The sequence below is a fragment of the Salarias fasciatus genome, chromosome 1 (genome assembly GCF_902148845.1).
Source record: "Salarias fasciatus chromosome 1, fSalaFa1.1, whole genome shotgun sequence".
NCBI classification, from domain to species: domain Eukaryota; kingdom Metazoa; phylum Chordata; class Actinopteri; order Blenniiformes; family Blenniidae; genus Salarias; species Salarias fasciatus.
Genome location: NC_043745.1, coordinates 13,617,059 through 13,689,147, shown reverse-complemented (window position 1 = coordinate 13,689,147; position 72,089 = coordinate 13,617,059). Strand labels below are relative to the sequence as shown.

The 72,089-nt window shown below is 41.4% G+C and overlaps 4 protein-coding genes, 2 long non-coding RNA genes and 2 pseudogenes across 7 annotated transcripts; 4 read left to right on the top strand and 4 right to left on the bottom strand.

Annotated features, from left to right (window-relative positions):
- Positions 1-1,574: 1,574 nt before the first annotated feature.
- chrna5 (cholinergic receptor, nicotinic, alpha 5) lies at positions 1,575-10,441 on the bottom strand. The gene is made up of 8 exons (XM_030089211.1): positions 10,256-10,441; positions 9,736-9,876; positions 6,466-6,617; positions 6,343-6,387; positions 3,450-3,559; positions 3,187-3,364; positions 2,411-3,106; positions 1,575-2,248 (listed from the first exon to the last, which is right to left on the bottom strand). Exons 2-8 carry the CDS (start codon positions 9,824-9,826, stop codon positions 2,087-2,089), a joined length of 1,434 nt encoding a protein of 477 aa, XP_029945071.1. The 5' UTR covers positions 9,827-9,876; positions 10,256-10,441; the 3' UTR covers positions 1,575-2,086.
- Positions 10,442-19,950: 9,509 nt separating this feature from the next.
- Positions 19,951-37,597, top strand: LOC115393598 (UDP-glucuronosyltransferase 2C1-like). 2 transcript variants are annotated; one of them, XM_030098711.1, is made up of 4 exons: positions 19,951-20,300; positions 20,688-20,801; positions 23,782-25,390; positions 37,283-37,597. In XM_030098711.1, the coding sequence occupies exons 1-3, from the start codon at positions 20,298-20,300 to the stop codon at positions 25,363-25,365; spliced, it is 1,701 nt and encodes a 566-aa protein (XP_029954571.1). In that variant the 5' UTR covers positions 19,951-20,297; the 3' UTR covers positions 25,366-25,390; positions 37,283-37,597. The 2 variants fall into 2 exon arrangements, with proteins under 2 accessions (XP_029954571.1, XP_029954645.1); XM_030098785.1 differs by lacking the exon at positions 20,688-20,801.
- LOC115393943 (uncharacterized) lies at positions 24,342-47,012 on the bottom strand. The gene is made up of 3 exons (XR_003931983.1): positions 46,972-47,012; positions 41,343-41,347; positions 24,342-24,382 (listed from the first exon to the last, which is right to left on the bottom strand). It is a non-coding gene; the product is annotated as an uncharacterized LOC115393943 (long non-coding RNA).
- Positions 27,859-41,063, bottom strand: LOC115394008 (uncharacterized). The gene is made up of 3 exons (XR_003932002.1): positions 40,985-41,063; positions 40,533-40,535; positions 27,859-27,869 (listed from the first exon to the last, which is right to left on the bottom strand). It is a non-coding gene; the product is annotated as an uncharacterized LOC115394008 (long non-coding RNA).
- On the top strand, positions 30,030-37,289 carry LOC115393750 (UDP-glucuronosyltransferase 2C1-like). The gene is made up of 2 exons (XM_030098891.1): positions 30,030-30,392; positions 35,674-37,289. Exons 1-2 carry the CDS (start codon positions 30,390-30,392, stop codon positions 37,255-37,257), a joined length of 1,587 nt encoding a protein of 528 aa, XP_029954751.1. The 5' UTR covers positions 30,030-30,389; the 3' UTR covers positions 37,258-37,289.
- On the top strand, positions 43,180-49,421 carry LOC115393847 (UDP-glucuronosyltransferase 2C1-like). Its single transcript, XM_030099000.1, has 2 exons — positions 43,180-43,559; positions 46,366-49,421. Exons 1-2 carry the CDS (start codon positions 43,557-43,559, stop codon positions 47,947-47,949), a joined length of 1,587 nt encoding a protein of 528 aa, XP_029954860.1. The 5' UTR covers positions 43,180-43,556; the 3' UTR covers positions 47,950-49,421.
- Positions 49,422-56,128: 6,707 nt separating this feature from the next.
- LOC115390385 (alpha-(1,3)-fucosyltransferase 4-like) lies at positions 56,129-57,226 on the bottom strand (annotated as a pseudogene).
- A 4,544-nt stretch (positions 57,227-61,770) lies between these two features.
- On the top strand, positions 61,771-63,354 carry LOC115386853 (UDP-glucuronosyltransferase 2C1 pseudogene; annotated as a pseudogene).
- Positions 63,355-72,089: the final 8,735 nt, after the last annotated feature.

The following is a 72,089-nucleotide window of genomic DNA, read 5'->3' as shown; positions in this document are numbered from 1 at the left end:
TGTTCTGAATCATTCTTAGGAAAATAAGCTGCATTCATCTTATTACTGTATTGGGAGTCATGTTTTAATCATTCCAAACTGTTGTTGGTTTGACCTTTGGTAGCCGTTTGGTATCATTACGTTAAACTTCCACAGCAATGACAGCAAATACCTGAAATGTTTATGTCACCATGCTAGCACAGGAAGGAACTGTTTGGAGTTCCATCCAGAGCATTTTGTGGAGAGAAGTTCCCTTATCTGATGTTCCCTGCAGAGTGAGAGCTGTTAAAGTCCACTGTGTTCCAGTGTACAGTTAAACTGCACCTTCAAAGCTTAATTTTTAAACTAAACATGTTGTTCCATGTGCAGTCTCTCTCACTTAACATGGCCCAGCACCCTACGCAGTCCACAGTGCTTGAACTACAGGATGATCTTAATGCACCTCGTCATAAATGGATCAAGGACCACACGAGAAATGATGTGACATGAGGAATCTCTGCAGAAAAAATGTAGAAAAACACACAAAAATCACACACCTGCAGGCTGCAGCAGTGGGAGGTCCTGGACCGCAGGTATTAAACCACTGCTTTGAACCAATAAATGATCAAAACAACCAAATATATTGGATGTGTTCTACTGACTGTGTTGATGGTAAAGAGCAACTGAATTGTAAAACGTGTCAACATGCTGCAATGTTAAGAGGAGTCCATGCAGGGGCAGTGCACGCTCACCAAAAGGCTGAGACCACAATCGCTCTTGAACAGAAAAATTCTGTCCTGGAAGGTCACAGTCCTGCATGTTTTTCTGCTTACTGCCTTCATGAAGCTTTTTCTCTCATAGTCAGACGTGTTGATGCAGGGACATGTCATAAACAAGACAAGACAAGACCTTGAACCTGGATCGCCTTTATAGCTGCGCCCACAGATTGTCTTGCAATTCTGCCACAGAGAGCATGATTTGCTCCAAGCTGAATGGAGAGAAGGATCAAGTCCTGACAAGAAAGGCTTCTGTCGCTCCCAGTATAATTCCAAAGGATGTTCAAAAGGTACAGCCTGTAACGCTCCGGTCATCTAACTTGATATTCTCCTGCTCTCTGGGTGTGAAAACTTCTCAAAAACACATTGATCTTTCAGTAAAAGGAATGTTTAACAGTGTTTTTGACACTTTTGCAATAATGTGGTTACAATATTTAGACAAAGTATTATATTTTTTTCAGTAATCATGGCCACTAGATAACTAAATCTGGAATAAAGAAAATATTTTGAGAAACTGTACTTTTTTTCAAATCAGCTTAAAAAATTTAATTAAAAAATAGTGAGACAAGACTTCAAAGAGGAGGGAATGATCTCTTCTAATAATATATTTCACTGAACTGTACTAAATATAATAAATAATTTTTCACAAACTGAAATTTGAAATGATGAAGTGAAATGTTTCCACCAGTCTGTTTCTGTAAACATGCACACACATGCTGAGGTTAACCACAAAAATCTATGATAACGAAGCCTTTATTTCTTGCCATTTTGTTGTTTTGTCACACTACGGCCAATTATATATCTCAGCCTTTTCACACATAATGAAGACACAAGGCCAAATGGTTGTGTGATATGTTTATTATTAATTTGTTATTACAAAAAAAATCTGCTGAACTCTTTTAAATCAACATCAAACTTTAGTACATGAGCTGATTATGGGGAATCGTTGAAGAATAATCCTTCATATGTGCTTTATGATAATCTTATACTTTTACACTGTTACTGTCTCCCAAAAACATTCGTTGAGGCTCTTTCTGTGCCAACAGCAGTTCATCAGCTTGCTCTCTTAAATGGAAAAATATTTTGAATCCTAAACACACTCAGAAATTTCGCAGTATTTACTCCACATGCTGTCTTCTTTGAGTAAACATTCCTTTCATACACAGTCCAGTTGCACAATATGCTGAAAGCCTGTGTGGATTCGATTGCACGCAAGCCCTCGGAAGCTACAGCGTGATGTCCTGTCCGGCTGTAGGTCACAGAATCGTTGCCGATATCCAAATCCCATATCCAACAAGGTACTGATCAAATGTCATGATCGCTCTCTGCCCCTGCTTTCAATAGGTCGATTCCTAGAGCATACTTCCAGCAGCATGCTCAGGGACGATAATGCTTGCCCATTTGTAAATAACAGGGATGAAGAGAAGAGCAGAGCCGAGGACTGACACCAGTAGAAAGGCCCACAAAAACATTCGGTCCAGAACCTGGGCTACAAACTTCCAGTCTTGTACCACCTGCAGACAAACAATACATATAGGCTCGTATCTAAATCTGTTCAGGCCAGCTATGCAGAGACATTTCTGATCAAGATTTAGTCAATTTGATGTGTTTGACATTATTAGATTTCAGAAGTTTATGATCTTTACTTCTCGGAAACGAGCGTCTTAGAAACTCACCTCTCTGACCTCATTTTCTTTAACCACGTGCATCGTGATGTAGCGAATAGACTCCAGAGCTGCTTGCAGGTTGTGTCGAGTGTAGAGCAGAGGGGTGACCTCGGGTGACGAGCCCTTCATCCTGCCCACGCCAGCAGCCCCTCCCGCCCCGCTCACTCCGGCGGCGGCGTAGCGGTCCGCGTGGCTGCGCATGCACAGCAGTTTAGGAAGTCGATGTAGGAATATCTTCCTCACCCACGGCGCCATGTCGTGATGCGTCGACGAGGAGCGATGGTGGATGTTGATGGCAAAGACAGTGATGATGATGGAAAGCGTGACGAAGATCATGGTGAAGACCAGGTATTCCCCGATCAGGGGGATCGCCTTGGAAGAGGAGGGGATGATCTCTTCAATGACCAGGAGGAAGACGGTGAGCGACACCAGCACTGAGGTGCAGAGAGAGATCTTCTCGCCGCCGTTTGAGGGCAGGTAGAAGACGAGGATGGTGAGGAAGGACAGGCCGATGCAGGGGATGATAAGAAAGAGGGTGTAGAAAAGTGGCAACCTGCGGATAATGAAGAAGTAGGTGATGGTGGGATAGGAAGAGCTGCCGTCGGTCCTCAAGCCACGACTGCCTGTGGCCTTCACAATCTCCCATTCCCCATTGTCGAAATAGTCCTGTTTATCCACGTGGAAGTCCTCCAGGATTACATCTACCTGTTGAATATGGAGTTACTTCGTGTCAGTCTGATAAACACTGATGCATCGCGGACACGTATCGTGAAGCTCAGTCTCACCTGGGACCCGTCGTAGGTCCACGAGCCAAATTTCATAGAGCAGTTCTGGAGGTCGAAAGGGAAGAAGGTGACGTCGATGGTGCAGGCTGACTTGTAATTGGCAGGAGGCGTCCATATGATGGTCCCGTCATACTTAACCACAGCCTTGGTGACAGTTCCCTCAAAACGACCATCTGAGCTGTTGGACAAAACATGATTCAGTTGATCGTTCGCGGTCGTTAGGTCATTTCATTTTCTTAGATATACAATATAATCATGCATACTTATCATAAAGCACAACATCAGGAAGCCAGATCCTGTCAGAGGGGACTCGGATCGTTGTGATACCCAGGTAGTCATCAGGATTCCATCGGAGTTTCATGTCGACCCACTCCTAATCAAAGAAACAATGGGCAAATCGAATTAAAAACAAATATGATCTTAAAACTTTTCTTGCAGAGTTTTAAAGAAAGTATTTGAAGATTTTGCAAGTGTTTGTTGAGAACTGTATAAAGCTTGACAGTACTTCCATATCAGTCAGTAACAACAGACAGTTGGCTAACTTAACCTAAACAACAGACTGGAAACATTAAAAAAAAAGTTGAGTCTGCTGACACCTGCCAACAATCACCATTCAACACTTAATCAAAGTAAGAACTGTAATACTGAATGTCTTGGTACAACTGGTAACAGAGTTAATACCAGCTTGGTTATTCGGAAAAGCTATAGAAAACCCGCTGGCAAAGATTCAATGGTGTCAGAGAAAGGCAGCTTGCCATATATTGGTGCCAATATATGACTTGTCCTCCAAGTCTTTTGGATCGCAGTTATCAGTCTTTAATGACTTTATATTATGTATGAGGTTTGGATGCAGTGGCTGCTGAAGTGTCTATAAATGTCTGGACATCAAAAGTTCCGTTTATTTCATTCTTGATTTTATACAGATACAGACAATCAACATAAAGATCTTTAGACGAGTGCAAAGACATCAGGGAGAAAGTAAAAGCACAAATAAATAGACTGGTAAACACCTCCAGTTATGGAAATAAAAGATACAGTAGGCAAAAAGAGTAAATAAATAAAAATAATGACAATAGTCCGAACAAAGGTTACCTGAACTCTATTCTGACGGTAGAGGCATATGCAGTCTATTTTTGCCTGTTCTCAATAAACACCTCCTTAAAGTAATTATTTATATCACAAACATACTATGTCTAATATCAGTCCATTCTTGGGTACCTCCCTCTTGGTTGTGAACTTCTTACAGACCACCAGTAATATCATTAGCAAATATTTATCTCAGTTCCTCCATCCCACTTCCTCCAGATCAGCCAAAGAGGACAAATTCAAACTTAATATTATTTTTGTTGAAAGGACAGTCTCCAAGGTTTGATGTATGCTCAGCCGAAATGGGGTCACAGCAGGGACACTCCAGAATATATGGAAATGATCCTCTCATTGGCTTCCACCGCATCTCCAACTCTCTGTCTGATTTGAAGATGATTCATTTTGATATGGAGTGCAGAAATACTGGATAACATTGTTTTTCCATGTAAATTCTTCACAAAGTGGAGATTTTATTTTCATTGCTGTTTAAAAAATTCACTCCAGTTCTGCTGTGTGGTCAAGATGCTTCCTATATTTCCCATCTTGATTTTGCATTCGATATATTTTGTTTGTTAAGTAATTGAAGACTTGTGCATAATACTGAAATTATCTTCTTATAATGTTTGTCTTGGTAATCTCTCACCTTTAGAATGCTATTTTCATATTAATAATTTCTAATATATTTTCTCTTGTATTTGTATGCCTCTTTTAAATTTAACTGTTTCAATACATCATTCCAAAGCTGTAATGAATTAGTGATCCAGGGATCATCTTTATCTGTAAAGTCTTTTTGTAATAATGGATCTCCAGTCAACACAGGGACTGGTATATTCTTTTCTCATTTTTTCTTCTACATTTTTCCATCTGACCTTGTAAAAAAAGAGCACAAAAATTCTAAATTGGTCTGCATTGAGACAGTCTTTTAGAATAAGAAGAGCTGGTCCGCTTTGACCACTTGACAGCTGGAGTATTTTGTACCATATCTAGGGTGTTTTTCAAACCCGTATCTATCTTGATATTCATCTGTCCCATGCTTGGGATTGTTTTTCTGGTGCTTCGATGGATAATGACTGTAAAATGTATCAAGTCCTGGGCAGAATGGTCATCTTGATGCACTCCATACATGAACTGAGGCTTCGATATGGTATTAAGTTTCATCTGTCAAAATCTTCCTTAATTTTTTTTTTTTTTACTGAGAGGTATATACTCATTTCTGCTCCTCTTGACAGACCTTTATGGATATTAATTCCTAGATATTTATTGATATGTTAACTCAGTTTAGCTGATATTTTTGACAGAGGGCAGTCAGAGGACTGTAATTAAAACTAATAATTGTGTTTTCTGAACATTTAATTTATAACCTGAGAACGAACCACATTCATTTGAACATGTCATTAGTGCTGGCAAGCATTGGGTTGGATTACCTAAATATAGTAATACTTTACTTGCACCAATTTTTGGACATCTATTATTTTTTCCTCTTGCAAAAAAAAGTTCAGTTGAGAGAAAAATTAGCAGTCCAATCTGAAATGCTGTACAGGACAGGATAACCGTAATGGGAAGATCAGGATAAAGAAGTATTTTTTTGAAACCCAAATGAGACTGCTGAAGGTAAGGTAAAGGTGATAAGATACAATTACAATATCTGACGTCCCTTCCACTTTGCCAATAACATCTATGATGAATGGACAACACTGATGAGGCCGCTGACCTTCTATTTTCCTCTTTGCATGATATAATCCATCACTGAAACGGACTGCCGCTGCCCACAGCCTGGGCTGTGGAGATAATTCATAAGATGCATGACAGACACAACGCCCAAGACCATGAATAAGGCTGACAGGAGCAGGAATGGAGAGGAGGTGGTCCGGCGAGGCAGGTGCGTGGGCATCGGGCCGAAACGGCTCAAATAGACGAGAACTGCCGGTGAAATGCCGCCGGGCAGACTCACCATTTGGACATCAACGACCGTAAAGTGACACTAACACTGGCTCACCTGCAAACTTGCTGATGGAGAATTATAAAAGAGCATCAGTTTGTTATTTCCGATGGGTCGTGGTCGGTACTTGCCTGTTTCATCCAAACGTTGGTTGTCATGAGCTGGTTTTTTTCATCCTAGAATGAAAGAGAAAAATCTTCAGAATTCAATCTTTCACTCATACGCACACACACTAATCACAACATTTCTCTCACCACATCAACTAGCTGGGAGATGGCCAGTCCAAACTTCACACTGATGGTCTGGTTGAGGTATTCCACTGGACGCACCCATTTCTGATAGTGTCCGAAGAGATATTTGAACAGTTTGTCTTCTGCTTTCGCAAAGGCAGAGAGTTTTGGGACTCCTGGAAAGTGTGAAAAAATAAAATGTTAGAGAGGGAAGCACTTTAAGAATGAGAAAGGAAGAAACCAAAACAAGCATTCAGCCTGGATTGGGGGCAGGCAGCACACACTGAGTCACTGTGTGGACTTCATTGTTAATTACCCTGCTCTATTTCTGGAGCTGGTTTTTAAACAGCTCTGTTTTCACCTCATTGACCTACAGTTTTCATGGCTAGAGTTTCTGGATATGACCTCTGTACCAAAGCATAACATGGATGGAAAAAGAAAGCTAATATCCAAGTAAAAAGAGAATATTTGCTAAATTCGACACTAGCTTGCTAATTCCTAACAAGAGAGTAAATTCAAGTAAACGGTATTTATCTGGTGTGATTTCATCTATAGGGCTGCATGACCATCAGAGAAAGTCAAGATATTTCTCTGGCTTTATTTTCAGTCAATGTTGCCTTCATATAATGGTACATTGTGTAAAGACACAGTATTTCCAGTGTTGTGTTTACTGCATTTAACTATAACTTTCACCACATTGAGGCACTTTGTCTACTTTCTGCATTTTCTTCTCTGCTTCCTCTCTGCAGAATCTTATAGTCCTGTTTACCTGCCTTACATAGTGGTTAATGTGTGAAAATGACTGTCAATAAAGCTTGTCATAAAGCATGGCATAATAATTGGAAATATATCAAATGTAAATATAAGATCCTTAAAGCAGATGTTGGCATGACATGTAAAAAACATCAACATAATATTAAATGTTCATAATGAATCTAAAATAAGTATTGTCTGATGACTGGCAGTGGGAGAATTACACACAAGGATGTGACGGGCGCAACAGCCTCAGACGACCGGCAAGTCTTGAATCATTTAAAGTGCTTTCTCTGCTTTTCCCAAGCAGGGTGTCACCACAGTGTGGAAAATATTGATCATGCTTTTGAATTGCACCTGATTCCATTCTTCCTGCTCTTTAAATCATTCACCACCGCTGTAATGAATTCAATTTATGGCTGAACAATGTGGCTGAAAATGCACCGCAACATCGACCACTTTGTGTGTGTGTGTGTGTGTGTGTGTGTGTGTGTGTGTGTGTGTGTGTGTGTGTGGGGGGGGGGGGGGGGGGGGGGGGGGATCGATGGAGACAAGGCTTCAACACCCTCAATCAATGACTGTGTGATCAGCAAATTCATCATCTCTTCGCCTTCTCCCACACTGTTCTGCAAGCTGCAGAATCTGCTGGATTTTCACATTCATCTTTGTTGATTTTCAAAAGTGAAACGCAGCAACACAGCGTGAGGCATGTGCTCTGAGGCAAAGAGGGAGCGCTTTTAAAGCCAGGATCTCCAGGGATGACATTTACACCTAATCCCGAGTTAAATTAATATTTAATGTTAATTCATTCATTCAAGATGGCTGTTTGCCAGGTGCAGTGGGAAACACAGCTTAAACAAAGCAGTGATATAAACACATTACAATGTGAATGTGGCATGTTACCATCTGTAGCATGCACAACATGTCAGTAAAGAATGTGAGTGCAAACATACAAGTATGTAAATTATCACGACAGCATGAGAACAACAGCATAAATTACAAACACATAAAGATATGCATAACGCATTGCAATGTACAAACAAGCACCCAATTACCCGTACAGTGTGTCATGGAAATGTCAGATGCTCTCTTTCTCTCTCTCCTGGAAATAATTACTACTGATCTAATAATGTGTCTCCTGCTGTTCCCCGTGTGCCAACCCAAGAGGAGTCCAACTACTCTCCTGCTGTGTCTGCCTGGACCTGCTCAGCACATGAATATTCTGCCTTTTAATCACAAACAAAAATCCTATCCTCGCCATATCGGAATCATTGTAATCACATGGTTCCAACTTGTATTTATAGTCATGCATTGCTGAATGCGCACATTTCAACTCCCACATGAACAACTCTTCCATCCCACCACCATCCAGAAGAGATCACAACAGTTCCTAATGATGTGATGTGCTTATGTGGTATGAGTGACTTTATATACGCTATAGCTGTGGGATGTGGGTAGATAATACATTTACTGTGGTTAGAATTGTGATTATATGCATATATTATGTAAATGAGTGTTTTATTTAAATGCTATGGTATACAGTATTTCTGAAAGAGATTATGATTATGAATGATGTGGTCACATAGGAGGAATACATTGTGAAAATGATGGGTTCGAGTTCAGTACCCTGAGGAATGTCTCTGTGAAGGAATCATTACTGAATCAGGATAAGCAAACCACAAACTCTCTGGTATATAATTTAAACACGTATGCTGATAAGACTGTCATGATACTCTGTCTCCTCTGACCTGAATTATGCTGCTCTAGAGCCACAACCTTGGAACTCTTTTCAGTTTTCCTCATCAACACAACCTGACTCGAGCTTCAGCATTCGTCTGCTGTTTTTCATATTATATATGAAATCAGAAATGATGTACATATCCAATAAGATTCAATAAGATTCAGTGGTAATCAGAAAATGACATTCAGCTGATTGTCTCAAAGGAGACGAGGTTGACACATGTTGATTTGAGATTATAAAAAGAACACCGTTTAGAAACGGAATTGTTTTACTTGAAGTGCAGTTATGCACATTAGCTATCAGCGCCTTCGGACATCCAGCTGCAGACCTGTTAGTCCCTGGGCAACCCTAAAATTTAATGTGACCATAGAAGCACTTTCATTTTTGCTGTACAGTTGTGTAGTGGTGAGCATTCCTGCTACACAGCAAGAATACTCCAATTTGATTCCAGGCTTGGAGACTGTGGAGTTTGCATGTTCCCTTTGTGCCTTCATGGGTTGTGTCTGGATGGTTCCTCCTTTAAAGCATGCATTTTAGGTAATTTGCTGATGGACTGACAACGTCTTCAGGGTGTGCATAGTTTTTCACATAAAATTAGCTGGGATCGGCAGGAATCCGGGAGGAGTTCATGATTAAATGGATGTAAACTCGATTCACTCTTCATGACTCCCCTGGGACTTTTTACACCTCTGTTTGTCTCTACATGGTCTGAAGCTCAACAGCTACACCCTGTCATTTTTAACCTATTCTATTCCTCCGGTTCAATTTCACAAGAAATTTAAAGTCCGTCAAACACTCACGCAGCGAGTGGCACAGGTGGCACCAGCACAGCAATGGCAGCAGCAGTAGCAATGCAAGCGAGGTGGCTGCCCCTCCTGCTCTCAGCATCATATCAGAGACGACACCGAATCCAAACAGCTGCTCCCTCGGGAATCCCAGAGCTGGGAAATAAAGACAGAGGGCTTTTAAACACGCAGCCTCTCAGCACAGCATCCAACCGGTGAGCCGTCAGGGTAATGCATTCAGCCAGGAAATGGGTTAGAGGTTCGAATCCTGGGGTAATCCCTCCTGCTCCCCTTTGGTGAAGACGCAAAACACACAACAGAGTTATAGATTTCACTGGAGAGGCTGCGTTAACTAACACAGCATCACCTCAACTGAAAACAGACAACATAAATCACACACCTTTAATTGGCAGCACAACAGCAGCAACATCCTCCACACGCCAAGAACGCACTCTACTATCAGCTCGCCAACACAACCCTTTTTCACAGCAATGATTGCATCACATGCATGAGCATTGAAATGCCGTGCACATACCTGCTACGAGTCTCTCCCCTCAGCACACCATCCAGGGTGGCAGTGGTTCTGGAGATTGCGGGAGCCTTGACAACGCCGACAGAGGTGCTCTTGCATCCTCCTCCATTCCATGCAGCTCCTCTCTCTCGCCTCACACGGACGCCGCTTCCCTCTCTGCTGCCTCCGATTGTGCACAAGCGGCGCATCCTCATGTCCTCCTCCTCCTCCTCCTCCTCCTCCTCCTCCTCCTGCTGCTCGTTCACAGAGCGAGTCCGCCCCAGCCCCCATCACCAGCAACCACCCCCACAATGTGTCCCTCCCCTTCCCCAAGCACTTTTGTGGTCACTAATAACAGACAGAAATAGTAGCTCCCTCTGCGTGTTGGGCTCTCTGCCTCTCCACGACAGCAAATGGCAAACTCTGCCCACAAGACCGTTCCCTCCTGTTTTTGTCACGGTCTTGGAGTCAGCATTGATGGTTTGCAGAAAAATGTGATGTTGCTTTTTGGAGCTGGAACCTGGAACATGGGGATTTCTAAAAGGAATGTTTCTCGAAGGAATTAACATACTGTCGGAATCTAGAGGTTTATGAGGTAGAAATAAATCATGTGTTGATAAATCCATTGCCGTTTACTCCATTAACCCACTGTATTTTCATTACATCGCTCGCGGCAAATACAATACTTTGAAAATGGATTGCAAGATTTCAACCCAAGATGCTGTAATCCTCACATTTGAAGACATATATCCCAACAATTCTATGCAGAACCAAATAAAACATTTTTTTTTGTGAAAGTTTGTTTTCTGATCAAATGTAATGATATAGTTTTATATTAAGAAGAAATCCTCCCAGCAATCATTCAGATGACTGTAATAAAAGGATGAGAGAAGAAGTGGGTGACGGAGTTCACACTCTGAATGTGGAAAATAAAATCAATTAACCAAGATTTTATCTTTTCAATATTGAATCGAAAGAGTGTAGATAATTAAACCTGCTGGATGTTTCATGCCATGTGAGAGAAGGAAATATTTCATTTCCACGGCATGTGTGTTTTTAAGAAAACTTTCACGGCTGGAAGACAAACAGAAAACGTCTATTTACATACAACAACAATATGAACAAGTCTGATCCCTTGACAGAGGCTGACCAAGGGGCAGAGCTTCCCTGGTGGCGGCTGGTGTAACGATTGATCACTCCTTTCATCCTCACATTCTTAAGTTCTCATTACTATTGTATATTATAAAACCTCAACAGAAAGTGCAGGATCAGACTTACATCTGCAATCGACTGAGTTTTTTGTGCTTTTCACTTTAACCTACTTAAATCACTGTTACACTACGTAATAACCGACCTTGCTGAAGTAGAGGGTCTGTTTGATGTTTCTTGGTTTATGCAATGTCTTGACATATCCTGCTCATTCAGGGTTTGTGTTACATGCCACTTCTTTCACTTCTAACTTCTTACAATAATAGCTCAGATTTGTCAGCAATGGAATTGCTTACAAGAGAACATGAATAATGGGAAGAATCCGCAGGGACAGAAATAACAAATAACAAATTTACATTCAATTTGAATCATGTCTAGAATCATAATACTACGACTTAGTGCAGCTCAAATGTTCAATAGCGTTCAGTTATTTGGATCCTGATACTTTGCAGCTAATACATTTACACTGTTCTTATTCAAAGTGACAATTTTAAATCAGAAGCAATTATTAAGAGCGGTAAATTTTCATGATGAATTAAAACACCTGAACAGATGGACAGTCCTGACTGGGTACCACAACCTCATTTACTGAAGCTTTTATACAGCACACAAATCATTGTTATTGCTATAATCAACAACATGGCCAACAAATGCCATACAGCCCTTCTTGTACTTATTTACTTGTAGTTCACAGAGGAGATGATCATGATCTCTACAGTCAACTTACTGGCCACATCATTTGCTGTCTGTGTGAGGACTGAGGAGATGGGCTCTCAGACTGATATTGAAACTCTAATGCTCTGGTTAAGTATTATCGTTCTCTTCCCAGGTGCTGCTTATGCATGAAAAGACTTTTTTTTTATTTTTGCACAGAAACACTTTTTTTTTTTTTTTAACAAAAAGAAAATATCTTTAAACAATCAGTGCTTAGAAGTGAAAAGGTCTTCCAGTATTTCCAAGCAAGAGTCAAGACATTACCTGTGTTCTAAACTTTCCAACCCTCCTATACCACCGGATGCAACCACTGTTGATACAATCCTCTCTTTAAATACATTTCAGAACAGACTTGTGTCTGTGGCAGGATGCTGGCTGGTGGGAGTGCACCAATGAACAAACTTAAGACAGCTTAGGAGGAAGACTTGGACTTTCTTTATCCGAGGGTCTGTGTTTTAAAACTGGTTAACTCTTCCTCTCCATGGTCACAGTATTCCAATTCAAATACAGCCCACAAATCTAAAGCCAGACAAGCTACTTTTTTACCCTGAGGTTAGCCCACTGTGTACTAAATTTAAAATCTATAGGTAATGCCTGCCTTTTTCATATGTACAGGTCATGTCATGGGAAGTTCTGGCAACCTTTAATTAAACATGTTTCAAACCTTGTTTACATCTGACATTACTACATTCTACCAACTCATCAAGGTTATCTGTTCATGAAGACAGGCTGATACCGATGTATATGAGCTGACTGGAAGTGACTGGGGATTATTTTTCTATTTTTTTTTATTTCATTCTAGTGTTTAATTGTTGATTACAATACAACCCCCTTTTTTGTGCTAGATGTTGACTTATATCTTAAGTACTTTGTCTTGATGAACATCGCTTTATGTTTTGTATTGAATAAAAAGATTTTGATTTGAAAAGTGAAATGCCATAAAGACATGATGCACTTTTAACAATAAACTCCGTCTGATTTGTTTAACAATGTATTTGCAGTTTCTATTAATAGAATATGTCACTATTTCTAATAGAGGGTCACTGGAGAAAACGTTTGGATGATTTACAGGCAATTAAATATTTTTTCAAGTCCTTTTTAACTTCTTAAGTGAATTGAGCTTCAAAAATTAAGGATACAAAAAACTATATATGCTTTAAATACAGTGGACAAACGTCAATCTTTCCTTGCAACTGCAAAGATTGATCGACATAAAGAACCTACCCCAACTCCTCGCCCACCCACTCCTCCGTCCGGGTGTCGCTAATGTTTCACTGCTTTTCTTCTTTAAACTGGAGAGGAGGAGGAGGAGGAGGAAGAGGAGGAGCTCCTGAATGGCGGTTTGCCTCCTCCTTCCCGGTTTGTCAACATTCCCAGTCGGTGCTCTCTTTGAAAAGTGTGGGGAAAGTGTTGAAACCACAGTGAGTAGAAAGCCCTTGTTGTTAATGATGCATTTCAGTAACTCAGTGAAGTTTGTGGATTAACTTTGTCTCTAGATGTACTAAGAGCTCTCTTAAAAGAGGCATTTTTTTTAAACCAGCAGTCATCAACCCTCTTAAAAAAGGACTAATCTGGATGCACCAGCAATAAATGTTTACAAGCCCGTATGAAACCTGCTTTTCTTTGATAAGGTGGTTGAAAATGTGCTTTCTTTTTATGGTATACACACCTATTATTTCAATATTTTTCAGTCTGGATAAACATCAAACCACAGTGCTACAGTAGTAAAACTGCACTTATTAAAGTGATGGCGTACTTGGAGTATCAGTTTTAGAGTTACTGGTTGTTAGTACTGCTTTTGACAGATGACCGACATACTGCTTAAAAAATAATTGAGAAATTTCTGGCACTGCAATAAATTTACTTTAATCTTACATGTGAGACAGGGAATATTCCGTGTCAGTAGGTGATTATGTATCGGAGGGCATGAAAATCACTTGGTTCTGAATTGAGGTTCCATCCATGGGCCTGATTTTTTTAACATCTAAATGCTCCCTCTGGTTCAGATTGTGGAAAATTGCAACATCCCCTCTCATAATTATGCAGATGACACACAGCTGTATGTATCATTGTTTCCATGCACCTATTTTTATTCGAACTTTCAAAAATAACAAAAACAAACTTTAATGGAAACACTGTAAATAAAAAAAAGGCTGAAAATTGACAAAAAGGTCTTTATGCTTGGAGGTGGTGGATTTGTCTGCGAATCACCAAAGGAAAATTCCACTTTTTGCTCGGGAAACAGGTGTTGCAGATAAATGATGACTGAACTTTATACCACATCACACTTCTGAACCAGATATCACGTCACACGCAGTGGTGGCTGCTCAAGAGAGGACACTCGGGTAGAGGGACGAAGACACAGAATATTTTCTGGAGTTAATAAAAGAGGCATACATTCATGCACGAGTATGTTGTTTGTTTTGAGAGATACCCTCCCCTTGCAAGATTCTGCAAAAAAAATAAATGGGAACAGGCATAAAGTCACATTTTCTTTTTGCGCATTTTCACTAAATTCACTCAAAAATGTCCAAATATTCAGATGGACATCCAGCTAGTGTCAGGGACTGACCGCAGCGCCTCATATATTCCTGCAAATGCAGAAATGAACAACTGTGTAGATGTCTGAACCTTCCAAAAGTCAACTCAGAAAAATCCAGAGGTATTTGATTTTGGCTGCAAAGAAAAAACATCAGTGATTAACTTGACTCCATGTAAATCTGAATCAAATCAAGCCTTGATGCTGTTATGGTGTATTTGAATTGTCTCTTCAGTCAAATGATTGTACATTGTTTTCATTCCAGATGAGGTCGATGTGTTGCTTCAGTGCTCTGCTGCTCCTCATAATGGCTCCAGTAGTTTGTCAAGGTGGTAATATACTGGTCTTTCCTATGGAGGGCAGCCACTGGGTCAACATGGATGTTCTGCTTCAAGCTTTGCACTCCAGAGGCCACAGTTTAACTGTTGTGCGCTCCAACAAAAGCTGGTACATCAAAGAGAAATCATCCTACTACAATACCATTACTGTTTCAGTGGAGAAGGCTGTCGATCAGAAGTTCATTCAAAAAGTCATTTATGAAATCATGGAATATGAACGAGGGGCTTCTCGCTTGGTGTATCTTTTCCATTTAATTGTTGGTATGTTTGGTACTTTTCTTGAATCTCACGAACTTCTTGGTGGGTTTGTTTCAGCGTTGCTAGATGACGCAGAGTTAACAACATACATGAAAGACAGCAAATTTGATCTTCTGCTCACTGATCCCTGCTGGGGTGGTGGAGCCATTGTGGCCAAATATCTCAACCTTCCATTAGTTTATAATGCCCGGTGGTTAATAGCTGGAGATGCTCATCTTGCTATTGCCCCTTCACCTTTATCTTACATACCTGTAACAGGAACTCGCTATACTGATCGGATGACCTTTGTCCAGAGAGTTAACAACATGATCTTACATGTAATAACCCAAATACAACTCAGTTGGGTGATTAAAGATGTATATCAGAAGGTGTGTGAGAAATATCTTGGGCCTGACTGTGACTACTATCAGTTAATGATTGATGCGGACATTTGGCTGATGAGAACAGACTTTGTGTTTGATTATCCACGCCCCACCATGCCTAACGTCATCTACATGGGGGGGTTTCAGTGTAAACCTGCCAAACCTCTGCCTCAACATTTGGAGGACTTTGTGCAGAGTTCTGGAGATCATGGATTCATCATCATGTCTCTGGGAACTTTTGTGAGTGAACTTCCTGCTGATTTAGCAAATGAGATTGCTGCAACTTTTGCCAAACTGCCACAGAAAGTCATCTGGAGGTATAAAGGAGAGAAACCAGACACTCTGGGTAACAACACTTTACTGGTGGACTGGATGCCACAGAATGACCTTTTGGGACACCTGAAGATCAAACTGTTTGTGGCTCACGGAGGAACAAATGGAATCCAAGAAGCAATTTATCACGGAGTGCCGGTTGTGGGCATTCCTCTGTTTTTTGACCAGTATGACAACATTCTCCGTCTGGCAGACAGAGGAGGAGCTAAGATTTTGAGTTTATCTACAATGGACAAAGATGACAACTTCCTGAAGGCCATTCAGGAGGTCCTTACTGAGCCCTCCTACAGGAACAACATGCAGAGACTCTCCAGGCTGCACAGGGATAAGCCAGTGACACCGATGGATAACGCCCTCTTCTGGATGGAGTTTGTCATGAGACACAAAGGTGCAGCTCACCTGAAAGCTCAGGGCAACAGGATGCCCTGGTACTCCTACCACTCTGTAGATGTCGCTCTGTTCCTGGTTGGAGCTCTCATCCTCCTGCTGTTCACTGTTTTCTTCTTGTTGAGGTGTTTATGTGCTGCTGTGTGTAAGCGTAAAGCAAAACGTGATTGAGAATCATGAATATACATCATGTCGGGTCACTTAAATCACTTCAGTTCATCTTTTGGTGATGTTATATTTGACTATTTTCAATTAGTGTTAAAACTTTGTAAGCAAATCAAAGATATGCATTAAAATTCATTTAAATAAATGTTTTAGGTTAATTTAATGATACATATTGCCTTGTAAATTAGCATTACTGCAGTTTCCCAGCATTTAGATTATTTTTCAGGGAAAATGTTCATCGTTTTCTTGCCATATTTTACAGATTTATACTGTACATGTGTGTTATAATGATGCTAACTCTGATTCCCAACACCAAAGAAATTAAAGTCAGTTTGTTTGTCATGTTTTCTTTCGTCTGTTTACCAAGACACAGATTTTGGTGTTTATCATGAGTGAAACAGAGCAGCTGAAGTAGCCTCATGTTCACTTATGCTGTTGACCTTTCACTTTAAAGTCTGAGCAAATTAAGAATTATGACAGAGAACATTTTTAGGCCATGACTTTGTAAATGTTATTGTTCTGATCCTGAAATGCACACACTATAAAAGACAATCAGTTTTCGCGAGCATAATTTAGTGTGCTGTATTGACCAATATTGATCTACTGATTGCCTTTATTGCCTTTTACTGGAGTAAAGTGTGTATCCAGATATCAAAAAGTCTGGCAGATTTGTAGTGTGTATCTGTTCCTATCAGGACAGATAACAGAAACAGACAGACTTTAGGTCATGTTACATCTTTAAACTGGAGCATAAGGTTTTACATATGTCATAGTAAGTACATGTTGCCATAATTGGACTCATCTGCAGTCAGATGTTAATGTGTGGACGAAGCTTGCACAAATGAAACAAATGACATCAACGCAACATGGGAAATATACCATGAATACTACAAAGATGTTGAGGTTTAATGATGTCCCACGCATCATGACAATTATATATGTACAAAACATCAGTAAGACAAAACTGAGACAGCAAAAGTGGTAAAACATAGTACACACGTGAACACGGTATCAGGTGTCATGCTGCTGGTTTATATGAATAAACACACTTAAGAATTTCTTGCTGTTTTTATTTATTTTTTCTCCTCATCACATATCACCACTAAAATAATTCCCTGAGCTCATTATATGATCCAGTCGTCTGCTGCTCCAGTTGCTGTTGCAGTACAGCTCTCATCAGATTTTCTTCTCCAGCAGTTTTTCCTACAAACTCCTACAATGAAATGTCCTGGATTCTTCTTTCACATTCTGTCTCTCACAGTCTAAGTGTACCTGTCATGAAAATTACAGACCTCTGTCATCATTTTAAGTGGGGAGAACTTCACCAATCAATGGCTGACAATACATTTTTGCCCCGCTGTACACTGCAATGTACATGTTCACCTTTTTCAGCTCTTACACGAGAATTGTCCCCCAAGCTGCATATTAGGTTGGTAGTAAACTTAGCCAAAGGATTAGCCCAATGTACACTTCTGTCTTCACTTTTTCAAAGAAAATTCAATGAGACAACGGTTCATCACCTTTTTCAAAATAAAACAGCATCAATACTTGCCTGAAACTACATAATAATGTGTCTGGAAGCAAAGAGTTCCTCAGGATCATTTTGAATGGCCTGCTTCAAACACACCTCGATTGTTGATGACTGAGTCATGTCTGTTGTTGTGTATGTGATGATTGCAAATATCTTTTTTGAGATAGAACACTGTTTGAGTTTTTGTCATTGCAGAAAAATGACGAACCGAATAAACATAACAAGAGGTAAGATAAGAAATGTGGAAGCAAGCTTTAGTCACATGGCCATGAAGTCTGCAAACAGGCTTGACCCTGAACAAGACATCAAAAAAAGAGACAAAAAAACAATCTGGTAAACAAGGTGGAAATCTGAACTCAGGAAAGATGCTCCTTGCTGGTTATGAACTGGATCAGCTAAAAGCTACAGAATGATCAGAATCACACACAAAGTCAGAATGTGAGTGTGTTTCTCAATGGGGATTTTTGGCCTCTTAACTTCAACTTGAACTTTCACCTGGACACCGGTGCATGCGCCCAGAGCTCAAGGATGCTATAGAAACACAGACAATAAAATTGATACATCCTTTAAACTTCAGTTTTTGTTGACCTTTGAAACGATACTCGAGGTTTGAGCAGTATGGTAAAGTTCACAGCAGGCTAGACAATGACGCTTTCAGAGTGCACAAAAATCTGATGGAGGGGCTTTGCTTTTCAATTCAGTTGCTAGTTTCCTTGTTAAATTGTTTCCTCTCGTCAGCCTGAACATTTGTCATTCATTATCATAAGCAATGTAATCCGTTTTGTCACATGTTCACTTTGTACAAACAATGGTTGAATATTCTCTCTCTTAAAATAAAATGATACTCATTTTATCTGTTTTCAAGTTGTTTTTAACTGTGCAGGAGTAAATTAATGAAACAAATACATTTTATTATTATTATTATTATTATTATTATTATTATTATTATTATTATTGAACAGTTTTACTAAATCTTAAGGCAGTTTTTGTTGTAATTTCTATTACTTTTGATAGCATGATGGTATGCTCTGTCCATTTCAATTTACTTGGGGTTTTTTCAAACGCTGTCAGTGGTAACTCTCTGTGCTTTTTTTAAAGATTATTTGTAATATTTGACAACTTTTTTTTTAAATGAGATCCTCAGCGATCCCTGTTGAATTGTTGATTAATTTGTGTCTGAATGACTTTTTAGTTGAAATATCTGCAAACAGGAAGATTATTAGTTTTCCCGGAACTTAAAGAAAAATGAATATGAGTGCTTTCGACCAACGATGTTTAGCACTAGATTTTTATTTTGAAAATAATATTTACCTTTACGACTCTTCATGTTGACTTGTCACTGGTAATCTTGCAATAAACTTTTATGGCACGCAGATTGATCCGGTTGTCTGATCACCACTGGGTAAAAGAGCACAGAGGAATGTGACTCTGTTTCTTCCTGACTGGTTGGTGAACAGTTTCTGTATTTTACTTCATAATGTCTTTTGAGCTGAGAGATCTGACCTGACCTTAAAACACAAAGAATATTAGTTTTAAGCCTTGGAACTAAAAGGAGAATGAATATGAGCACATTAAAACAAATGATGGAGAGCAATAATTAGAGGTTGATTTATTTAGTATATTCTTGCAAGACTATCTGTTTAATATTGTCCAATAATTGTTCAGTGTTTTCATGGTTAAAGATGGGATGTTTTGTGGTGTGTGACTTAAAAAGGAATCGAATTAATAATTCAAAAAAGTGTGTTATTATTATGATTATTATTTACAATTTAATTTCGTTTTGGACTTGTTTTTTTTTTTCCTTGTTGCTTGTTTTTCTTGACAGATCTGGCAACCCTCATCCCGACCTGGCAACACAGATTCTGCATTCAGAAGCGGAGCTTCGCTGTTTGAGCAGGAAGTGTGCCTTGTTTAACCTATTTTGATTGTTAAATATGATCACAATGATTGGGATCAAACAGTAATTACAGCTACAACCCATGTCAGTGATGATGGGTGGAGCTCTCCTAGATTTTAAAACAACCTGAGAAAGTTGAATTTGACCAGGGTACTTTTACAATTGACCAGGGATAAATCTGTCAATCATAATCTTGCAATAAACTTTGCACACGGACTGATCCGGCTGTCTCCTCTTCACCGAGTGAAAGAGGACAGAGGAAAGTGACTCTTCCTGGACTTAAGAGTCAGTAACTTCAAGTCGCTGTCTTGGTGAGGACACAGAGAGCAGACGATGGTGAGTTGAAGTGCGGGCTGATGCTGGCGATTTTCTGTTCAGGTTAAAGGTACTGTAAAAACGTAAAAGAGATAACTGGCATTTTTTAAATAGGTTACTTTAAGGTATAGAACAGAAACTTTCAGTAGAAAAACCCAAAAGTAGACATACTGTTCACCTGAAGGACGAAGTGAACAATGAAGTACGAACTTCTGTGCAGTCAGGGTCGTATGAGGACACACTTTAGGAGCAGCAAAGACACTCTGCAGGAACAACACGTCGGGAAAGGGCTTAACGGACTTTTTTCAGCTGTTACAGCTATGTTTTTCCCCTTATTACCATGTAGTAAGGAGTTTTTCTGACCCGCCTTTAAACGCACCATGAGCGCACTCTGCTTAATGCCTGCAGGTGTGGATCACTGACGGGATGCATGTTGCTGAAACTGTACAGCAAACCAGCCAGAGCCAGCACAAGACAACAATAACAACAAGCGTTTCTATTTTTTTTCCCCAAACAAACCGTGTAAGTGGAGTAATGCTGTTGAGTGCAGAAAATGGTAGCAAAATATCTATAAAAAGGCAGCAGGTCGTGCCATTGTCCTTTCTTCTGAATAATTTTGCACATCTTTGCTGTCACATCTGACTAAAATGGTGTTGTGTTAAGTGTTGTGTCACTTTCTTGTGTTCATGCCATTAAATTAAAGGTGCAATAAGTAAGAAATTTACTACTGAAAATTATTAAATGATTCAATTCATTCACATTTTTCACCTGACATTTGAGAAAAATTCCCTTTAAAGGTGCATTATGCAGTTTGCTCGTTTTATGCGAAACACCGACCCCTGCAGGCCTTGGGCGTAACTGCAGTACTGTACGTGCACAGAAGAGGGGAACTCCTTCCTCGCTCTTTTAGTAGCGCTCGAGTAAAATTTAAGTTTCTTTTGCCTGGTGGGGTCTGTGCTGGAGTTGTGGCAGTGCCAGAAGCCAGTCTTTTCTTACTTTATGGAAGCTCCATCTTCAGTACTGCTCAATTTTTTGCTGCTAAGCATCTGGCGGAGTAATGGCGGACAAAACGAAACTTAAGAATATCAGGCCAGCGGGAGCGTGCATTACGTCAAGCTCAGAGCGATTCGTACCCAAATCACTCATATTGCTTTGCCTTCAGTGCCCTGCACAGGAAAATAGGAGCAACTGCGATCTTGCAGAAATTGCTCTTGCTGCCCATCAGGCAAAGCTGAAAACGTGTGTGGGTGTGAATAATTGATAATTTAATATTTAAAACTGTGCTGTGCTCCTTTAAACAATCTGTCATATCCATCAATAATGCCTGTCAAAGTTTTTTCTTTTAAATGGAGTTGCTCAAGATGGAACAACTTCAGACTGTCTGGACTGTCACACTTCCTGGTTCCAGAACCAAGAAAGTTCCTGTGGTTGCCAAACAAGATGCACAACATTCTGTATTCTCTAACTGTGCTGTCAGCCAGATGTGCCACAGGTCACGCACTTGTACGCCATCTGCTGCTAGGGTGACACTAGGGCTGGGTTTAAAAAATCGATTAATCGATTTTGAATCGATTCTCCTTTTAATAGCCCTATATCGATTCATAAAACCCTTGAATCGATCTATTTGATGTGTCTTTTTCCCCCACAGTGTCATGTGACTTTTCGCGTGACACGAGATCTCGCGCGACTTGTCCATAGTGGTACAAAACATCATGGCGGAAACGCTGAAAGCACCGGACCTGCCAACCTGTACGCATTTTGCGTAGCAGGTACTTAATTTGACATCAACATACGCTGGTACGCTCCGTCTCATTAAACTACGCAAAAAGCTGCAGACATCGGTGAGCGCCGTTAGAAATGTGGACGTGCAGTACTCATGTTGACAACACGATGCAGCAGTGCAGTGGTGCAGTTTCAACCAATCTGCATTGAGTTGCGGAGAATATCGGGTCTGCCGAACCCACAGCGTCGGCCCGCTCTCTCCTGTCCTCCGCCTCCTCCTCCTCTCTTCCTGTTCCCCGTGCCCCCACCCGCCAAGACTTGCAGCAGCTGGCGGCTAAAATGCTAAAATGGTGTGTGTGTGTGTCTGTGTGTGTATGCACGCGTGAGTGTACGTGTGTGTGTTTTGGCAAATATGTACTGTTAACAACGTTACTTTCACGTTGAAAATACGATGTCATAATGAGGAAATAAGCGCCGAAAGTTTTTTTTTCCTATCGACATGATTGCGAGCAGTGTGTGTGCGTGCGTGTGTGCACGCACGCTTGTTGTGTGTGCGTGCGCGTGCTAAGATGTCTGGATATACTTTGAATTTCATTTTGAACCCACAGGTAATGCGCGTACAAAATTAAAGGGGCGTGGCTTGGTAGGTCACGAAAGCAGAGGGAGGGCAGAACCTCAAGATGTTGGATTAAAAAAAACCTCTCTTTCTTTCAAAACTCCGGACACGAGCTTTAACTGAAAAAAAAAAAAAAGTCAAAGAATTGAATCGAATCGAAAATCATGAATCGAATCGAATCGTTTTCGGAAATTCAAATCGATACCCAGCCCGAGGTGACACTCCACTTGAAGTCTCCAAAACCAATCATGGGACTATACTATTTTGTGATTTTGTCAGTTCCATTGAATTTTTTGTGCTCAATAATTTTATTTCATTTTGCACTGAATGATCTGGATACTTAACCTGAGATTTCCTGCATCAGTGTTAGATTTTGTTAGTATATAATTTAAAGAAGTATTTTCAGTTTGCTGGTGCTGTACTGTGGCTCTTGGTGATGATTGATTCTGTTGTCACTCAGGAAATGTGATTGAATGCGAGATGGTCATAAATCCCTCAACAGACCTCTGAAAAATTTGTACCTCGTACTTCTGAGGTTAGGCTTATGCCCCTGAAGTTGGGTCCATTAGAGGGATTCACCACATATCATCTTTGCAGCAGTGTGTAACAGTCAAAATAGTGCACCACCCCTTTAAGATGCAGAAAATGATGTGGTGTCATACTTTTTTTTTCTTCACTTGTGCAGTACTTTTTGGAAATGAATGATGCAGAGCTTTTATTTTAGTTTTACTTTTTTACTATTTGCATTGATGTGGACACCTTAGACTAGTATACATGGGCGTCTCAGGAGCAACCAGTCTTTATTAAGTTGAGGATTTTTTGGTAAGCATGTAATGAACGATGCACTGTGGGTAATCCCTCGTCAACATCTGCATTGGACCCGAACCATCACAGGTGTCTCAGTAAAAGAAATTCCAACATATTATCTCTGAAAGGGAACAACGTCAAAATGAACACAATGAAACCTCATAATTGTTCAAACAAATCAATTGACTGGACACGGCAGAATTTGTGCAGATCTCAGTGGAATGATGTTTTCTCTCTCTCTCTCTCTCTCTCTCTCTCTCTCTCTCTCTCTCTCTCTCTCTCTCTCTCTCTGTCTCTCTCTCTCTCTCTCTCTCTCTCTCTCTCCAGTCCATTGATTATGACATGTTTTCATTTCAGATGAGGCTGGTCTGTTGCTGCAGTGCTCTGCTGCTGCTCATTCTCACTCCCAGAGTCTGTCAGGGTGGAAACATCCTGGTACTTCCTGCAGAAGGCAGTCACTGGGTCAACATGGATATTGTGCTTCAAGCTTTGCACTCCAGAGGTCACAGTGTGACCGTTATGCGCTCCAACAAAAGCTGGTACATCAAGGAAAAGGCCCCCCACTACAATACTATTACTGTTCAAGTGGAGAGAAGTATAGATGAGTCGTTCGTTGCACCAGTTGTGTCAGAGACACTTGCATTTGAACGCGGAGCTATTCCTTTGACTCATTTCCTCTACACGACTTTTGGCATGCTTGGTGTATTTCGTGAAGCTCATGAAATTGTGGGTGAGTTTGCATCAGCATTGCTGGACAACACAGAGTTAGTAACACGAATCAAAGACAGCAAATTTGATCTTCTTCTCACTGATCCCTGCTGGGGTGGTGGAGCCATTGTGGCCAAATATTTCAACCTTCCATTAGTTTATAATGTCCGCTGGTTAATAGCTGGAGAGGCTCATTTTGGTATTGCCCCTTCACCTATATCCTATATCCCTATAACAGGATCTGGTAACACTGACAAGATGAGCTTTCGGCAGAGAGTTAAAAACATGATGCTGCACATATTCAGTCAGATACAAAATAACATAGCGAGCAGAGACATATATCAGAAGGTGTGTGAGAAATATCTTGGGCCTGACTGTGACTACCATCAGTTAATGATTGATGCGGACATTTGGCTGATGAGAACGGACTTTGTGTTTGAATATCCCCGCCCCACCATGCCTAACGTCATCTACATGGGGGGGTTTCAGTGTAAACCTGCCAAACCTCTGCCTCAACATTTGGAGGACTTTGTGCAGAGTTCTGGAGATCATGGATTCATCATCATGTCTCTGGGAACTTTTGTGAGTGAACTTCCTGCTGATTTAGCAAATGAGATTGCTGCAACTTTTGCCAAACTGCCACAGAAAGTCATCTGGAGGTATAAAGGAGAGAAACCAGACACTCTGGGTAACAACACTTTACTGGTGGACTGGATGCCACAGAATGACCTTTTGGGACACCCGAAGATCAAACTGTTTGTTGCTCATGGAGGAACAAATGGAATCCAAGAAGCATTGTATCACGGAGTGCCGGTTGTGGGCATTCCTCTGTTTTTTGACCAATATGACAACATTCTCCGTCTGGCAGACAGAGGAGGAGCTAAGATTCTTTCAGTAGCTACAATGGACAAAGACGACAACTTCCTGAAGGCCATTCAGGAGGTCCTGACTGAGCCCTCCTACAGGAACCACATGCAAAGACTCTCCAGGCTGCACAGGGATAAGCCAGTGACACCGATGGATAACGCCCTCTTCTGGATGGAGTTTGTCATGAGACACAAAGGTGCAGCTCACCTGAAAGCTCAGGGCAACAGGATGCCCTGGTACTCCTACCACTCTGTAGATGTCGCTCTGTTCCTGGTTGGAGCTCTCATCCTCCTGCTGTTCACTGTTTTCTTCTTGTTGAGGTGTTTATGTGCTGCTGTGTGTAAGCGTAAAGCAAAACGTGATTGAGAATCATGAATATACATCATGTCGGGTCACTTAAATCACTTCAGTTCATCTTGAGATGATATATTTGACGATTTTCAATTGAACGCTGATTCAAATTAGTGTTAAAATTTTGCAAGAAAATCAACGATATGAATTAAAATTATTTCAAGTTTTTTTTTTTTTCATACAATGATAAAGATTTCCATGTAATGTAGTATGACTGCAGTTTCCAAGCATTTACAATGTTTTCCAGGGAAAATGTTCATCGTTTTCTTGCCATATTTTACAGATTTATACTGTACATGTGTGTTATAATGATGCTAACTCTGATTCCCAACACCAAAGAAATTAAAGTCAGTTTGTTTGTCATGTTTTCTTTCGTCTGTTTACCAAGACACAGATCATGGTGTTAATCATGAGTGAAACAGAGCAGCTGAAGTAGCCTCATGTTCACTTATGCTGTTGACCTTTCACTTTAAAGTCTGAGCAAGTTAAGAATTATGACAGAGAAAATTTTTAGGCCATGACTTGTAAATGTTAATGTTCTGATCCTGAAATGCACACACTATAAATGACAGTCAGTTTTCGTGAGCTTAATTTAGTGTGCTGTATTGACCAATATTGATCTACTTATTGCCTTTATTGCCTTTTACTGGAGTAAAGTGTGTATCCAGATACACAAAAGTCTGGTGGATTTGCAGTGTGTATCTGTTCCTATCATGACAGGTAACAGAAACAGACAGACTTTAGGTCATGTTACATCTTTAAACTGGAGCATAAGATTTTACATATGTCAAAGTAAGTACATGTTGCCATAATTGGACTCATCTGCAGTCAGATGTTAATGTGTTGACGAAGCTTGCACAAATGAAACAAATGACATCAACGCACCATGGGAAATATACCATGAATACTACACAGATGTTGAGGTTTAATGATGTCCCACGCATCATGACAATTATGTATGTACAAAACATCAGTAACACAAAACTGAGACAGCAAAAGTGGTAAAACATAGTACACACGTGAACACGGTATCAGGTGCCATGCTGCTGGTTTATATGAATAAACACACTTAAGAATTTCCTGCTGTTTTTTTTGTTTTCTCCTCACCACATGTCACCACTAAAATAATTCCCTGAGCTCATTATATGATCCAGTCGTCTGCTGCTCCAGTTGCTGTTACAGTACAGCTCTCATCAGATTTTCTTCTCCAGCAGTTTTTCCTACAAACTCCTACAATGAAATGTCCTGGATTCTTCTTTCACATTCTGTCTCTCACAGCCTAAGTGTACCTATGACGAAATGTACAGACCTCTGTCATCATTTTAAGTGGGGAGAACTTCAACAATCAGTGGCTGACTCAATACATTTTTGCCTGTGCACATTTTTCAGATCTTATATGAGAATTGTCCCCCAAGCTGCATATTAGGTTGGTAGTAAATTTAGCCAAAGGATTAGCCCAATGTACACTTCTGTCTTCACTTTTTAAAACAAAACGCAATTAGACAAAGATTCATCGCCTTTTCAAAATAAAACAGCATCAATTCTTGCTTAAAACGACATAATAATGTTGTGTCTGGAAGCAAAGAGTTCCTCAGGATCATTTTGAATGGCCTGCTTCAAACACACCTCGGTTGTTGATGACTGACTCATGTCTGTTGTTGTCTATATGAGGATTGCAAACATCTATTCAGATACAACACTGTTTGAGTTTTGTCATTGCAGAAAAACTACAAACTGGATAAACATAACAGGAGGTAAGATAAGAAATCAAGAAGCAAGCTGTAGTCACATTAGGTCATGAAGTCTGCGAACAGGCTTGATCCTGAAACAAGACAAAAAAAAAAAAAAAAAAAAAAGACAAGAAAACAGTCTGGTAAACAAGGTGGAAATCTGAACTCAGGAAAGTTGCTCCTTGCTGGTTATGAACTGGATCAGCTAAAAGCTACAGAATGATCAGAATCACACACAAAGTCAGAATGTGAGTGTGTTTCTCAATGGGGATTTTTGGCCTCTTAACTTCAACTTGAGCTTTCACCTGGACACCGGTGCATGCGCCCAGAGCTCAAGGATGCTATAAAAACACAGACAATAAAATTGATACATCCTTTAAACTTCAGTTTTTGTTGACCTTTGAAACGATACTCGAGGTTTGAGCAGTATGGTAAAGTTCACAGCAGGCTGGACAATGACGCTTTCAGAGTGCACAAAAATCTGATGGAGGGGCTTTGCTTTTCAATTCAGTTGCCAGTTTCCTTGTTAAATTGTTTCCTCTCGTCAGCCTGAACATTTGTCATTCATTATCATAAGCAATGTAATCCTTATTATCACATGTTCACTTTGTGCATTAAGGATTTTGCACGTTTTATGCAAACAGTGCCCCCTGCAGGCCTTGGGCGTAATGAAGCTTACTGAAAAACTCGTCCCTGTGGCTCACGTGCACGGAAGAGGGGAGCTCCTTCTTTGCTCGTTTAGTAGCGCTCAAGTAAGATTTAAGTTTCTTTTACCTGGTGGAGTCTGTGCTGGAGCTGTGGCAGTGCTAGAAGGCAGTCTTTTCTTACTTTCTGGAAGATCCTGCTCAGTTGTTGCTCACTAAGCATCTGGAGGAGTAATGGCGGACAAAATGAAACCTAACCAGCCGGAGCGAGCATTACGTCATTCCATTCAAATTCTCCCCAAAAAAATTCTGGTGCCAGACCGACACTGCAACTTTCAAGTGACAATTTAGCGCTGTTAGAGGTACTTGTAATGAATATGTCAGGGCACATTGTACACATCATTAAAAATGTGTAACATATTTATGGTAGAAAATAAGTATTTTTAAGGTTGTAAAACTCCTTAAAGCTAGGGTTGGCGATTTGAATGAGATACATTTTTTTAAATACTGGTTAAAATGATCTTTATGACCCGATGGGAAACAATTCATAGCGTGTTCCTAAAGTAGTGTGGAAAATATCCGCTTTCTACAGCAGGAGTAAAACGGGAAAAACAGCAACCAATCGTCTTGACGGGACACCTTTTTTTAAACCAATCAAATCCCTTCGCCGTTCGACCTGCCCCCTGCGCGTACATGTCAATGGCGTGCACTGACCCTGATTCAGTGCGCGCGTAGAAGAACGGAGAGTCGTTGCAGAATGGCGGAGAAGAATGTTTGGGGCTTTACTTACCGGTGAGTGCGCCAAACTTGGCATAGTGCAAATAAAGAAAAATGAAGAAACGAAGCGCTGAGGACAGGTTACGCCAGGAACGCACTGGACGCGGAAGTGCTGCGCGCACCGCGCGCACGGAACGTCTCTGCGTCTCCGCTCCCAACGGAGCTCCTCCAATGGGGTGGCAGCTGGGCGGAGCCTTGGGGAGATGCTTCATTCGCGCTACATGCTAGTTTTCCAAGATCGCCAACCCTCGCTTTAATGCACCTTTGAACTTCAGTTTTTGTTGACCTTTGAAACGATTCTCTAGGTTTGAGCAGTATGGTAAAGTTCACAGCAGGCTCGACGCTGACGCTTTCAGAGTGCACAAAAGTCAGATGGAGGGGCTTTGCTTTTCAATTCAGTTGCCAGTTTCCTTGTTAAATTGTTTCCTCTCGTCAGCCTGAACATTTGTCATTCATTATCATAAGCAATGTAATCCGTAATGTCACATATTTATTTACACAATCAATGGTTGAATATTATCTGTCCTAAAATAAATCAATACTCATGTTATCTGTTTTCAAGTTGTTTTTAACTGTGCAGGAGTAAATTAATTAAACATATTTACTAAATCTTAAGGTAGTTTAACAGATTTTTGTTGTAATTTCTATTACTTTTGATAGAATGAAGGTATGATGCTCTGTCCATTTCAGTCTACTTGGGGTTTTTCCAAACGCTGTCATTGGTAACTTTCTGTATTTTTTTTTAAGATTATTTATATTTGACAACTTTTTTTTAACATGAGATCCTCAACGATCCCTGTTGAATTGTTGATTATTTTTGTCTGAATGACTTTTTAGTTGAAATATCTGCAAACAGGAAGATTATTAGTTATCCCGGAACTTAAAGAAAAACGAATATGAGTTCTTTAAAACGACGATGTTTTGCACTAATTAGATTTTTATTTTGAAAATAATATTTACCTTTCCGACTCTTCATGTTGAATTGTCACTGGTAGTCTTGCAATAAACTTTGATTGCACACAGATTGATCCGGTTGTCTGATCACCACTGGGTGAAAGAGCACAGAGGAATGTGACTCTATTTCTTCCTGACTGGTTGCTGATCAGTTCCTGTATTTTACTTCATAATGTCTTTTGAGCTGAGATATCTGACCTGACATTAAAACGCAAAGAATGTCAGTTTTAAGCCTTGGAATTAAAAAGGAGAATGAATATGAGCACATTAAAACAAACGATGGAGAGCAATAATTAGAGGTTGATTTAGTATATTCTTGCAAGACTTGTATCTTTTAATACTGTCCAATAATTGTTCAGTGTTTTAATGATTAAAGGTGGGAGGTTTTGTGGTCTGTGACTTTAAAAGGAATTGAATTAATAATTCAAAAAAGTGTGTTATTGTTATGATTATTATTTACATTTTAATTTCGCTTTGGGCTTGCTTTTTCCCCTGTTGCTTGTTTTTCTTGACAGATCTGGCAACCCTCATCCCGCCCTGGCAACACAGATTCTGCATTCAGAAGTGGAGCTCTCGGTGCTTCGCTGTTTGAACAGGAAATATATCTTGTTTAACCTATTTTGATTGTTAAATATGATCACAATGATTGGGATCAAACAGTAAATTCAGCTGCAAACCATGTCAGTGATGATTGTCGGAGCTCTCCGAGATTTTAAAACAACCTGAGAAAGTTGAATTTGAGCAGGATACTTTTACAATTGATCAGGGATAAATCTGTCAATCATAATCTTGCAATAAACTTTGATTGCACAGAGACTGATCCGGCTGTCTCCTCTTCACCGAGTGAAAGAGGACAGAAGAAGGTGACTCTTACTGGACTTTACATGTCAGTAACTTCAAGTCGCTGTCTTGGTGAGGACACAGAGAGCAGACGATGGTGAGTTGAAGTGTGGACTGATGCTTCCGATTTTCTGTTCAGGTTAAAGGTACTGTAAAAGTGTCAAAGAGACGACTGGCTTTCTTTTATTAGGCCACTTTAATGTATGAAACACAAACTTTCAATAGAAAAGCTAAAAAGTAGACAAACTGTTCACCCAAAGGAAGAAGTGAACAAGGAACAAGGAAGTACGGACTACTGTGCAGTCAGGGTCGTTTGAGGACACACTTGGAGCAGCAAAGACACTCTGCAGGAACAACACGTCGGGAAAGGGCTTAACGGACGTTTTTCAGCTGTTACAGCCATATTATTACCCTTATTACCATGTAGTAAGGAGTTTTTCTGACCCGCCTTTAAACGCACCATGAGCGCACTCTGCTTAATGCCTGCAGGTGTGGATCACTGACGGGATGCATGTTGCTGAAACTGTACAGCAAACCAGCCAGAGCCAGCACTATGGCGTCATTTTAGTGCCAAAATTCCGCGCGCAAAAAAATCAATATCGCGCACAGTTAACCCACTCTCTGTGCGCTCGCGATGCCTCTCCGCGCGCGCGTGGACACTTTCTGCGCGCGCGCGGTCACTTTCTACGTGCGCGACATCACTTTCTGTGCGCGCGCGATCTCTTTCTGCGCGCGCGGTGACATGTCTGAGCTGTCTGCTCGCGCGGTGGTGTTGAGTTTTGGCACTCAGGGGGCAGGCTTTGAGTTGACGCCACTCAACCCCCCTCTCCTTTGTGATTGGTTGCTCTAAACGTCTACTGACTTCCGGTCAGAGCCAATCAGAGGTTAAGTAGGGCGGGTAGTCATCGTTTGGCGGCAGAATTGGAAAATTTAGGAGTAAAATTCACATAACATAATCTCCATACAGTGATTTGATTACTGTGGAGGAGACCTGGCTGTTTCCTGGGAGGAGAAATAATGAATAAAAACGTTTTCATGGAGCCATCAAGGCTATCTGTCTCAAATGTATATGTAAATTATATTTGATTTATATCTGTTAGTGTATATCTGTTATTCATCTAATTATAAATCTGTCTTAGATTTTTTTTAATTACATTTAATTTGTATCTGCTAGTGTATATCTGTTATTTATTTAAGTATATCTGTCTTAGATTTATATGTAAATTATCTAATTCATATCTGTTAGTTTATATTTGTTATTTGATTATATCTGTCTTAAAATAATATTTAAACTCTAATTATGTTATTTAGTTTATATCTGTTATTCAATTATACCTATCCTACATTTATAGTTAATTTTTTCTCCTTTTTTTCTGTCTTTTTCCCTCTCTCTCAGATTTCATTTGATTTTATGCCAGGATCAGTGAAGTACTTTTGCTTTTTTTTTTTCCTTTGTTTTGAGCAGGTGATATGTTGATAAGTTTCATAAGTCACAAAAGTAATAGACCCATTTGAAGACAGTAGACGTTTAGAGGAACCAATCACAAAGGAGAGGGGGGTTGAGTGGCGTCAACTCAAAGCCCGCCCCCCGAGTGCCAAAACTCAACACCACCGCGCGAGCAGACAGCTCAGACATGTCACCGCGCGCGCAGAAAGAGCTCGCACGCAAACAAAAAGTGATGTCGCGCGCGTAAAAAGTGACCGCGCGCGCGCAGAAAGAGACCACGCGCGCGCGGAGAGGCATCGCGAGCGCACAGAGAGTGGGTTAACTGTGCGCGATTATGATTTTTTTTGCGCGCGGAATTTTGGCACTAAAATGACGCCATACAGCACAAGGCAACAATAACAACGAACGTTTCTATTTTTTCCCAAACAAACCGTGTAAGTGGAGTAATGCTGTTGAGTGCAGAAAATGGTAGCAAAATATCTCTGCATGACTACTGCATTGTTGTGTTCTTAAAGGCAGCAGGTCATGCCATTGTCCTTTCTTCTGATTAATTTTGCACATCTTCGCTGTCACATCTGACTAAAATGGTGAAGTGTTAAGTGTTGTCACTTTCTGTGTTCGTGCCATTAAATTAAAGGTGCAGTAAGTCAGGAATTTGCTATTGAAAATTATTAAATGATTAAAATTATTCACATTTTTCACCTGTCATTTGAGAAAAATTCCCTTTAAACAATCAGTCATATCCATCAATAATGTCTGTCAAGTTTTTTTGTTTTTTTTTTCAAGTTGAGTTGCTCAAGATGGAACAACTTCAGACTGTCTAGACCAATGACGTATAGAATTACTCGACCGCTCACTGCTCGGCGGACAGCAGCGGCGCCATGGCAAATCGGCGCTGACTTCCGGTAGTGGCAAGAAGCTGTGGGGCGCTATGTAATCCAGTGTAAATACACTGACTTCAAGGCTTGCTTGTCATCACTGATGGGACAATTTGTGTTATATTGTGGCTTTTATTGTTAGCAGACAGTGAAATCTCTGTCCTTGGCACGCTGTCATGGCAATCACAGCGTTGTTTAGCCCTCACAGACAAGAAAAAACAAAGCATGTTTCTATGGCAATCACACTCATATGATAACAAACACAGAGCCTCAATTTAGAAATACAGCTGTATTTCGTATTTAGTATTTCATTTAAATACGACATTGAAACCAAGCGTAACGCAGCCACGGAGTTTCCACAGTCAGTAAATAAAATAAAAAAAAACATTCAAGAAACAAATGTAAGGATTAAATTAAAGCTGAGTTGATTTTTTTAACCCATTTAGCAATTATCATTTTCGCTCTGTTAATAACTTAGTGACATGCATAATATATAAAATATTGAAACAATTATGTAAATTTTTAAAATAAAGTAACAGTAACAAGTTGTGCATCTCAGTTTAAGTTACACATGGAATCAGATTTAGACTATTTACCGAATAATGAATTGAAAATATCTTGACATGATAAACACAGAGCCTCTTCACACGTTCTGCCTACATGAGGCTACAACAAACAGAGACCACCACACAATAATGACTGCTGAATGCTGATGCACTGATTGAGCCTATAACAAATGTTTCATTCTTTCTGTAGCATTAGTGTTTCACTGCATGGTCTCTAAAAAAATATTTGAACCAATGCCAAATAAGAAAGTCAGTGTGTTAAACAATTTTTCTCCAATTCAAAATTTTCAGTTGGACTTTCACAGCGGCTCAGACCCACATATCTTGGAATGGTTGCTTTTTTCCTCCCACAAAAATGGCCATAAAGTTTCTGGAGGAGCAATTCTTGCAGTCAGAACACACACATTATTTATGTAATACATTAACATACACAGAGGTTTTCCAGAGTAAAATGCAAAAAATAAAGTAAGTAGTGTAATAAAAAATGAAGTCAGTTTAATCAGAAGAGGTTCATCGAATACAGTTGGCACTCATTTCTAGAATAATTAAAACTGACTCAGTGGAAACAGCCAAAGGAAGACAAGAAATGGAAAAAATGAAAGCATGAAACACAGTAATTGCAACAAAAAATAGAAAAGTTTATTAACAGGACATGACAGAAGTGCACACTGACATATTGAATTGAATTGAAAGTCCTTTATTTGTCCCGCATGGGGAAATTGCAGGGTTGCAGCAGCAAAAAGAACGCGGAAAGAAAAATAGAAAAATACAAAGCCAACTATACAAGAAAAAGTTAAATGCAATTTGTATGTAAAATTAGGATAGATATAATTAAATAAGTAACAGGAATATACTGACCGACACAACTAAGTATTAAATATAAATTAAATATAATTTAAATACAAATTAAGACATATATAATTAAGTAATAGATATAAACTGACAGATATAAATTAAATATAATTTACATAAAGATCTAAGACAGATAAAATGAAATAAATAACAGATATAAGATAACAGATATGGTAAGTGCTACGCAGTAACGTATGTACTTTTCAGTGTCAGATATGATCATGCCGTGCTTTTCACCTTCTCAAACAGATTTCTCGTTCATTTACACTTTCTGATGACAAAAATAGCCTTGTCCCCCGTCACCAGGTCAGGTGTGCACGCCTGAGGAGAACCTGCTCAGCTGCAGAAAAACCCGGCCAGCACTGGTCTAGGGTCTCCTGGCCTGCTGTTCTCAACGTATTTCAAGCATTGTGACTTGATTCCAACACAGAAGTTTACTGTACCTTGGTAAATCACAAAACACAAAGTCACATACTGTGCTGGTGTCCCACTCAGAATCCGCTTTTGCCACTACCGGAAGTCAGCTGCGATTTGCCGTCTCTCAGTCGAGTAATTCTATACGTCATTGGTCTAGACTGTCACACTTCCTGGTTCCAGAACCAAGAGAGTTCCTGTGGTTGCCAAACAAGATGCACAACATTCTGTATTCTCTAACTGTGCTGTCAGTCGTGTGTGCCACAGGTGTGCCACAGGTCACGCACGTATACGCCATCTGCTGCTAGGATGACACTCCACTTGAAGTCTCCAAAACCAATCATGGGACTATACGATTTTGTGATTTTGTCAGTTCCATTGAATTATTTGTGCTCAATAATTTTATTTCATTTTGCACTGAATGATCTGGATACTTAACCTGAGATTTCCTGCGTCAGTGTTTGATTTTGTTAGTATATAATTGAAAGAACTGTTTTCAGTTTGCTGGTGCTGTACTGTGGCTCTTAGTGAGGATTGATTCTGTTGTCACTAAGGAAATGTGATTGAATGCGAGATGGTCATAAATCCCTCAACAGACCTCTGAAAAATTTGTACCTCGTACTTCTGAGGTTAGGCTTATGCCCCTGAAGTTGGGTCCATTAGAGGGATTCACCACATATCATCTTTGCAGCAGTGTGTAACAGTCAAAATAGTGCACCACCCCTTTAAGATGCAGATAATGATGTGGTGTCATACTTTTTTTTTTCGTCACTTGTGCAGTACTTTTAGGAAATGAATGATGCAGAGCTTTTATTTTAGTTTTACTTTTTTACTATTTGCATTGATGTGGACACCTTAGACTAGTATACATGGGCGTCTCAGGAGCAACCAGTCTTTATTAAGTTGAGGATTTTTTGGTAAGCATGTAATCAAAGATGCACTGTGGGTAATCCCTCGTCAACATCTGCATTGGACCCGAACCATCACAGGTGTCTCAGTAAAAGAACTTCCAACATATTATCTCTGAAAGGGAACAACGTCAAAATGAACACAATGAAACCTCATAATTGTTCAAACAAATCAATTGACTGGACACGGCAGAATTTGTGCAGATCTCAGTGGAATGATGTTTTCTCTCTCTCTCTCTCTCTCTCTCTCTCTCTCTCTCTCTCTCTCTCTCTCTCTCTCCAGTCCATTGATTATGACATGTTTTCATTTCAGATGAGGCTGGTCTGTTGCTGCAGTGCTCTGCTGCTGCTCGTTCTCACTCCCAGAGTCTGTCAGGGTGGAAACATCCTGGTACTTCCTGCAGAAGGCAGTCACTGGGTCAACATGGATATTGTGCTTCAAGCTTTGCACTCCAGAGGTCACAGTCTGACAGTTGTGCGCTCCAACAAAAGCTGGTACATCAAAGAAAAGGCCCCCCACTACAATACCATCACTGTTCAAGTGGAGAGAAGTATAGATGAGTCGTTCGTTGCACCACTTGTGTCAGAGGGACTTGCATTTGAACGCGGAGCTATTCCTTTGACTCATTTCCTCTACACGACTTTTGGCATGCTTGGTGTATTTCGTGAAGCTCATGAAATTGTGGGTGAGTTTGCATCAGCATTGCTGGACAACACAGAGTTAGTAACATGGATCAAAGACAGCAAATTTGATCTTCTGCTCACTGATCCCTGCTGGGGTGGTGGAGCCATTGTGGCCAAATATTTCAACCTTCCATTAGTTTATAATGTCCGCTGGTTAATAGCTGTAGAGGCTCATCTTGCTATTGCCCCTTCACCTTTATCCTATATCCCTATAACAGGATCTGGTAACACTGACAAGATGAGCTTTCGGCAGAGAGTTAAAAACATGATGCTACACATATTCAGTCAGGTACAAAATAACATAGCAAGCGGAGACATATATCAGAAGGTGTGTGAGAAATATCTTGGGCCTGACTGTGACTACTATCAGTTAATGATTGATGCGGACATTTGGCTGATGAGAACGGACTTCGTGTTTGAATATCCCCGCCCCACCATGCCTAACGTCATCTACATGGGGGGGTTTCAGTGTAAACCTGCCAAACCTCTGCCTCAACATTTGGAGGACTTTGTGCAGAGTTCTGGAGATCATGGATTCATCATCATGTCTCTGGGAACTTTTGTGAGTGAACTTCCTGCTGATTTAGCAAATGAGATTGCTGCAACTTTTGCTAAACTGCCACAGAAAGTCATCTGGAGGTATAAAGGAGAGAAACCAGACACTCTGGGTAACAACACTTTACTGGTGGACTGGATGCCACAGAATGACCTTTTGGGACACCCGAAGATCAAACTGTTTGTTGCTCATGGAGGAACAAATGGAATCCAAGAAGCATTGTATCACGGAGTGCCGGTTGTGGGCATTCCTCTGTTTTTTGACCAATATGACAACATTCTCCGTCTGGCAGACAGAGGAGGAGCTAAGATTCTTTCAGTAGCTACAATGGACAAAGATGACAACTTCCTGAAGGCCATTAGGGAGGTCCTGACTGAGCCCTCCTACAGGAACAACATGCAGAGACTCTCCAGGCTGCACAGGGATCAGCCACTGCCACCGATGGATAACGCCCTCTTCTGGGTGGAGTTTGTCATGAGACACAAAGGTGCAGCTCACCTTAAAGCTCAGGGCAACAGGATGCCCTGGTACTCCTACCACTCTGTAGATGTCGCTCTGTTCCTGGTTGGAGCTCTCATGCTCCTGCTGTTCACTGTTTTCTTGTTGTTGAGGTGTTTATGTGCTGCTGTGTGTAAGCGTAAAGCAAAACGTGATTGAGAATCATGAATATACATCATGTCGGGTCACTTAAAGGGGACATATTATGCTTTTTTCATTTTGTGAAGAGTTTTTTATTTTAGTGTTGCCGTTGCTTCATTATGATATTCAAATTTGAAAATTGTCTGTTTCCTCCCTGTCTTGCTACACCACATTTTGTCAAAATGCCTGCTGAAACGGTCGAGTTTGAGTTGGGTCCGCTTGTCCTGAAATAAACGGATGTAACTCCTCCCCCTGACTGTGCTCCCACCGTGTGTGTGTGTGTGTGTGTGTGTGTGTGTGTGTGTGTGTGTGTGTGTGTGTGTGTGTGTGTGTGTGTGTGTGTGTGTGTACGGGTTTTCGTATGGTCGTGGGGACAAAATGTCCCCACAACATAGGAAAACCAGGCACAATGTCATTTGTGGGGACATTTCTTGGGTCCCCATGAAGGGAAACACCGTTTTCTTGACCATGTTGTTGTTACTGAAAAAAGTAAAAGTGCAAAAACATTTCTTTAGGGCTATGCTCTGTTTTGGTGTGGGTTAGGGTCAGGGTAAGGGTCAGGGTTAGGGGCTAGAAATGAATGGGAGTCAATGGAATGTCCCCAAAAGAGTGGGAAACCCAACACTTGTGTGTGTGTGTGTGTGTGTGTGTGTGTGTGTGTGTGTGTGTGTGTGTGTGTGTGTGTGTGTGTGTGTGTGTGTTTGTGTGTTCTTGTATTTCTATCCTTGTTGGGGCCAAATGTCCCCACAAGGATAGCAAAACGTGGAACGACGTGCCTTGTGGGGACCTTTTTCTGGTCCTAAGTAGGAGAAACAGTGTTTTCTTGACCATGTTGTTGTTACTGAAAAAAGTAAAAGTGCAAAAACATTTCTTTAGGGTTAGGCTTTGTTGTGGTGTGGGTTAGGGTTAGGGTAAGGGTCAGGGTTAGGGGCTAGACATGAATGGGAGTCAATGGACGGTCCCCACAAGGATAGAAATACAAGACTGAGCGTGTGTGTGTGTGTGTGTGTGTGTGTGTGTGTGTGTGTGTGTGTGTGTGTGTGTGGGTGTGTGTGAGTGGGCGTGGACAGACGCGTTCATGTGCATACCCGGAAGCATGCTCAGAAACAGCCTGTTCTGAGGAGGGCTCGTCAGACCGACTTCTTAGACCGCTGAAACTCCAAATAAAGGATGAATTTGGGACAAACAAACTTAAATACTATGTTTTTGAGCTTCTGAGAGCTATGTGACGTGACTGAAAAATAGCATAATATGTCCCCTTTAAATCACTTCAGTTCATCTTGTGATGGCCATATATTTGACTGTTTTCAATTCGTGTTTTGATCTGTTTTCATATTGATATAATCATACATATTTCCATGTAATTTAGGATTATTGCAGTTTCCAAGCATTTACATTGTTTTCTAGGGCAAATGTTCCTCGTTTTCTTGCCGTGTGTTTAAATTATGCTAACTCTGATTCTCCAAAAAATGATAATTGATTTTCGTGAGCATAATTTAGTGTGTTGTATTGACAAATATTGATCCTCTGATTGCCTTTATTACTTTTCACTGGAGTAGAGTGTGTATCCAGATACAAAGAAGTCTGGTGGATTTGCAGTGTACCTGTTCCTATCAGGAAAGATAACAGAGACAGACTGAATTAGTGACTATTTAGGTCCTGTTTCACCTTTAAACGGGAGCACAAGATTTTACATCTATTTTGTTCAGTACATGTTGCCATAATTGGACTCATCTGCAGTCAGATGTTAAAGCGATACTTCAACATTTTGGCAAATTGGCCCATCTAGGGCAATTCGGTAGTCATTTAGAACAGCATACTTACTTTTTTTGTGAGGGCGAGCTGTTGTTTATTCAGCGGTGAGTCTGAGGAGAGCTTCACGGCGGACATAATGGAAGTGGACGGTACAGTAGCTTCCCTCGTCAAACTCATCAATCCAACACAATCCAACAACCCCAAAACACACTTTGGTGGACACGTTATAATCCCCACATTCACTACGCTGTGAAATATTAATGCAAAATTACGAGATTGAGTGTTTTTTTGCGAAGATTGCTAAGACGGAACTACTTACTAAACATGGCGTCTGGGCGTAGTGATCTCAAAAGAAAAAGTAGTTCCCAATATTTGCTTCAATGTCGTAATGCTAGAATATTATTTGTTGGTGTTTCACAGCGTAGTGAATGTGCGGATTATAACGTGTCCACCAAAGTGTGTTTTGGGGTTGTTGGATTGTGTATTTGATGAGTTTGACGAGGGAAGCAACTGTACCGTCCACTTCCATTATGTCCGCCGTGAAGCTCTCCTCAGACGCACCGCTGAATAAACAACAGATCGCCCTCACAAAAAAAGTAAGTATGCTGTTCTAAATGACTACCGAATTGCCCTAGATGGGCCAATTTGCCAAAATGTTGAAGTATCGCTTTAATGTGTTGACGAAGCTTGCACAAATGAAACGACTGACATCAACGCAACATGGGAAAGACACAGATGTTGAGGTTTAATGATGTGTCATGCATCAGTGCAATTATGCAAAACATCAGTAACATAAAACTGAAACAGCAATATGAAAGTGGTAAAACATAGTACACACATCTTGATGGTACCAGGTGTCATGCTGCTGGTTTATGTGAATAAACACACAAGAATGTCCTGCTGTTTTGTTTTTATCTGCTCACCACATGTCACCACTAAAATAATTAATTGAGCTCATTATATGGTCCAGTCATCTGCTGCTCCGGTTGCAGTTTTGTCATAAAGTACAGCTTTCACTGGATTTGCTTTTCCTGCAGTTTTGTCCAACTTTCAACTCCAGACATCCCTAGCAATATTTTCACTTTCTGATGCAAAGATCAGGCGACTTTTCTCCTGCAATTATTGCAGATATTTACTTTTCCACCTTCCATTTATTTACAGTGTAGCAAATAAAGGATTTCGTCAGCCACTGATCGTGCAAGTTGCCCCACTTAAAATGATGACAGAGGTCTGTAATTTTCATCACAGGTACACTTCAACTGTGAGAGACCGAATATGAAAAAAAGACAATGACATTGTCGGATTTTTAAAGAATTTATTTGTAAATTTTGGTGAAAAAATGTGGTCGGTAATGAAAGTTGAACTCAGTACTTTGTAATTTAACCTTTGTTGGCAATGACAGAGGTCAAACGTTTGCTGTAGGTCTTCACCAGGTTATCACACACTGTCGCTCATATTTTGGCCCATTCCTCCATGGAGATCTCCTCTGGAGCAGTGATGTTTTGGGACTGTTGTTACCAGCCACAAGGATTTTTGACTCCCTCCACAGATTTTATATGGGGTCAAGATCTGCAGATTGGCTCGCCACTCCAGGACTTTGAAATGTCTCCTTTGTTGCCCGGGCGGTGTGTTTGGGATCATTGTCATGCTGGAAGACCAAGCCATGCATAATCTTCAATGCTCCCACTGATGGAAGGAGATTTTGGCTAAAAATCTCACGATACATGGCCCCATTCATTCTTTCCTTCGCTCTTTTCAGTCGTCCTGTCCCCTTTGCAGAAAATAAGCCCCAAAGCATGATGTTTTCACCCCCATGCTTCACAGTAGGTATGGTTCCTGGGATGCAACTCAAAATGTTCTGTATCGATATCATCTGATCACATGACCTTTTCCCACTCCTCTTCTCGATCATATGCTCTCTGGCAAACTTCAGATGGACCTGGACGTGTACTTCAGCATGGGTGGAGTGTGACTGTCTGAGGCAGTGGACAGGTGTCTTTCATACAGATAACCAGTTCAAACAGGTGCCATTAATCCAGGTAACGAGTGGAGGGCAGAAGAGCTTCTTGAAGAAGTTACAGGTCTGTGAGAGCCAAAAATCTTGTTTGTAGGTGACCAAATACCTTACTCTCCATTCTTTAAAAATCCTACAATGTGATTTCCTGGATTCTTTTTTTCACATTCTGTCTCTCACAGCCTAAGTACCAATGATGAAAATTACAGACCTCTGTCATCATTTTAAGTGGGGGGAACTTCAACAATCAGTGGCTGACTCAATACATTTTTGCCCCACTGTACACTGCAATGTACATGTGCACATTTTTCAGCTCTTACATGAGAATTGTCACCCAAGCTGCATATTAGGTTGGTCGTAAATTTAGCCAAAGGATCGATGTACACTTCAATCTTCATTTTTTCAAACAAAATACAATGGCACAAAGATTCATTGCCTTTTTCAAAAAAAAAAAAAAAAAAAAAAAAAGCAGTATCAAAAGTTGCCTGGAACTACATAGAATAGAATAGATTTGAATAGAATAGACTTTATTAATCTCACAGCGGAGAAATTTACAGGTGCAAGAGGCTTGTAGAACACATGGGGGGTACAAAAACTAATGAACAGTGCAAATAAAGAACAAGTAATCATGCAAAACGTAGTCATAATAATCACAGAAAACTAAAAAAAGAAAGATCTAACTGAATGTACAACATAAATCTTAAAATATGACAGGAACTATGAACAAATATGTACAAGTATTTTTTTAGTGCAGCAGAGTGAATGATTTATAAAGTGTCATTGATTTCTTATGGGGGTTAAAAAGTAACCATGGGTGCGGGATATTATAATGTCCAGGGTTATTGCACATATTCTACACAGTAGAATTGTATAGTCTGACAGCAGTGGGGATGAAGGACCTGCGGTAGCGGTCTTTCCTGCGCTGAGGGTGTCTCAGTCGGCCACTGAAGGTAGCTCCTCTACCGTCTGGTGCAGTGGCTGAGAGCTGTTGTCCACACTGGATGTGGGCTTGGCCAACATCCTCCTCTCACTCACATCCTCCACAGAGTCCTGTGGGCAGCCCAGGGCAGAACTGGCCGACCAACTTGTTGAGTCTCTTCCTGTCCCGTTCTGTGCTTCCCGGGGCCCAGCAGATTTCAGCGGGTGAACTGGGGTTGGCTGCAGAGGGAGGGGGGCGGAGGCAGGCTGGTGCTGGAGACAGTCCCTGTGGGTGTGGATCAGGAGCGGTCAGGTGAAACTGGCTGTGGCCCAGGGAGGGGGGAGGTGTGTCCTGGGCTGGAGAAGTGTGAAGAGGGGCGAGCAGGGTGGGGGGGAGAATCAAATCTGTTGAAGTAACAGTTCAATTTAATGCTTTAAACCAACACTGTTTTGCACCAATTACATTTTTATTTGAAAATAATACAGACCTACAAGACTTCATGTTCAGTCTTTTTTGAAGTTGTTAATGAATGTTCACTGTTTCCGTTATTAAAAACCCTGAGGAGGTTTTCATCTATTTTGATGACAAAATGTGATCACAGTGATTGGAATCAAACAAGTAGTTACAACACATGCTCGTGATGATGGCAGAGGTTAGATTTCAAAATAACCTGAGAAAATTGGGATTTCATGAGCGTGACATTTTCTCAGTGGCAATGGACTTGTCACCGATAATCTTGCAATAAACTTTGATTGATCCGGTTGTCTGATCACCGATGGGTGAAAGAGCACAGAGCAACGTGACTGTTTCTTCCTGACAGGTTGGCGAACAGTTTCTGGATGTTACTTCATATATGTCTTTTAGCTGAGAGATCTGATCTGACCCTAAAACACAAACAATATTAGTTTTAAGTCCTGGAACTAAACGAAAATTGAGTTTGAGCACATTAAAAAATGATGGAGTGCAACAATTTGAGGTTTATTCAGTATTCAATATATTCTTGCAAGACTTGTCATTTTGCATCTGTTTTAATATTGTCCAATAAATGTTCAATGTTTTCACGATTAAAAATGGGGATGTATAGTAGTCTTTGATTTAAAAATAAATGCAATTAATAATTAAAAAAAGTTTATTATTATTATCATTATTATTCACAATTTAATTTCGCTTTGGACTTGTTTTTTCGCTTGTTGCTTGTGTTTGTCGACAGATCTGGCAACCCTCATCTCAACCTGGCAACACGATTCTGCATTCAGAAGCGGAGCTCTCGGTGCTTCGCTTTTTGAAGAGGGAATATACCTTGTTTTCATCTATTTTGATTGTAAAATATGATCACAAAGAATGGGATCAACCAGTAAATACAGCTACAACCCATGTCAGTGATGATGGCTGGAGCTCTCCTAGATTTTAAAACAACCTGAGAAAGTTGAATTTGAGCAGGATACTTTTACAATTGATCAGGGATAAATCCCTCAATCATAATCTTGCAATAAGCTTCGATTGCACGTAGACTGATCCGGCTGTCTCCTCTTCACCGAGTGAAAGAGGACAGAAGAAGGTGACTCTTACTGGACTTTACATGTCAGTAACTTCAAGTCGCTGTCTTGGTGAGGACACAGAGAGCAGACGATGGTGAGTTGAAGTGTGGACTGATGCTGGCGATTTTCTGTTCAGGTTAAAGGTACTGTAAAAACGTAAAAGAGATAACTGGCATTTTTTAAATAGGTTACTTTGTTGTATAGAACACAAACTTTCAATTTAAAAGCCAAAAAGTAGTCATACTGTTCACCTAAAGGACGACGTGAACAAGGAAGTACGAACTTCTGTGCAGTCAGGGTCGTTTGAGGACACAGTTTAGGAGCAGCAAAGACACTCTGCAGGAACAACACGTCGGGAAAGGGCTTAACGGACGCGGGAGACATGGCCCCCCTACTTGTCGCATCTCTGCCCTATGTCCCCGGAACTTTTTTCAGCTGTTACAGCGATATAATCCCTGATTACCATGTAGTAAGGAGTTTTTCCGAGCCGCCTTAAACGCCCCATGACCGCACTGTTGCCTGATGTGGATCTCTGACGGGATGCATGTTGCTGAAAGTGTACAGCAAACCAGACAGAGCCAACAAAAGACAACAACAACAACAAAAAAAGCTTTTCTATTTTTTCCCCCAAACAAATCGTGTAAGTGGAGTAATGCTGTTGAATTCAGACCATGGTAGTAAAATGATGACTAGTTAAGTATACCTCTGCATGACTGCTAACACTATTTGTGTTCTTTAAAGGGCAACTTCGGTTTTTTGACATCTGGACCTTATTTCGAGGTGTGTGCATGCTCATATACTCACTCAGACAAACATCGTGCAGCTTGGAGTCCTTCAGAAGTTATTTAGATCCAACCGATGTAGCCGCACTTAGCGGGGGCCACGGCAATGGAGCTTTACCGCGGGACATTATCTCTGCAAAGTCGCTAATTTCGGCTGTATTTCTTCATCCAACGCCAGTGTTATCATAAAGTCAGCACGTCTACCGTCTTCAGGTGAGTCAGCTGACAGTTTTCGCTAACTTATCCACAATTAGCTCGGATGGGAACGTTGCGGAGCTCCTCTACCCAGCAGAGAGGCACTTTGAGTCAGCCTGGCTGTCACGGTGCCTCAGCGTCTGACTTCCAGGGGCCGAGTTGGAAAATGGCCCTCAGCTGCTCCACGGAGGCTCCGGACACCAACGAAGACGCACGGCTCGCGCGCGGCCGCTGGGCCGCTGGATGTCTCTCCTCGCCGTGAGGAAGCGTATCTCCGCTCCCTGGTGGATGTGCGTCCCGCGGCCGGCCCAGAGCGCGCATCCGCCGGGGAGCGGAGATCTGGATTCTCCCGCTGAGGAGAGAGCTCCGGCCGCGGCGCGACGGCCCGCCGCGCTGCGGCCGGAACTCTCTCCTCGCTGGGAGGAAGCGTATCTCTGCTCCCCGGCGGATGTGCGCTCCACGCCGGCCGCGGGACGCGCGACGGCCCGCCACGCCGCAGCCGGAGCTCTCTCCTCAGCGGGAGAATCCAGATCTCCGCCGCCCGGCGGATGCGTGCTCCTAGCCAGGCCGCAGGACACCGCCGGAGGCCCCCCTTCCGACCGAAAGGCAACCCAGCGCCGATGGAGGAAAAAATACAGCCGAAATGAGCGACTTTGCAGAGATTATGTCTCGCGCTGAAGCTCCATTACCGTGGCCCCCGCTAAGTGCGGCTACATCGGTTGGATCTAAATAACTTCTGAAGGACTCCGAGCTGCACAGTGTTTGTCTGCGTGAGTATATGAGCATGCACACACCGAGAAATAAGGTCCAGATGTCAAAAAACCGAAGTTGCCCTTTAAGGCAGCAGGTAGTCATGCCATTGTTCTTTCTCCTGATTAATTCTGCACATCTATTCTGTCACATTTTACTAAAATGGTGATGTGTTTAGTGTTCTGTCACTTTCTATGTTCATGCCATAAAATTAAAAGTGCAAGAGTGAGAAAGCATAAGGTAGTAAGAAATCTACGATTAAAAATTATTACAATCATTACCATTTTTCACTTGTCATTGAAGAAACATTCCCTTTAAACAATCTGTTGTCTCTAATAGTGTCTTTGTCAAGGTTTTTCTTTCAAATAGACTGTGCACAAGCCCGTGATGTACGTTCAGTTTTCACCAGTTACCTGCAAAATAGTTTCCGGTCCACTTCCTGCTCCATTCTGGAGTTCTCCATGAAACAGAGGAAGCTCCTTCCGCTGTTGAAACAGCTTGAAAAGGTTTAAAGTTGAACACGACAGTGCTCGGCAGAACCATCCACCGATTTCTGAAACTTAAAAGCATCCTTGACATATTTGGTTGTGACAGCGTTCATGTGTTGATGTTAATTCATATCACCACCCATAATGAGTGGAGCAGGAAGTGGACCGGAAACTATTTTGCAGATAACTGGCGAAAACCAGAAGCGCTTCCCGGGCCTGCGCACAGAATCTCTTGAGTTGTTCCAGGATGGAACAGCTTTGGTGGGCAGGGCTAGACGTCACGCTTCTGGGTTCCAGAGCCAATCATGTGGGAGTTCCTATGGTTGCCAAACAAGTAGCAAAACATTCCGTATTCTAAAACTGCGCTGTCATAACGTGCGTCATCGGTCATGCTCATGTACGCGATCTGTCAGTCCATTCAATTTTTTGTGCTCAATAATAAATTGCTGACAAGTATGGTCTTTTACTGAACATTATATGTTCATTTCTGTCATTTTACACTGAATGATCTGGATACTTAAATAAATTACCTGGAAGGCAAAGTTTATGCAGATTTCAATGTAATGTTTCTCTCTCTCTCTCTCTCTCTCTCTCTCTCTCTCTCTCTCTCTCTCTCTCTCTCTCTCTCTCTCTCTCTCTCTCTCTCTCTCTCCAGTCCATTGATTATGGCATGTTTTCATTTCAGATGAGGCTGGTCTGTTGCTGCAGTGCTCTGCTGCTGCTCGTTCTCACTCCCAGAGTCTGTCAGGGTGGAAACATCCTGGTACTTCCTGCAGAAGGCAGTCACTGGGTCAACATGGATATTGTGCTTCAAGCTTTGCACTCCAGAGGTCACAGTCTGACTGTTGTGCGCTCCAATAAAAGCTGGTACATCAAGGAAAAGGCCCCCCACTACACTACTATTACTGTTCAAGTGGAGAGAAGTATAGATGAGTCTTTCATTGCAAAAGTTGTGTCAGAGGGACTTGCATTTGAACGTGGGTCTCTTCCTTTGACTCATTTCCTCTACTCGGCTTTTGGCATGCTTGGTGTATTTCGTGAAGCTCATGAAATTGTGGGTGACTTTGCATCAGCATTGCTCGATGATGCAGAGTTAGTAACACGAATCAAAGACAAAAAATTTGATCTTCTACTCACTGATCCCTGCTGGGGTGGTGGAGCCATTGTGGCCAAATATTTCCACCTTCCATTAGTTTATAATGTCCGCTGGTTAATCGCGATGGAGGCTCATCTTGCCATTGCCCCTTCACCTTTATCCTATATCCCTATAAATTTATCTGGTAACACTGACAAGATGACCTTTTTTCAGAGAGTTAAAAACATGATTTTACACATAATGAGTCACTTACAAAATAACATAGCGAGCAGAGACATATATCAGAAGGTGTGTGAGAAATATCTTGGGCCTGACTGTGACTACTATCAGTTAATGATTGATGCGGACATCTGGCTGTTGAGAACGGACTTTGTGTTTGATTATCCACGCCCCACCATGCCTAACGTCATCTACATGGGGGGGTTTCAGTGTAAACCTGCCAAACCTCTGCCTCAACATTTGGAGGACTTTGTGCAGAGTTCTGGAGATCATGGATTCATCATCATGTCTCTGGGAACTTTTGTGAGTGAACTTCCTGCTGATTTAGCAAATGAGATTGCTGCAACTTTTGCCAAACTGCCACAGAAAGTCATCTGGAGGTATAAAGGAGAGAAACCAGACACTCTGGGTAACAACACTTTACTGGTGGACTGGATGCCACAGAATGACCTTTTGGGACACCCGAAGATCAAACTGTTTGTGGCTCACGGAGGAACAAATGGAATCCAAGAAGCATTGTATCACGGAGTGCCGGTTGTGGGCATTCCTCTGTTTTTTGACCAATATGACAACATTCTCCGTCTGGCAGACAGAGGAGGAGCTAAGATTCTTTCAGTAGCTACAATGGACAAAGATGACAACTTCCTGAAGGCCATTCAGGAGGTCCTGACTGAGCCCTCCTACAGGAACAACATGCAGAGACTCTCCAGGCTGCACAGGGATAAGCCAGTGACACCGATGGATAACGCCCTCTTCTGGATGGAGTTTGTCATGAGACACAAAGGTGCAGCTCACCTGAAAGCTCAGGGCAACAGGATGCCCTGGTACTCCTACCACTCTGTAGATGTCGCTCTGTTCCTGGTTGGAGCTCTCATCCTCCTGCTGTTCACTGTTTTCTTCTTGTTGAGGTGTTTATGTGCTGCTGTGTGTAAGCGCAAAGCAAAACGTGATTGAGAATCATGAATATACATCATGTCGGGTCACTTAAATCACTTCAGTTCATCTTGAGATGATATATTTGACCATTTTCAATTGAACGCTGATTCAAATTAGTGTTAAAATTTTGCAAGAAAATCAACGATATGAATTAAAATTATTTCAAGTTTTTTTTTCATATAATGATAAAGATTTCCATGTAATGTAGTATGACTGAAGTTTCCAAGGGAAATTGTTCATAGTTTTCTTGCCATATTTTACACATTTATACTGTACATGTGTGTTATAAAGATGCTAACTCTGATTCCCAACACCAAAGAAATTAAAGTCAGTTTGTTTGTCATGTTTTCTTTCGTCTGTTTACCAAGACACAGATTATGGTGTTTATCATGAGTGAAACAGAGCAGCTGAAGTAGCCTCATGTTCACTTATGCTGTTGACCTTTCACTTTAAAGTCTGAGCTAATTAAGAATTATAATCGAGAGACATTAATCGCCATGACTTGTAAATGTTAATGTTCAGATCCTGAAATGCACACACGATAAATGACAGTCAGTTTTCGTGAGCTTAATTTAGTGTGCTTTATTGGCCAATATTGATCCACTGATTGCCTTTATTGCCTTTTACTGGAGTAGAGTGTGTATCCAGACACAGAAAAGTCTGGCGGATTTGTAGTGTGTATCTGTTCCTGTCAGGACAGATAACAGAAACAGACTGAATTTAGGTCGTGTTACATCTTTAAACTGGAGCATAAGGTTTTACATATGTCAAAGTAAGTACATGTTGCCATAATTGGACTCATCTGCAGTCAGATGTTAATGTGTTGACGAAGCTTGCACAAATGAAACAAATGACATCAACACAACATGGGAAATATACCATGAATACTACACAGATGTTGAGGTTTAATGATGTCCCACGCATCATGACAATTATGTATGTACAAAACACCAGTAACACAAAACTGAGACAGCAGAAGTGGTAAAACATAGTACACACGTGAACATGGTATCAGGTGCCATGCTGCTGGTTTACATGAATAAACACACTTAAGAATTTCCTGCTGTTTTTATTTATTTTTTCTCCTCATCACATGTCACCACTAAAATAATTCCCTGAGCTCATTATATGATCCAGTCGTCTGCTGCTCCAGTTGCTGTTACAGTACAGCTCTCATCAGATTTTTCTTCTCCAGCAGTTTTTCCTACAAAATCCTACAATGAAATGTCCTGGATTCTTCTTTCATGTTCTGTCTCTCACAGCCTAAGTGTACCAATGATGAAATGTACAGACCTCTGTCATCATTTTAAGTGGGGAGAACTTCAACAATCAGTGGCTGGCAATACATTTTCGCCCCGCTGTACAATGCAATGTACATGTGCACAATGGGCCATTTTCACTGCTCCACCACTTCCTGAAAATAGCTGTGCACATTCATTTCCTGTCTTGCATTATTGGCCAAAATGATTAATCCAGGTGTGTCTTGTTGCAGCAGTCTAAACAAGACACACCTGGATTAATCAGTTTGGCCAATAATGCAAGACAGGAAATGAATGTGCACAGCTATTTTCAGGAAGTAGTGAAGCTGTGAAAATACCCCATTTTCAGCTCTTACACGAGAATTGTCCCCCAAGCTGCATATTAGGTTGGTAGTAAACTTAGCCAAAGGATTAGCCCAATGTACACTTCTGTCTTCACTTTTTAAAACAAAATGCAATTAGACAAAGATTCATCGCCTTTTTCAAAAGAAAGCAGCATCAATACTTGCCTGAAACTACATAATAATGTTGTGTCTGGAAGCAAAGAGTTCCTCGGGATCATTTTGAATGCCCTGCTTCAAACACACCTCGATTGTTGATGACTGACTCATGTCTGTTGTTGTGTATGTGATGACTGCAAATATCTGTTCAGATAAATGACTGTTTGAGTTTTGTCATTGCAGAAAAATGACAAACTGGATAAACATAACAGGAGGTAAGATAAGAAATCATGAAGCAAGCTTTAGTCATATGGCCATAAAGTCTGCGAACAGGCTTGATCCTGAAACAAGACATCAAAAAAAGAGACAAAAAACAATCTGGGAAAAAAGGTGGAAATCTGAACTCAGGAAACATGCTCCTTGCTGGTTATGAACCGGATCAGCTAAAAGCTACAGAATGATCAGAATCACACACAAAGTCAGAATGTCAGTGTGTTTCTCAATGGGGATTTTTGGCCTCTTAACTTCAACTTGAACTTTCACCTGGACACCGGTGCATGCGCCCAGAGTTCAAGGATGCTATAAAAATACAGACAATAAAATTGATACATCCTTTAAACTTCAGTTTTTGTTGACCTTTGAAACGATACTCGAGGTTTGAGCAGTATGGTAAAGTTCACAGCAGGCTAGACAATGACGCTTTCAGAGTGCACAAAAATCTGATGGAGGGGCTTTGCTTTTCAATTCAGTTGCCAGTTTCCTTGTTTCATTGTTTCCTCTCGTCAGCCTGAACATTTGTCATTCATTATCATAAGCAATGTAATCCGTTTTGTCACATGTTCACTTTGTACAAACAATGGTTAAATATTCTCTCTCTTAAAATAAAATAATAGTTATTTTTTCTGTTTTCAAGTTGTTTTTAACTGTGCGGGAATTGTACAAAATGGAACATTTATTAAATCTTAAGACAATTTAACAGATTTTTGTTGTAATTTCTATACTTTTATATAGCATGAAGGTATGATGCTCTGTCCATTTCAGTTTACTTGGGGTTTTTCCAAATGCTGTAACTTTCTGTGCTGTTTTCTAAGATTATTTGTAATAACTGACAACTTTTATTTTGAAATTAGATCCTTAATGATCCCTGTTGAATTGTTGATTATTTGTGTCTGAAATGCTTAATGTAATGTCTTTTTAGTTGAAATATCTGGACTGACTTAAACAGGAAGAATATTAGTTTTCCCACGACATGAGTTGGACCGAGACCTTTGAAGAGGAAGGTTCTCCAGAAGTTCTCACCCGACCTCCGAGGAGGCAGGAAAGGACCTTCCCTGGTCCCACAGCCGGCCAGCCAGAACTGCTAATGGCTAACAAAGGAAGGGTTAGGCCCTCGGATCCAGGGCCAAACCAGAAAGGGGATACCGGCATCCAGGATCCAGGCCCCCACCAAGGACCAGAAGAACAGGCCAGAGGAGCACCCCCTCTACTCTCACAAACTGTTCTTTGAGACTTCCACAGGTGAAGCGACCAGTTCCTTCAGCCTGAAGCAGGATCTCCAGCCCCCAGCCATAAGCGTCTGACTGCCACCCGGGCCCAGGATCCACTCCTCCAGCCCATGACAAGGACAACGTGGAAGAACCATGGCAGGAACAGTTCTTCAACCCTTCAACACCTCCACCTTCTACCACTGCAACGCAACAGACAACGTTAGCAGGGACCTGCTAACTGGAGACAAAGAGCTGTCACCTGGCTAGCACCGAGCAGCTGGCTAATACCAAGCGACTCTTCGTCCAAAGACAATGGAATGTGGTAACTATCTGGGCTTTAGCATAGACAGGTTTTGCCAAGCGTAGAACTGTTTGCTTTCATGATGTGTGGATTTAATTGAGATTGTTTTCCAGTTTTGATGAACTGAGGATAAGTTAACAGTCTGTAAGCTTATGATTACTTTGCTTCACCCAACGCCGGGTTTGCAAGTTAATCTTGGTACTGAACTGTAATGCTTCAGCCTCCAGCATCACACCAAATCATCACATGGTTAATCCAACATCGTCCACCCGGCCTGAGGTGATGGACAACACAGATCATGTAGACCCCTTTGGAATTGGCTTTTACAAAGTTGCACTTGAGAGAGGAAACAGGCCTCACCCCCTATCAAGCCCTCCTTTGTTACCGAGCAAATGTGCCAAGGACATCCCTCTGATCCACCATTTTAACTGTAGTCTTCGGCTGGCCGCTATTTTGATCTGTTCCATCCCCCAGTCCTCCATCCCATCTCACAAACCATCTCTCTCCCTCTCTCTCTCTCTCTCTCTCTCTCTCTCTCTCTCTCTCACATACACACACACACACGCACACACGCACATTCACACAAACACGACTTGTATAGACATATAGATAGAATTGTGTGTTTGGTTTTGCTTTATTGTTAATAAATATAATTTTTGGAATCATTTGTGTCGTTCGTGTTTCACAATTATGAATGAAATGTCGATCTCTTCTGTCCAAGAACTCCAGAATCCTTCAGGTTTGACTGTTAAAATTTGTTAATTACCTCCGCCAGGGGGTTATGTAATCACGTCCGTTTGTTGGTTTGTTGGTTTGTTGGTTTGTTAGCAACATTACGGAAAAAGTAATGGATGGATTGCAATGAAATTTTTGATGCTAAGGAAAAGTCATTTTGTGTTAAATAAAATATTTTCAGGGGCAAATTCTGAAACCCGGAAGAGAAAACACTCTGTTTCACTGAAAATCCCGCCTCTCCCCCTGTGGACATTGACAGCATACACTGTAAATTCTAACAAGTTAAGTTCACTCAAACAAATTTAGGAAACCGATTACTTTGGGAAATCTAAGTAAAAGAACTTAACTGTGTCAAATAGAGTGAAATTATCATATCTGAGTGAGCTTCTTCTTTTAAAGTTGTGAGCACTGAAAGCATCTGAGTAATGTTAACTTCCAACCAAGTTTTTTGAACTAAAATTCCTTGAGTCAAATTAACATATTCCACCAAACAAATTATCACACGGTCCGGGGATCAAACCCATGGACTTCTGGCTGTAAGGCAAGAACACTAACTTCTCAGCCACCTGTGCTGATGATAAGTCATATGGACTTCAAACACTGTGTGAGCAGTACTTAATACTAAATAAAATGCACTTCATATACCTTAGCTCAGCTTACTTAAAGGTGCATTAAGTAGTTTGTATGTTTTATGTGAAACAGCGACCCCTGCAGGCCTTGGGCGTAATGCAGCTTAGCGAAAAACTCGTGCACGGAAGAGAGGAACTCCTTCCTCGCTCTTTTAGTAGCGCTCAAGTAAGATTTAAGTTTCTTTTACCTGGTGGAGTCTGTGCTGGAGTTGTGGCAGTGCTAGAAGCCGGTCTTTTCTTACTTTCTGGAAGATCCTGCTCAGTTGTTGCTCACTAAGCATCTGTCGAAGTAATGGCAGACAAAACGAAACTTAACTCCATCAGGCCAGCCAGAGCGTGCATTACGTCATTCCTTTCAAATTCTCCCCAAAAAAATTCTGGTGCCAGACCGACACTGCAACTTTCAAGTGACAATTTAGCGTTGTTAGCAGTACTTGTAATGAATATGTCAGGGCACATTGTACACATCATTAAAAATGTGTAACATATTTATGGTGGAAAATAAGTATTTTTAAAGTTGAAAAACTCCTTAATGCACCTTTAAAAATAATAAATCTCAAAAATAGCTTTATGAAAACCATTACTTATTATTTATTGTTTTTTTTTGTGTCCGTATTTGCAAACAGCAACAACAGTCATCGGAGGTCAACTTTGGCTGAAATGTTACCCATGATCCATGGTGGCTTTACAAGAAGCTCCCCTGTAAAGGTAATTTGTTTGTTTATGTGGAATGCGGAAATCATTCTCGGCAACGGTCGTTGTCATGGAAACGAGACAAACAGACGGACTGACAGTTGATTTGCCAAACGTAGATCTGCTGCTCCACGGAAAATAACTGAGACAAAAAATGGTTTTAAGGTGTTCTCAAAGCTGCTGACGGTCACTTCAAGCACCTGGTTGATAAGGGGAACAAGGTCTGTATTGGAAACTGTGATTTATATGTGTTTTGATATAGTTATGATGAAGTGTAAGAGTTGTCAATTGTGTTCCTATTTGTTTGCATTGCAGCTCTTACGGTGGATATGGTCAAGGCATTAAAACTTTTCAACCACCAGTTAAAGAGACCAACCTTTATTTGTCATCCGGGGACGCTACATCCCCAATACCATGTCTTCATCGGGAGTCCATACTTTCAAATTACAAACAAAAGCCGGAATCAACGCCTGCCTGTCGTATTGGGGCTGTCTGCACCGCTTCAACAGCTTGCATGTTAATGCCTCGTTCTTCTTTGTTGGTAAACGCACGCCAAGCGGAAATGGTCACAAACTGTGCCACACACTCAGAAGAGTCAAGTAAATATCACTGAATGGAACAAGTAAGCATGGAAAAAGTACAGAAAACTTGGTGAAACAAAGTAAACTTAAAGGGCAACTTCGGTTTTTTGACACCTGGACCCTATTTCTAGGTGTGTGCATGCTCATATACTCACTCAGACAAACATCGTACAGCTCGGAGTCCTTCAGAAGTTATTTAGATCCAACCGATTTAGCGGGGGTCACGGCAGGGGAGCTTTACCGCGGGACATAATCTCTGCAAAATCGCTCATTTCGGCTATATTTTTTCATCCATCGCCAGTGTTGTCATAAAGTCAGCTCGTTTACCGTCTTCAGGTGGGCTGACCCACCTGAAGACGGTCAGACGGCCTGGGGCGGCCGGCGCGTGTGTCCGGTCACCTGCCTGCAGAGCCGGGCCTGGAGGCTAGGCCCCTGGGTCTGGGGAACCGTCCAAAACAGCAATCAATGTGGGACCGCTTTTGCATGATGACATATCATGTCGATTCGCCACCTCGATGCGCGTTCTTGTTTCGAGCCGCACATGCGCAGAGCATTGTTTAGGAAGTGACATGCAGTGGGAGCGACCATCGCAGAAGGGGCCTGTTCCTCCCGCGAACACCTCCGAACAGGGGCGGGGTGGCCATCGGGAGGTTCGGGAGGTTCGAGAGGTTTCCCGAACGGCCGGTGTGTTCCGGGCCGGTGGGGTCTATTCCACGCTGGCGGCAATAAGCGCCCCACCCTGCCCGTGTGCGTGTCCGCTCTCCCGGTATATTATATATTTGCTCCCGGTCTGCGAGTTGAAGCACGAGCACACACACACACACACACACACACACACACACACACACACACACACACACACACACACACACACACACACACACACACCCCCCTTTCATATGATCAGATAAAACGGGTCTCCAAACAAAGCTCCAGGGCTGAATTTCAACCCCACCCTGACCCTGCCTCCGAAGATGGCCAGCCACAAAAAAAGAACGTTGTTTGAGATGGAAGAGGATAGAAGAGAGGCCATAAAAAAGAAGGGCAAAATGCATGTTTTACTGGGAGATTCCTTTACGAGGTGGCGGACATTCAAAGCACAAACGGGATTTAGGGCTGATCACGACATGGGGAAGTTTCTGCTGGACAGGTAACATGCTTATTATCCCATTCAAATGTGTTTCTGTTGCAGAAACACGTAAGAAACTACTTTACGGATCGTATTCTTATGGATGATTGGAAGAAGAGTCCGACATGATTAAAATGTGTTTTAAAGTCCTATGCGGAAAGACGATGCTCCAGCTGCGCGGATGTAAACAAACTGACATGCGGCTGACGTGCGCGCTCCCACAGTCCTCATGCGGAGGGAGCCGCGCATGCGCAGTGCTCCAAAAATGGCAAATTGGCCATGTTGTACGAAATCGGCGGAGAATCCTCCAGTATACCTTTAAGTTGAAATCATAACATTACTGGTGCGGCCCATGTGAGCCAGAAGAACATGCTGTGAATTCCAACAGTATCATGACTGAGAGACACAATACTGTTATGCTCACTGATAATGAGAAGCACACAGTTGACAACCAACAAAGGCTCATAAAAATTCTCAAGGCAGGATTGTATGAGCTTGCAAATCAAGTTTGAAAAGGGGAGACATCTTTTGTCCTGTGTTTTATGAGTTTTATACCACACATAGTTGAGGGTTGTGCTAAACGAGAACCCATATGTCAAAAAGGTTACCTTCAATACAACCACTAATTTATACACCCACACACACACACAAGCAAAGCTGTGCATGATCAAAGTATCAAGAGGATAAATTACAATGAATGAATGGAAATTTCAGAGAAAATGATCATCAATTATTTATGATCATGCAAAATTACAAAATACTACACATAGCTGTGGAATCTAAAGTAGAGCAGTATTTTTACAAATTTACCATGAAAAAGGGAGGGAAAATATTTATCTTTGTTTATTAGTTTAGTAATTTAACCTGTCAAACAACAAAATCTTATTAAAAGCACATCGTGTTACATGGCAATCCTAAATACTCTATAGTTTTTCATGAGATATCATGAAAAAAACCATGCTGTAAGGTTTTTGACCACATCAATCTTGTCTTTCCTCATCCTCACCGCCTTGCAGGCTGTGCAGTACGATTCATCCCCAAGGGCCGTCATATGAAAGCTGTAGTCTGTCCTCCAGCTGAGGTGCATCTGGATCAGAGATGGACTGTCCTTCACCTTCAGCAGGTACTGGGCCAGCTCCTGCACTGTGTGGAAGTCGTCAACGTGGATGAAGGCCTCGGGGGGCAGGAAGCGCTCGTAGTTCTTCCTGGACGGACCAAGGACCACCGGGATGGCGCCGCCGTTGACCGCGTTCCACAGCTTCTCTGTGATGTAGTCGGTGTGCTGAGAATTCTCAAAGGCCAGGTAGAACCGGTACTGTCTCAACATTTGAACCACACTGTTATGGCCTGGTGGTAACACGGTGGTCCCTGCACGCCCAAAGAGGTCGGTTTTGATGTAATCCTTAAGAAGTTTGTAGAAGTGCACACGCTCCAAACTAATATGCCAGTGGCTGACCACCCAGGCCACAAAGCCAGGACGAGGATCCGAGGAGGATTGAAGCGGTTTTGCAAAACGGGCCTGAGGAACTTTATCTAATAACACATTTGGTATTAAATACCCATAAGGCAGAAAGATATCAGAGTCTTCTCGGTAGCTCAGTGTGAGGTTGTAAATACCTTCAAATTCCCACAGTCCCCGAACATTTGTGGGAGACTCAAAGTTGAGCCATATCCACTTTTGCGCAGCTGGTCGTGGCTCTGGAGGAAACGGAGCTTCTTTGTCAAGGTTTCCATACAGGTGCCGCATGACCACAGCATCAGCCTTGTTGTGCATGCTCCTGTCTGTAGTGATTGTACAGCCACTGATCTGAAACCTCTCCTAGCAATCACGAGGTTTTCTTTCTTTGTTATTCCAGACCAGGAGTAGTATTTCTGCGTTGTTGTCCTCTGAAACAGGGACAGACGGTTCAGCGTTGGATACATCCGACAGGTCGAGGAGGCAGATTCCTGGAAGCAACAGAAAATTCACTGCTGCCAATCCCAGCAAAGAGTACATCCTTTTAAAAGCAGAGTTCTTGATGAAGGACAAATCTGAATGCATGTTTGTCCTGTCGCCTGCAATCACAGAGCAGTCAGCCGGTACCAAGCAAACTCTAGTCTTGAATGTTGGTTTTCTCACAACCTCACGTCAGCTGCAATTTATTTTCAGAGTAGTGAACAATTAAATGACTATGCGGTGAAACCAGTCTCACTGGCGGTGTGCCTAAAATAGTTCCAGTGCTGAGGGGCGGAGCAGGGGTCCCAGCCCAGGGGAGGGCGAAACAATTCTCCATGGGCCCTTGTGGCCTAAACATCCCCATTGAAACATAATCGCTGAAAAAAAATGCCCCAGATAATGTGATGTACAATGTACAATGTACATAATGTACTACACTGTCAGACACACAACTGGTTCAGACACACCTCTTTGTTTTAGATTTTGACATTTTCAATAACTTTTATTAATATTTTAACAAGGGGATGGGATCTGGAGTTATAATCCAAATGAGTAGTTTATCGAAAACACGAGCAGAAGTCCAAACGAGAATCCAGAAACTCAAGGAAGAACTTGATCAATATTTTTAATGAAGTGTCACAAAAGACTTCGAAGGCGTTATTGCGTGTGCAAAAATCAAGTTTGACAATCAATCAAACACACCTGTTAGTCTGTCTTTTTTTGGATCCATAAATCATGTGGTTAAGAGTTGTGTGAAATGAGGATCCACAACATTCGATCTACCTACATGAAAAAACACACAAAATGAAAAATTGCTGCAGCCAATAACAACTAAGGAACTACACTTGGCAGTTTCTAAATAAAAGTCAGTTTGTTTGTCATGTTTTCTTTCGTCTGTTTACCAAGACACAGATTATGGTCCTAATCATGAGTGAAACGGTGCAGCTGAGTTAGCCTCGTGTTCACTTATGCTGTTGACCTTTCATTTGAAAGTCTGAGCTAATTATTAATAATGACAGAGAAAATTTTGTGGCCATGACTTGTAAATGTTAATGTTCAGATCTCGAAATGCACACACTATAAACAACAATCAATTTTCGTGAGCATAATTTAGTAGCCTTTATTGTCCAATATTGATCCACTGATTGCCTTTATTGCCTTTCACTGGAGTAGAGTGTGTATCCAGATACAAAAAAGTCTGGCGGATTTGCAGTGTGTACCTGCTCCTATCAGGACAAATAACGTTGACAGAGTGAGTTTAGGTCCTGTTACACCTTTCAACGGAAGAACAAGATTTTGCATCTGTCATGATAAGTACATGTTGCCATAATTGGACTCGTCTGTCATTGAACTCATCAATGACTGACATCGAAGCAAGATGGGAAATATACAATAAATACTTCACAGATGTTGCGGTTTAATGATGTTTCACACATCTTAGCAATTGTGCAAACATCAGTAACACAAAACTGAGACAGCAATATAATAGTGGTAAAACACTACACACATGCAGTACAAATACATAGATCTCTAGACAATATCAGCTGTAATGCTGCCAATTTATACTAATAAAAACACGTAAGAATTTCCTGCTGCTTTGTTTTCATTTGCTCACCACATGTCACCACTAAAATAATTCCCTGAGCTCATTGTATGATCCAGTCATCTGCTGCTCCAGTTGCTGTTTCGTTGTAAAGCACAGCTCTCACTGGATTTGCTTCTCCAGCAGTTTTTATCTAACTTTCAACTATTCCAGATATCCCTAGTAATATTTTCACTTTCTGATGCAAAGAGCAGGCGACTTCTCTCCTGCAGTTGTTGTAGATATTTACACCTTCCATTTTATTTATGCTGCAATTTATAATGAGGAATGCACACTTTTTAACTGTTACATGAGAACTGGAGCCCAAGCTACATATTCAGTTGGTAGTAAATTTAGCCAAAAGATTAGCCCAATGTACACTTCTGTCTTCACTTTTTTGAACAAATTTCAATGAGACAAAGCCCCACTGACTTTCTCAAAAGAAAGCAGCATCAATGCTGCTTTGATAACAAAAAGTGATCACAGTGATTGGAATCAAACAATTTGTTACAACACGTTAGTGATGACGTCTGAGGTTCTCCCAGATTTCAAAACAACCTGAGAAAATTGGGATTTCATGAGCGTGACATTTTCTCAGTGCTATCAGAGATAAACTTGTCACTGATAATCTTGTAATAAACTCTGCAGCATGCAGACTGATCAGCTTGCCTGATCACCACTGTGTGAAAGAGCACAGATGAAGGTGACTTTTCCTCCTGACAGGTAGAGTTCCTGGATTTTACTTAATTATGTCTTTTTAGCTAAGAGATCTGAGCTGACCCTAAAACTGAACATTAGTTTGAAATCCTGGAACAAAAGGATAACTAATATGAGCACATTAAACAATGGCAAAGGCCAATAGATACATAGAGGCTCATTTGTTACACAATGTATTATTGCAAGATTGTTTTTACAGTTTTTCACGATTGTTAACACACGTTTCTCAATAGAATAACGGCTTCCTCAGTACTGCACACACAAAACTGAAAACTGCACACACAAAATGCTAAACCTGACACTCCCTTTGCAAGAACACTCTTGCCATCAATTCTCTACATTGTGTTCACAAAATGGAACTCATGTTTTCATTTGCTACACACAGTCGTATTTTCCAATGACACATACCATTCATTGAGCACACACAAGTAAGCTTTTGCTGCACACTACCAAGCATTTACTGCACATTGTAGTGTAAAATTGAAAACACTACTGTACAATGGAACACACCATTTGAATAACAGTGACTCTGGAAAATAAGATATTTCTCCTCATACTCATAAATTATCAACATGCTAATAACATCAGGACCTAACCCTAACCATAATCCTATGCTGTATAGTTGGTTATAAAGCATTGTGATCATTTATGAGTTTTTATAACTCATAAATGACTTATAACTGTTATGCTGGGTGCTTCAAGTAAAGTGTTACCAAAATAATATATTCATATTGTTCATTTGCCATATCAAGCTCCTCGATTCGTTGGGCGGAGGCCGTCCATTCGGAGGGGTGTGCGTCCGCCAGATGGCCCACGGGCCGCCAGTTGCCAACCCCTGGTATACAGTGTACTGGCCTGAATTTGTTGAGTTTTGAACACTTGTGTGTTGTGGGTTGATACCACTGAGATGATACATGAGAAGTGTGTGTAACCACAGAACATTGTTTGTAGTGTTTTGACAACAAGTTAATGTGCAATTGACTGCAGAATGTATTGTAGGTTAAAGCTTTGAGATTTTACATGAGAGGTCTGTGCAACAACTGAACATTGTGTGTAGTGTTTAGACCACAAGGTGATGTGCAATTGGCATCGGAGTGCAAAGAACGAAAGTCAGAGTCCAGCGGAGTCATAACGGAGAGTGAAGTAGTGACAATTCGAGTCGAGCGAATGAGCGAACGAGTAAGTAGTAAGTAAGAATGGTACGTGAAGTTAAGATTGTGCAAATTGTGAAAAAGTTTAGATTTTTGTGTGTTAACAATCGTGAAAAACTGTATTGCATCTGTTGTGACATCGTCCAACAAATGTTCAATGTTATCATGAAGACTGCAGACTTTTTGTGGTCTGTGATTTAAAAATAATCCCAATCAATTTTTTTAAAAAAAGGAAAAGGGGTTATTATTCATGTCATTGTTATTATTTTCAATTTAATTTCGTTTTGGGCTTGTTTTTATGCTGTGTTGCTTGTTTTTCATGACAGATCTGGCAACCCTCATCCCAACCTGGCAACACGGATTTTGCATTCAGAAGCAGAGCTCTCGGTGCTTCGCTGTTTGAACAGGACATATCTGATGTTTAATCCATTTTGATTGTAAAATATGATCACAATAATTGGGATAAAACAGTAAACCACAGCAAATGACAGTGATGATGGATGAGGGTCTCCAAGATTAAAAGCAACATGAGAAAGTTGGATTTCATGAGCAGGGCATTTTTACAATTCCATCAGAGATAAAACTGTCAATCATTTCGCAATAAACTTCGACTGTACGCAGATTGATCCGGTTGTCTCCTCTGCACCGAGTGAAAGAGGACAGAGGACTGTGGACTCGGTTTCTTCCTGACAGTAAGAGCTCCTGGACTTTGCTTATCAGTAACTTCAAGCCACTGGAAGGACACGGAAAGCAGACGATGGTGAGTACAAACGAAGACGTTCTGTTCAAGTTAAACATACTGTAAAGCGTAAGAAAAATAAACTTTCAGTAGAAAAGCTAAAGATCAGACATGCAAGTCTCGGTAGACAGGGTCTTTTGAGGACACTCTTCAAGAGCAGCCAAGACACTCTGCAGGAACAACATGTAGGGGGGCCATTAGGGGGGAGATCCCCATGTAATCTGTTCTGCAGCGTCTCAGTAAAAGGACTTCTAACACACTGTCAGTGGTATTGAACAATGTTCAAAGAAATAATTTGCCTGGACAGCAAAGTTTAAGCAGAATTGAATGCTTGCTCTCTCTCTCTCTCTCTCTCTCTCTCTCTCTCTCTCTCTCTCTCTCTCTCTCTCTCTCTCTCTCTCTCTCTCTCTCTCTCTCTCTCTCTCTCCAGTCCATTGATTATGACATGTTTTCATTTCAGATGAGGCTGGTCTGTTGCTGCAGTGCTCTGCTGCTGCTCGTTCTCACTCCCAGAGTCTGTCAGGGTGGAAAAATCCTGGTTCTTCCCGGTGAAGGCAGTCACTGGGTCAACATGGATATTGTGCTTCAAGCTTTGCACTCCAGAGGTCACAGTGTGACCGTTATGCGCTCCAACAAGAGCTGGTACGTCAAGGAGAAGGCCCCCCACTATAATGCTATTACTGTTCAAGTGGAGAGAAGTTTAGATGAGTCCTTCGTTGCACCAATTGTGTCTGAGACCATTGCATTTGAACGTGGGTCTCTTGCTTTGACTAATTACCTCTACGTGACAATTGGCATGTTTGGTAGGTTTCGTGAAGCTCATGAAATTGTGAGTGAGTTGCCATCAGCATTGCCGGACAACACAGAGTTAGTAACATGGGTCAAAGACAGCAAATTTGATCTTCTGCTCACTGATCCCTGCTGGGGTGGTGGAGCCATTGTGGCCAAATATTTCAACCTTCCATTAGTTTATAATGTCCGCTGGTTACTCATCATGGAGGCTCATCTTGCTATTGCCCCTTCACCTATATCCTATATTCCTATAACTTTATCTGGTAACACTGACAAGATGACCTATCTGCAGAGAGTTAAAAACATGATGCTACACATAATAAGTCAGGTACAAAATAACATCATCATCAGAGACATATATCAGAAGGTGTGTGAGAAATATCTCGGGCCTGACTGTGACTACTATCAGTTAATGATTGATGCGGACATTTGGCTGTTGAGAACGGACTTTGTGTTTGATTATCCACGCCCCACCATGCCTAACGTCATCTACATGGGGGGGTTTCAGTGTAAACCTGCCAAACCTCTGCCTCAACATTTGGAGGACTTTGTGCAGAGTTCTGGAGATCATGGATTCATCATCATGTCTCTGGGAACTTTTGTGAGTGAACTTCCTGCTGATTTAGCAAATGAGATTGCTGCAACTTTTGCCAAACTGCCACAGAAAGTCATCTGGAGGTATAAAGGAGAGAAACCAGACACTCTGGGTAACAACACTTTACTGGTGGACTGGATGCCACAGAATGACCTTTTGGGACACCCGAAGATCAAACTGTTTGTGGCTCACGGAGGAACAAATGGAATCCAAGAAGCATTGTATCATGGAGTGCCGGTTGTGGGTATCCCTGTGTTTTTTGACCAGTATGACAACGTTCTCCGTCTGGCAGACAGAGGAGGAGCTAAGATTCTTTCAATAGCTACAATGGACAAAGATGACAACTTCCTGAAGGCCATTCAGGAGGTCCTGACTGAGCCCTCCTACAGGAACAACATGCAGAGACTCTCCAGGCTACACAGGGATCAGCAACTGACACCGATGGATAACGCCCTCTTCTGGATGGAGTTTGTCATGAGACACAAAGGTGCAGCTCACCTGAAAGCTCAGGGCAACAGGATGCCCTGGTACTCCTACCACTCTGTAGATGTCGCTCTGTTCCTGGTTGGAGCTCTCATCCTCCTGCTGTTCACTGTTTTCTTCTTGTTGAGGTGTTTATGTGCTGCTGTGTGTAAGTGTAAAGCAAAACGTGATTGAGAATCATGAATATACATCATGTCGGGTCACTTAAATCACTTCAGTTCATCTTGAGATGATGTATTTGACCATTTTCAATTGAACGTTGATTCAAATTAGTGTTAAAATTTTGCAAGAAAATCAAAGATATGAATTAAAATTGTTTCAAGTTTTTTTTTCATATAATGATAAAGATTTCCATGTAATGTGACATCACTGCAGTTTCCAAGCATTTACAATGTTTTCCAGGGAAAATGTTCATAGTTTTCTTGCCATGTTTTCCAGATTTATACTGTACATGTGTGTTATAAAGATGCTAACTCTGATTCCCAACACCAAAGAAATTAAAGTCAGTTTGTTTGTCATGTTTTCTTTCGTCTGTTTACCAAGACACAGATTATGGTGTTAATCATGAGTGAAACAGAGCAGCTGAAGTAGCCTCGTGTTAACTTATGCTGTTGACCTTTCACTTTAAAGGGACTTAAGGCAACTTTCCAAAATTTACCTCAGTGCTGCCGCGATAGGTGCTGCGGGTAACTGCAGCCACCAGCCAAGGCGGCACGGGAGCGCGCAGAAACATTTTACAGAATGTCCGGCTTCACAGCGCTGCACCAGGGATGCTCATGCTGTTTACTGCGTTGCGGTTTACTGCAAGACCACAGCGCATATTATGTGATTTTTGTCAGCATCCGTTTTCACTCCCAAATGCAGCTGAAGTTCCCTCCATGAATCAAACGCATATCCAATATTTATTTGGGTGCCTGCGGCTTTGGTCTTTTTTTATTAGGGACCGAGCCCGAGGGCGAGGTGGCCTCAACTGAGGCCACCTTGCCTGAGGGCAAGGCCTCTATTGTTCTTCGTCCGTTTGTTTCCCCTATTCTTATTATTATTATTTTACTGACGCACTCAAGCACTAATTTGACCCCCTAAACATGCATGAAAACTCACCAAATTTGGCACGCACATGTGGACCGGTGGACCACTTGATAAAATTAAAAAATTAACCCCATAACCCTATCCGCTCTCTAGCGCCACCTAGAAACAGTAAAATGGGCGCCACGGCCCACAGGAATGTCGCAGAGAGATCAAACCACCGCTCACGCGTTCGTCTCCTCGAGATCTATAAATAACGACCTAGATGATTTTCACGTAAATGCAACAGGAAGTCCGCTATTTCCCTTTCAGTGTAAAATTTGGCAAAAAATGACTCCTCCTTTAAAAATTATCTGCTCCGAGACCGCTTGTCGTCGAGACATCAGAGTAGTGCCAAATAAAAGAGGACAAGTGTCTCTCACAAAGTTGTTAAAAACATTTTCAAAAGTCTCAGGGTGTGGATTTTATTAACCCTTAAAGTTTGAAGTCTGAAAACGCACTTGCAACACTACAATGGACAGTGCGACCCGCACGAATGTCGCAGAGAAATGAAATCAACATGGATGAGTTCGTCTCATCGAGCTCTACAATTTACCAAGAGACATACCTATACCTAAATCCAACAGGAAGTCCATTATTTCCTGTCAAATCAAATGTGCCTCAAAACACTTTTCACTCAAAAACCACTAATATGGACTGTTTCACCCTTCACAGTGTGGTACAGAGAAAAGAAACATATGCAGGCGTTCGTCTCATCGAGATCTACAACTTTCTCACTCGTGCCTATGACCTAAATGCAACAGGAAGTCCGTCATTCACACTTTCTGCTCAAAATTTTGCTCAAATTTTGCTCAAAAATCTCACCTTCTTCATCAATTAAGCCTCCCGTTTCAAAACTATAAGTCTGACTGCTCTGAAAAGCTCTACAGTGAAAGACAACTAAATTTCCTATCACTTTCTGACATTGTTTGCTCACTTTGGTCCACGGAAATGCGTTTCCCCAGCTGTTTTGACCAAAGAGAAACTGTGTGTCTGCCGAGTCACACTCTAACATCATGTGACCTACTTATGCCATATATGGGCATTGAGCCTCTAGGCTGATCTGAGAGCTGCTGTAAAACATTCTGCATGTTGTCCCTGCTTTCCACAGTAGATGGCGCTCCGTGACCATAAATCACACGAGTGATGGATTGCTGCTCAAACAGGCAAATGAATGTATGGAATCACACTCACATGGATATATTGGTGTTTGACATAGTGGAGCAGACATGACTATCAAAATAAGAGCCTCACACCCCATATTTTTGCAAAATATGACATTTTTAACAAAGCACAGGGATAATTTCAAATTCAACAGTGTTAAAGGGGAACTCCGGTTTTTTTGATACCTGGACCTAATTTATAGGTGTGTGCCTGCTCATATACTCACTCAGACAAACATGGTGCAGCTTGGATTCCTTCAGAAGTTATTTAAATCCAACCGATTCAGCGGGGGCCACGGCAATGGAGCTTCCCGCACTGCAATCCATTGCCGTGGCCCCTGCTGAATCAGATGACAGATGCTAACAGCTACATGTTAGCGGATGGGAGATGCTAACAGCTACATGCTAGCGGATGGGAGATGCTAACAGCTACATGTTAGCGGATGGGAGATGCTAACAGCTACATGCTAGCGGATGGGAGATGCTAACAGCTACATGCTAGCAGATGGGAGATGCTAACAGCTACATGTTAGCGGATGGGAGATGCTAACAGCTACATGTTAGCGGATGGGAGATGCTAAAAGCTACATGCTAGCGGATGAGAGATGCTAACAGCTACCTGTTAGCAGATGGGGGATGCTAACAGCTACATGTTAGCGGATGACAGATGCTAAAAGCTCCACGTCAGTGGATGGGGGATGCTAACAACTCCATGTTAGTGGGTGAGAGGGTGCTGGAAGTCTATGGAGGAGCAAGGTTCCCAGTGACTTGGACTTCGGTCATCAAGGTACAAGGACGACCTCAGTCGGGCCACCTTGCCAGAGGGCGAGGTCCCGTCCAATGCCGCTTGCGGCTTTAATTTTTATTTTTTTTTTGACTCACGGGATAACGCTGATAAAGTCCTTTTTTTTCTTCGTGGTGTTTTTTTGTGGGCTTTGAGTGGATGCAGTTATTCAATTGTATGGGGGGGGCTCGTGCTTCAATTCACAGACCGGGAGCAAATATATAATATTACCAGGAGAGCGGACAGATGAAACTACAAATAGAACTACAAATGAACTTTCTTCTGTTGATTCTTGGTTTGTTAGCAAGTGAGCAGCGGCGTATTTGCGCACACGCGATTCATTTGAAGTGTGGACGGAGTGGTGTGGGTCTCCTCTCTGCTCTGACTGCAGCAGGGAGCGCTGCGTGAGACTGGTCGCCTGTGAGTGCTTTGGGACGGGGGACGGGCTCACGGCAGCACCCGCTGCTGGTTGAGGACAGCGGAGACATCCTGTCACGTCTCCGGAGCACCAGAAAAAGTCGCTAAATTTGTCGCTGGTCACTTTTGACAAAAAAAGTCGCCAAGAGGCTTTGGAAAGTCGACAGATTTAGCGAGGAATGTCACCAAGTTGGCAACACTGCCCGCCCCTGATCCCAGCAGTGTTTGAGTCCGCGTCAACGGCGGCCATGTTCTTCCTGTTCGGCAACGCGCATACAGCATCAGTTTACGTCACATCCGCACAACTGCGCGGGAAATTCAGACCCCGAACAGCAACAAATTCTGTGGCACACAGCCTGTATAAGGCAACAGACAGATACGCAGATTGGCCTGTTATTTTAGGTTTTTAATGCTTCACGACCCATTTGCATTGAATAAACTGGAAATGCATGTGTAGTTTTTCACAAATCTTGCCTTAAGTCCCTTTAAAGTCTGAGCAAATTAGGAATTATGACAGAGAACATTTTTAGGCCATGACTTCCTCTGTGAGCTCATTAAGAACTAGAAATTGGCACTCAGAGAGCGCAGACCTCCGCCACAGCTCAAATCAGTCACCAACAACCGTAAGAACACCATATATGATCGCACAACATTGTGATTGGGGGGTGGGGGGTGGGGGGTGGGGGGGAGTTGCCATATATGGCGAGCCGTTTTAACATTTAATGCCTGGATTGCACTATCTGGAACTCAGACTGCGGATATCCACAACTCCATTCTGACTAGGCGTAATGAATTTTGGATATCCGGAATTTTCATTAAAGATATCTACAATGTAGTTTTGACTATCCGAAAGGACTGATATCTAAATCTCAGTTTCGCCTGGTCGAAACTGAGATTTAGATATCTCTAATGACGTCACTGAAACGTCATGAAACGCATCACATATCCTAAATGACAATTACAGATATCCGTAATTCAGTTTCCACTAGGCAAAATGCAACTTAAAGATATCTTAAACGTCACTATGACGTGTCGGAATGACGTTGCTCTATTTTAGATATCCAGAAATGCATAACTCCCCAACCCCGCCAGAAAAAAAGCTGTCAAAGTAATGCAGAACGAATTGACGAATAGGCGAAGTTGCACTCCACTACACATTTAACTTGAATTTCTTTTATTTTGGTTCTGTAAAGAGCAAAAATATGTATTTTAACGCCACAGTTGATACATTCAGGGCTTCCGTGTGTGTTTCCGTTTTCGGAATGTAGTCACGTGAGACTATCCCTGTACCCGAACACACCGTGGAGCGAACGCGCCATCTACTGGTCAGAGTTAGACACTGCTTTATATAACAACAGTTCTTAATCCACTAATGGCTCTAAATACCACAAATGCGCCTCACAGAGAAACCTCGATTTCCCATGGCCGGTACACTTGTGTAAATGAGCGTTCGTAGCTCATCTAAGCAGGCTATAAGCGCATTTTTTGTGTCCGGCGACAGCAAATGTTCAATTCGTTCTGCATTACTTTGACAGCTTTGGACAGCACGACGCTCTCTCTCCCCGCAAATGGCCTGACTGAGGGCTCGTTCTACTCCGTGGCATTTTTGTACAACATAGTTTAATACTGCCGCCATGGAAAAGCTTAATTTGCCATAAGCTTCCTGTTTTTTCTGGCGGGGTTGGGAAGTTACGCATTTGTGGATATCTAAAATAGAGCAACGTCATTCCGACACGTCATAGTGACGTTTAAGATATCTTTAACTTACATTTCGCCTCGTGGAAACTCAATTACAGATACCTGTAATTGTCATTTAGGATATGTGATGCGTTTCATGACGTTTCAGTGACGTCATTAGAGATATCTAAATCTCAGTTTCGACGAGGCGAAACTGAGTTTTAGATATCTCTATCAGTCCTTTCGGATAGTCAAAACTACATTATAGATATCTTTCATGAAAAATCCGGATATCCAAAATTCATTACGCCTAGTCAGAATGGAGTTGTGGATATCCGCAGTCTGAGTTCCAGATAGTGCAATCTCGGCATTAAATGTTAAAACGGCTTGCCATACGCTACACATCAAATCAGCATTTCACCGCTTTCCGCCTGAAAGTGGGAAGAGTAATTGCATGACATTATGGATATCTGCAACGTCATTTCGTCTAGTCAAAACTGTCATTCAAGATATCTTTAATTACATTACGCCTAGGCAAGATTGTAGTTACAGATATCTCCATGTTTTAGATATCTCTATCAAAATTAATTAAAGACATCTCTAACATAATTTTAGATATCTACAATCAAGTTTCGCCTATCCGTAATTCCCATTTGAGATATCTACAACATTATTTTGACTAGGCGTTACTTTAATTTAAGATATCTACAACGAATTCTGCCTAGTCAAAACTGAGTTATGGATATCCATAAAGAAACATGTAGATATCTGTAATTGAGGAGGGGTTGGAGATATCTGGAATTGGAATTTTGACTATCTGTAATTCGGTTGTAGATATCTGCAACTGGAATTTCGCCTATCCGTAATGCAATTGCAGATATCTGTAACTCATATTGCAGATATCTACAACTGAATTATGGATAAACGAAATGACGTACCCCATTCACATGAATGGCAAAAGTGACGTAATTTCTCCTAGGAAGAATGTATTTGTGTATATCTGAAATGACAATTTCGGATAGGAAAAAATAGAGTTGTTGATATCTCTATCGTTCTTTTCGACTAGGAGGAACTGAATTACAGATATCTTTCGCGAATATCCAGTCAGGGCATTAAATGTTAAAACGGCTTGCCATACTGCGTGTTAACAGTTGCGCCGATCTGACAGCCGGTGCGCGGCGCTTCCCACTTCTGCGTCGGAGGCGGCGCGTCCTGTGTGAACCAGGCGTTTGTCGCCCCCTGTCGGCGGGCCTGCCCAACCACGTGAAAGACTCCCTATCTCTCAATGATAAAGAATCCTTTAAAAAATTCCTGGATCCAGACGGTGATCCGGATCATCACCAAAATTTCATCAATTCTAAGTTAGCCCAAGACCCACCTTTCCACAAAGTTTCATTGCAATCCGTCAATTACTCTTTCCGGGATCTTGCTAACAAACCAACCAACAAACCAACCAACAAACCAACAAACCGACATGATTGCATAACCTCCTGGCGGATGTAATTATAATCGAGAGAAGTTAATCGCCATGACTTGTAAATGTTAATGTTCTGATTCTGAAATGCACACACGATAAATGACAATCAATTATCGTGAGCATAATTTAGTATGCTTTATTGGCCAATGTTGATCCACTGATTGCCCTTATTGCCTTTTACTGGAAGAGTGTGTATCCAGATATGAAAAAGTCTGGCAGATTTGTCGTGTGTACCTGTTCCCAGGGGAGCCACCAGCGATTTTGGGCCCCATGAAAAGATAGGACAGGTCGGGCAGGGGGGGGGGGGGTGGGGGGTGCTCGCTTGTCGCATCGCTCACTATGTCTGGATGCATGCAAACACGCCAGCGTGTGCCCCTCCTGTGCACTGTGCAATGACTGGGGCCTTTCTCGGCCCGTATGAATGACAGGCCCCCAGAATCCTCCCCCCCACCCCCTCTTTTTCCGCGCCCCTGTCTGTTCCTATCAGGACAGATAACATAAACAGACTTTAGGTCATGTTATACCTTTAAACGGGAGCATAAGATTTTACATATGTCATAGTAAGTACATGTTGCCATAATTGGACTCATCTGCAGTCAGATGTTAATGTGTTGACGAAGCTTGCACAAATGAAACAAATGACATCAACACAACATGGGAAATATACCATGAATACTACACAGATGTTGAGGTTTAATGATGTCCCACGCATCATGACAATTATGTATGTACAAAACACCAGTAACACAAAACTGAGACAGCAGAAGTGGTAAAACATAGTACACACGTGAACACGGTATCAGGTGCCATGCTGCTGGTTTATATGAATAAACACACTTAAGAATTTCCTGCTGTTTTTTTTGTTTTCTCCTCACCACATGTCACCACTAAAATAATTCCCTGAGCTCATTATATGATCCAGTCGTCTGCTGCTCCAGTTGCTGTTACAGTACAGCTCTCATCAGATTTTCTTCTTCAGCAGTTTTTCCTACAAACTCCTACAATGAAATGTCCTGGATTCTTCTTTCACATTCTGTCTCTCACAGTCTAAGTGTACCTGTGATGAAAATTACAGACCTTTGTCATTATTTTAAGTGGGGAGAACTTCACCAATCAGTGGCTGACTTAATACATTTTTGCCCCGCTGTACACTGCAATGTACATGTGCACATTTTTTAGCTCTTACACGAGAATTGTCCCCCAAGCTGCATATTAGGTTGGTAGTAAACTTAGCCAAAGGATTAGCCCAATGTACACTTCTGTCTTCACTTTTTCAAACAAAATTCAATGAGACAAAGATTCATCGCCTTTTTCAAAATAAAACAGCATCAATACTTGCCTGAAACTACATAATAATGTGTCTGGAAGCAAAGAGTTCCTCAGGATCATTTTGAATGGCCTGCTTCAAACACACCTCGATTGTTGATGACTGACTCATGTCTGTTGCTGTGTATGTGAGGATTGCAAACATCTATTCACATAAATGACTGAGTTTTTGTCATTGCAGAAAAATGACAAACCAGATAAACATAACGAGTGGTAAGATAAGAAATCATGAAGCAAGCTTTAGTCATATGGCCATAAAGTCTGCGAGCACGCTTGATCCTGAAACAAGACAAAAAAAAAAAAAAAAAGAGACAAAAAAAACAGTCTGGTAAACAAGGTAGAAATCTGAACTCAGGAAAGATGCTCCTTGCTGGTTATGAACTGGATCAGCTAAAAGCTACAGAATGATTAGAATCACACACAAAGTCAGAATGTGAGTGTGTTTCTCAATGGGGATTTTTGGCCTCTTAACTTCAACTTGAGCTTTCACCTGGACACCGGTGCATGCGCCCAGAGCTCAAGGATGCTATAAAAACACAGACAATAAAATTGATACATCCTTTAAACTTCAGTTTTTGTTGACCTTTGAAACGATACTCGAGGTTTGAGCAGTATGGTAAAGTTCACAGCAGGCTAGACAATGACGCTTTCAGAGTGCACAAAAATCTGATGGAGGGGCTTTGCTTTTCAATTCAGTTGCCAGTTTCCTTGTTAAATTGTTTTCTCTCGTCAGCCTGAACATTTGTCATTCATTATCATAAGCAATGTAATCCGTATTGTCACATGTTCACTTTGTACAAACAATGGTTAAATATTCTCTCTCTTAAAATAAAATGATACTCATTTTAACTGTTTTCAAGTTGTTTTTAACTATGCAGGAATAGTACATTAATAGAACATATTTATTAAATCTTAAGGCAATTTAACAGAGTTTTGTTGTCATTTCTATACTTTTTTATAGAATGAAGGTATGATGCTCTGTCCATTTCAGTTTACTTGG

Coding starts and splice junctions, on each gene's coding strand:
- LOC115393598 (XM_030098711.1), top strand. Junction 20,802..23,781: donor TTTTTCCCCAAACAAACCGT/GTAAGTGGAGTA, acceptor TTTTCATTTCAG/ATGAGGCTGGTCTGTTGCTG.
- chrna5 (XM_030089211.1), bottom strand. CDS start 9,826: ATGATGCTGAGAGCAGGAGGGGCAGCCACCTCGCTTGCATTGCTACTG. Junction 6,618..9,735: donor CCACCTGTGCCACTCGCTGC/GTGAGTGTTTGA, acceptor CACACTTTCCAG/GAGTCCCAAAACTCTCTGCC. Junction 3,365..3,449: donor GATGTTGTGCTTTATGATAA/GTATGCATGATT, acceptor TTTGTCCAACAG/CTCAGATGGTCGTTTTGAGG.